We start from the raw sequence: 72,089 nt of genomic DNA, 5'->3' as shown, positions 1-72,089 counted from the left end.
TTGCATTACAAAGCATGAGATTATTGTTTGGACTCCTTGAATAATCAATTCGACATTTCACATTGTCCATTTGTTACAAAGTAAGAAATTTCAAGCCAAGATTTTTTTTTTGCTCTCAAAGTAGAACCTCGATATGAATAATATCGACAAATAAATATTTTTTCCGGTCCCAATATAATAGAGACAATATATTTTTTATCTTGATAAATGAATAATATAGATTAATGAATAAAATATTTAGTCCCAAGGATATTCATTTATCGAGTTTTTACTGTATTTGGTTTGGAAAAAATGAGAGAAAATAAAACAAACTGATATGAGCTAATCGATACAATATATAGTGAACTGGTTTTCAATCATATCAATTCAGGGTGGAACAATTACTCAAAAATTATACTCTCTTGTTTTATTTCCTCTGTTCCTATTGTCATTATAACTTTGTTTATCAGATGTTTCTAATCCAAGATATTCATTCCAACAATTGCAACTAAACAAGATGCTGAACCTAGAGCACAACAGTAAGAACAACATTCAGCAGCCAACAAGCAAGAAGGGAATTAAATGATGCATGTTCCTCTTCTGGAGTATAGCATATAGATTCATCGAAAAGATTGGTCCCAACTAAGCAAATTACCTTGCTATCTCGCCTCTTTAAAAGAGCAGACAGTGGCAGAATCGATTCTTAAAGCATTCAGCCCAGTCAGATTCTTGATCGCCTCTTGTTTGTTTTGCTCTCTTTGTATTGAAAAGTTATAAACATGGGGCGGAGAAGAGGCCAGACACTACCTATTGTGCTATATCCTGCCTTGTAACATTAGACAGAAACCTAATCATCAAAAGTACCCTAAGCTCACCAAGCCATGACGACTAAAGATCAAAACTTTCAGTTCTCTTCCTATAAAATCTCGCCCAAGACACATTATTCCTCTGGTTGACATGGAAGCTGTCCATGGAGTCACCATCACCATTATAACCACGTAACTCAACGCTCCTTCTATTGAGAACATCTACTGACATATATGTAATATTCGATTAAAATTCTCCTTTTTAACTGCTTCGTTTCTACTAGTTTTACCAATGGACAACCGATCTTGCAAATGAGCTCCATATACCAAGCTTCCCACCACCTCCACCTGTAATTTCTTTATATTTTCCACTCCATTCCCATCTTCATTACATTTACTTATCACACAGTACCTTCTCTATTAGAAAGAAACTAATTTATACTAATTATATATACAGTACCTGTGTATGCAGTAACAAAATTATATATAGTGCCTAGTAGCACCTCTAGCAGGAAACGATCTCCCTAATGCATTTTTAGGAGTAAGGTAAGGTCTACATAAATCTAACATCCAACACTAAAGTCTTAAAAGTTCTACCACTAGCCTGTATCAAAACACGTCTTACATGCCTGCATCCACACCAATGTGTTCAATAGGTTTTACATCATTTCACATCCGTAGGCAACACAGGGTGTGAATCAGCTTTGCAAAATTAAGGTACCAAAACAGAGAAATAGAAATATATAAGCAAAATCTCTTTTCTGTTGAACAAAATTATGTCACAACCACAAGATGCACACAAACCATACTAAGCATATCAGCACTCATTACCAGTTTAGAACCTAATGCCTTTAAAATGTGTATATAGTCTTTTACTTTCCATATATGAAATGTGTATACTGTTTAGGACGGCCTTGAACTTAAAGGTAGATAGTTCTATACTTACCATATACGAGATGTACTTACTATTTAGGATACATTTTCGACCAACAACTAGAAATAATAATCTCTGACACTATAATCAAAGAAACAAAATAAACATCTGAACAATTATGATCAGGATAAAAAAAAAGCAGACAAGTAGTGGCTTCGTATTTCTAATATTTAGTGAAGCAGTCTATTGATAAAATTAGTTCATATGATTTAAATTAGTTCTCTCAGATTAATTAGCTTATATGAATAAAGATTCACCTACTGGCTAACGGCTATGAGATAGAAAATAACCCTAAGGGGCAAGATATACAGATAATTTGTCTTTAGGGTTTTTCTGGTTTCGTCGCAACGCGACCACACCTGTTCTAAGGTGTAGAAACTGAATACAGTAAGAACATATCAAGTTTTATTTTTCTTGATCTTCTTCTATATTTGATAAATATGTATCACTAATATCCTGGATTTAGATTGTCTATGTGACTACGCATTATGTTGTCTATGCAACTATGCATGACAAAATGACAATAGCCTCCAACTTGAAAAGTTTACTGCAGGACATCAGTCGGTTACCCATAGCCTAATGAATAGTACTATGTCTTATATCATAGGGCAAGGCGCCATCCAAATTTGAACTATTACACTATAGAGAAATTTCTTAATCAACAACATAATGCAAAAGGGAACTTCAAAGATAAGAAAAGAAACATAAGTTTTATGATAACATTTAAAATGAGATAAATTCAAAGTAATAGTGCCCAAATGAACTAAATGATACACTACAATATTATTAGGAAAAACAAGTACACCAATATACAAATGAATTCCATAATAATTTATTTTTCAATTCTAGTTGAGGAGAGAGAACAATGTACCCCTTGAGGTGCAATTAGAAATCATATATAGTTTTCGTCGGCAAAGAGGCGTCTTAAGAGCTACATCAACTTCCCAAGGAGATTCCTACTTGCCAGACTATGTAGTCACTTTTGCTTTCTCATCATTGTGCAATAAGCAGCATGGCCTCAAGATCATTTAATCCAACCTCTGCTAGTCCATAACAATCTAAAACCCTCATATCAAAAGTATCTATATTCTCGTCCCATTTCTTCATCCTCACTATCCGATAAATAATCGTCATCCTCTTCTTCACTATCATCATCAAAATCAAACCTTTCATCCTCTTCCTCTTCGACACTCACCTCATTAAACTTACTCCTCACTCCAACAAGCTCATCCAACACACTATCCAACCCCCTCTCCCCACCAAACTCTCCATCACCACTCCCCTCACCCTCACTCCTCCTCCGCGGCACCAAATCCTCATCACTCACCTCCCCATTCTGCACACCAATCCACGAAACCCACAAATCCGCCACACTCCCCAACGCCCTATCCACATCCCCAACAACCACCGTCCCCAAATTCCCCTCCCTCGCCTTCCTCAACATTTCCCTAAAATCCGAATCATCCGATACCAACACAATCCAATCCACCCCTCTACTCATCGAATGCATCATTTGTCTCTTAACCGCCCAATCCGCCGCTTGTGGCTTATCCTCCACAGTCTTAACATAAACCCCAGCTCTCCTCAACTCCCCCGCCAATCCATACCCACTTTTCGGCGTAATCAACTCCTTAGCAGCCTCATTATACTTAACATTCCCACTTATATACCTCTCCTTAAACTTCTGCCTCTTCTTCCCCTTCAATCCCCTCATTCTATTCAACTTTTTCTCGCGTTCTCGCTCGTGTAAACTCCTAAAATGCTTCTTCAAATCCAAATTAGTCCTACATTTCCTCCCACAAACCCCACAAACATAAACTTCACTAGGCCTAATCACACCCCTTTTCTCCAAAACATCTCTCTTCTTTCTCTCTCTTCTCTCATCAACAACCCACCTAGGCAAATGATCAAAAGCATGCCTATTAGCATAAGCCGAAAAATCAACCACCTCACCAAACCTTAAAGCAAGGTTCTTTAGACTAATTGCAGCATTATAAGGGGGCCCACGTGGGGGTTTATTGTCTAGGTCCCACAAGATGACAACTTTTTGAGGTTTTGCTGTGTAAACGCCGTCTTTTGTACGGACCATGTCGATTTGAGCGGCGGAGGCGGAGTGAGTTGAGGTGATTGAGAGACATTTGAATAAAGGGGGTTTAAAATTGAGGCGAGGAGAGAGAAAGATGGGGGTGATTTGGGGTTTGTAGAGAGAGAAAGTGTGGGAGGTGAAGAGAGAGAGCATTTATACTTACATGGATAGATAGATAGATACAGCGATGGGATGAAGATGATGGTGGTTTAAAATATCAATAGTTTAAGAATAGGGGTAAATAGCTATTTCATCATTGTACTTATGAATAACTTTTAAGTAATCTATCGAGTGAAAAAAGTTTCTAAACGAGGCACTGACTTATTATAAACTTTCAAATAAGTCCACTGACTTATTATAAATTTTCAAATAAGTCATTCTCCATTACTTAAGTTAAATTTTTCTATGTTAGCCAAGTTAAATTTTTTAAGGAAATTCTGGAAAAAGAATAAAAGATTATGAAATTAAATTCGAAAATTCGGAAAAAATAAAAAATAAACTGAAAAAATATATTAAAATACAGTAAAAATCCAAAAACTTTGATAATAACGACTTCTTTATTAATTCTCTGCTAAAATACAGAAGATGAGGCGGAATCTCGCTCGTTAATGGCCTGGACATCGGACACCAACTTGTGGAATATGGTAATTAGTTTCTCGAGAGCTTCATTAGTGCTCTGCTAAAACTGTTCGAGAGATTGTTTGCATGTCTCCATCGGATCATCACCGCTCTGATATCACTGATAAGGTGGTTTTAACGAATGTTTCAATAGCCAAAGATATTAGAAGAAGTACAGAAAGAAGACAGAGAGAGTAGTTGAGGCAATTTTTCGATGTTCAATTCCAAAAATAAACATGACATTTTTAAAGGGATAAAAGTGAAAATTATTCATCTGATGTTCAATTCGAAAAATAAACATGACATTTTTAAAGGGAGAAAACTGGAAATTACTCCTAAGAGTATCCCCAAACAATTACATTATTTTGTTGTAACTTTTATACTAATATAGGGTAAAAACTATACTATTTTCAAATTTAACTCCAACCCATTAATACTAAATTTTACACTATTTTTATACTATCTATATTATTTTATTATTGAAGTACAAAAGTAAATTTAAAAGTAATAAGTGGTTGGATACAAATTGAACAAATTTATTTTTTAGTAAATGAGTACAAGGCAACATGAGAATATACAAAAACTCCAAAATTGTGTGACATCAAATTTGGTGTAATTTTTGATGTGACACAAAAATGATGTAATTTTTAGAGTTGGGTTGGAGATAAGATTTACACAAAAATGGTGTAAAAGTACATTTTTAGAATGAAGTTAGAGATAGTCTAATAAAAGTACTATTTCTCACATTAAACAAAAATCTTATGTATATCTGGGCAAATAAATTATTGTAAATATAAACAATAAAATTTAAATGAAGAAAGATTCTATTTCAAATTTAAAATTTTATATCATCCAAACGTCAAACCTTTCGAGACCTACCCAAATCTAACTTAAATATTTGTTTACGAAACCAATCTAAGATAACTTTTATTCGGTTAACCCTCATACACATTTTTAGTTTTCTCCAAATTCTTAATTAGTTTTCTCTGAATTCCTTAAATTTCACTTTTTCGACAACTTTTAAACATTGATTTCATTTTATACTAGAGAATAATGAAAATATAATGAGGAATGACCGGGAAAAATAATGAAAATAGAATGACGTTCTCATGTAATAGTTGTTTTTCTACTCTGGCATGAGGTCTTGACTCTTGATCATCTGCTGAATCGGCTTGTCAGATATATTTTTTTTTAAATATAATATTTCGAAAAATGCTCAAAATATAAAAATTAAAAAGATTTATAACACATGAACAAAGGGGTAATTGAACTCAACTTGATTTCCTATGCATGAAAGGAGGTTGTTCGATCTTTATTTTTAAAAAAATTGAGCTAAAATAAGTTACTTAGAAAATAAGGGGCCGAACCTTTTTCCCTCTTCCGATATCAATATGAATATTTGAAACGGTTTTTCTGTGACGTGCACGGCGGTGGTGTACATGAGCACTTCATTTTGGTCGATTATTTTTTTATAATAATGGTAAACCTCCCTATAATTATACAAATTCTACCAATCAAATTAATATAAAATTATAAATTTTTACGTTTAACACATGGCAATGCAACTTATAATAGTGAAAATTAATTTAGCATCCAAAAATTATATTTTAAAACTCCACTGGGCCCATGACATATTCTCGACAGTTAAAAAGCCCAACTCAGAAGCGGACCAATGTTAAACATGCGTCTAGAATACGGATCTGGGCCATATTACTTTTCAAATGCATCCTATTCTTATTACGTTAATGGGCTGAAGATAGAACGATCCAAATATTATCAAAAACATATTTGGTTTTGCGTCAATGGTCGGCCTTGGTTAAAGTTATTAGTTTTAATTAATAGTAAACATTTTTCTACTACGTTTTAATTAATAGTAAACATTTTTCTACTACGTGACGACGAGCTGACAATAAACACGAAAATTTATAAATTTAAATCATTTTGATTGTTTCCCTTCTTTTTAATTATAGTGGACCCCTTAAATACACAAAAATTACAATAATTAAAATGATCACAATTTATAAAATTTTCACGTTTATTTTGTGCATATGATAAAAAAAACCGGTAATATAAATAGCGTACACAATAGGCCATCCAAAGCACAAAGTTTTGATGTGTGTTTTTGTTTCCAAATGAATCAGATTAATTAATACATGACAGTGTTTCATATAATTCCGAATTTTTCGAAAAATTATAATTATTTTTGGTTAATTTATAAAATATATCTTATCGATTCAATATTTGATAATTGATATCATGTTAATCACTACTAATTACATTACAAGTTCGAAAGTCCTTTTAATTAATTCTAGATCGGTAGCTGCACTGTTTCGATTTTTATGGTACCATGCAATTAGGCCAGCCTTGAAAATTTTAAAATAAAATCGGTGGTTTTCTACATAATTCTGACAACAACAATGACGTACTTGTAAATTTCATGATCATTGGTAACTTTATTAGAGCAACATTAGAAGTTTGTAAAACCAAGTATCATTCCGTTGGAGAAATGTCCTCTGCTAGGAGACAAATAAGAGGGACCAAACTCTTTGTTATATAGTTCTGTCTCCTATGTAATTTATAGAGGCCCCTCAACAAGATAATCATGTTTTTTGTGCAAGTGAAGGAATAGAGAATATAAACTTGTACGTAGTAAGTTTTTCTTATCAATTTTTATTACATTAGTTTAATTTGAAAAAAGTTTGATAAGTAATGTGAGGGAGGGTGAGACTCGAGAGCGGGGTAAAACAATCCTAAGACTCCATTTGTTACGGCAGTTTTTTGCTAAAAAACTAATAGAATGATTTTTGATAAATTCGAAAAGTTACTGTGTGGAAAAAAGTTTTTAGTATAAAAACTGTTATTAGTAAAAATATGTCTCCATTCATTTAGAAAAATTGCTTTTAGCTTTTGCAGGAAGTAATTATCTGTTTCCCCTTCAAAACTTCTTAAAAATAATATTTTTATATATTATGTCTCAAAATATACATAAACTAAAATTTTTACCAAACTGTCATCTAATTTCCCTCACAACACTTTTTTCACCGGTACTTTTTCTCGCAGCACAATAGTTTTCAACCGCAGCCCCAAACGGAGCCCGAGTGGGGTGTACTCAATTGGGATTTTGAAGGATTTTTATGGATTTTAGAAATCATGAGGTATTCAATTTGGATTTTAAATAATTATTTAAAATCTGAAAGTATTCAACGAGGATTGAAAAAAGACTTTTAAAATCTGAGTGTATTCAATTTTGAATTTTAAAAAGTCAATCAAAATTTGGAGGTATTCAATTTGGATTTTAAAAAATCCATCAAAATCTGATGGTATTCAAAATTTCATGGATTTTCTTTTATTTTAAAAAGTTGTAGATTTTGATGAATTTGCTAGTACATTTCTAATATCTTGAAATCTCTTCAAAATACATGAGATTTTGATGAATTTCTAAAAAATTCTGCAAAATCTGCAAGACTCTATAAGATTTTGGATCAACTCCATCAAAATCCATGAAGAATTAAAATTAACGAAAATATTTTAAAATCCATGGATTATTAAAAATCCTTTAAAATCTGAAATTAATACACCCCCTTAGATTTTAAAAAGTCTACTGAAATTTGACGGTATTAAATTTGGATTTTTAAAAGTCCATCAAAATTTAATGGTATTCACAAATCCGTGGTTTTTTTTTTATTTGGAAAAGTTGTAGATTTTAATGGATTTGCTAATCTCTTCTATATATAATAGGAGAACAAGGGTATAATTTTATGAGATTAAAAAAACTCATTGAAAAGACTAAATTACCCCTGTTTTTATTATTTATATAAAAAATGTGGTTTGCGGGAATCGAACTCAAGTGATTTCATTCAACTATACAACCTCTTACCAGTACACTATATTGTCACATGTGCTTTTTATCATACACATACTAAGTGTCCTAAATAAATATTTTATTTAACTTTAAAGATGCTTACTTGAATTCCGCAAAAAAAAATAGTTAGTTTAATATTTGTACAGTTAATTTTAAATAATTGAATTCCGGATATAAAATTAGGCATAGTACATAAATGGATTATTATCTTATTTATTAATCATTTTTTAATTTGAAAATATATCTCATATATTTTTAACATATTTTTTATTATAAAAAGTAATTAAAATGTACATATATAATCTTTAAAAAAATATTGAATATAAAATCGCTTATATATAAATAATCAATATTGGTATTACATATTTAAATAAGTTAGAATTATAATGAGTCAATACATTTTAGAACTTGGCTCATTGTTAAAAAATACTCGAAATTTGACTAAATGACCCGACCGAAAAATATTGTCACATTCTACGTTTAGTAAATTTAAATTACAAGCTTGGCGATAATATGTTACCAATAATGTGAATTTTTTTAATATCTTATGTTAATATAAATTAATGTGTTTGAGATCTTTATAGAATCAAGTCAATTGATTATTTATATTAAAATTACTAACTTCACTGGTAACGCATTATTATTTTTGGGATTTGTCTCAATTTTAAAAATATTTGAAATTTGAAATGAGATCTCACTAAATTTGTTAAAACTACGATTATATATTAAATCGATTTATTTTTCATTTTTCACTTTAAAAAAACTAACTTTTTTAAAAGAATTCTTTTAGATCAACAATATTAATTGATCAAGATAATATTGTACAAATATTTTGATTTATTTTTCATTTTTCACATTTAAAAAAACTAACTTTTTAAAAAGAATTCTTTTAGATCAACAATATTCATTGATCAAGATAATATTGTACAAATATTTTGAATTATTTTAATATTTTGAATTATTCAAATAAAAGTTATATATATATTATATTGTAGCATTTGATTCAATGCATTTTATATTATTTAAGGAAAATAACATATATTGTTCAATAATTTGAATGAATTAACCACTTCAACTAATATTTATAAAACTTTATCGAATTGAATTTTTTTAATTTTATAAGAATAATATAAAATGTTATCAAATTATTATATGAAGAAATATTATAGTCTTAATGAAAGAAACTTAAAAACGTTAAATAACGATATATATACAATTTCTCTTTCGAATTCTTGAAAAAAATCATGAATATCAATAATAAGTCTTAAAAATATATAATTCATTTTTATGTTACAACCATAATTGATACCCGGTTGCGTAAAAAATAGATATGGATTGTTTGTCAGTAATAATGTGAATATCATATATAAATTATAGCAATTTATTTCTTACATAATTTTAATTTTTGAATAATTATAAATGCATGTTATTTAAATAATCAATTATCTCACTAGATGTTAATAACGATTATACATGTATATAAATCAGATATTTAGTATATAAATAATTGAAACCATCATAATTTACTAAGAGATGTAACGTACAATAATTTAGATGTTAACACACACATATAACTTAATCTTACTTTGTTAATAGTAGTGTAAATAAAAAACTAACATTTTCCCGTACATACATACGTTGAATTTCAAAAACTAATATTTGTCATTAAAATCAACTTTAATATTAACAATAATGTAAATTTTACATTATTGTATATTATGATTGCAAGTCATTCTGACTTCAGTTATGCATTTTTTATCTTTTTAAATGGAGTAAGTTGATTGTAAGTTAGTAGTTAACTCAGTAATAATATAGAGCAGTACATATAGTTTATTTAAATAAAATTCAAGATTTTGTTCAACTCTGTATTCAACATATATGTTAATTTGTAGCTTTTTTATTTGTAAACATAATAACGGCATTCTACAGATTAAGTTTAATCGTTTCGTTTTAAACGTACACTTACTACCCTATTTATATTCATTCATTAAATATAATTTAACGGGTAAGAAAAATATAATATAATAATAGTTGAGGGAATATTCACTCCTAAAAGTGAGGAACATTCGAATCTCCTAATGTTATAGAGGGGTACATGAAACTTGTTGGAGAGAAATTTTATCTCCATTTATTCAAAATTTGACTCAAGAGCCTATACGTATATTGTGGGAGCTGGTCTACAAACATTATAATTGCATGATACATAAAAAAACTCTAGATTATGATCCGTGTCTCGCACGGGTTATTATGCTACTTCATTTTCAATCTTTTGAAATCTCTTTAAAATACATGAGATTTTGAAGAATTTGTGGAAATTTCACAAAATCAGCAAGACCCTGGCAAAATTTTTTCATCAACTCCGTCAAAATCTATGAACAATTAAAATTAATGAAAATATTCCAAAATCCATATATTATTATTAATCATTTAAAATTTGAAATGAATACACCTCCTAAGTTTCATTCTTAAAATCTAGTAATTATCCGGATATTTTTAAAACAACTCGATCCAATACTTGCTTAAATTCAAATCGGTGCAACTACTATTTTTCTTGGATCACTAGTATAGGGGAAGAATGAAATCATTGAACCTAGTTATCATAATTTTGCAGGCGAAAGATGACCCTTCTAGAGTCACGTCGTTGAGAAGATGGAACTGCAGTCATATATGATTCTGTAGTTGCACACAATCTTTTGCTTTGCTTTGCTTTATTTTTAATTTTATAATTCCATTTCATTATTTTTGAATATACAATAATCAGTAAAACACGACCGTTCTTTAAAAACACATCCTATACCTCAAAAAAATTCAAATATTTTCTCAATTTTTTTATACAAACTTTGAATTTTGCACGTATTTTAATATATATTTTGACCGGGTAATTTAAAAATATTTCTATTTTTTTTAAATTAAAATAGACAACATATATTTTAATTTACAAAAAAATTTTAAAAATTATATTTTAACTACCAGGTCAATAAACATTAAAATGTGTGCAAAAGTAAAAACGTGTTACGGGCGATTTTTACTTCATATGGCACCTATACGCCGAAATGTAATATTTTTTTATTATTAAGACAATTTTCATGAAATAATGACGTCCAACAACTTTTGTAGCTCAAGAGCTCATTTTGTAGTAATTTAATGGAGATGAAACAAGGTTTGATTAGCTGATGACCTAATCTTTGTTAATGCTTAAATAATTTAGATTATGGGGTTCATGTTCGTGTTAATGACTCTAGATAGTTGGTATCTTCACACCATTATTGCAATTATAATATCAACAACGAATTTAATATTTTGTTCAGGAGCATGCCGGGGAATAAAATTTGTACAAATTTTATGTTTATAATCTTATTCTTAAAAGTTTTAATATTTTATAAAACAATAATTTTACCAATGATGTGCAGCGGTGTCAAACGTCTTGGAGTTGCGTATTTACATATCTTAAATTAAACTAGTTATCTTGCCCGCGCTACGCGCGCTTCATATTTCTTCAATTTTGAATTTTTTTTTCTCGAAATTTGTAATTTTTATAACATAAACGGTTATCTTCTAGTTTTATTTAATTTATTTATTACAGTTATTTAGGTTCCGTTTATTTTGAAATATAAAATTGATATTATAGTTTAACCTTAAATCTCAATATTTTATTTTAGTTTTCTTTCTCTCACATTTAACCAATTAAAAGTCTCTTAACTCATATTTTAACATTTCTCTTTTACGTTTTTAGTAGGCAATATTTTAATAATTTTTACAACAAAACTGAGTATATATTTTTTTTAATTAAAATACTTTTTTAAAAAATACAGTAAATATTTTTTTTGTCCGCTAACACAAAAAATTCGTCCATAACTTATATAATTTTCACTATATTATAAAAAGTGCCAAAGTCTTACTTAAAAATATGCTAAAGTCTTAACTTTTAAAGTTGTAAAAATTTACGTATTATATTCAAAAATGATGTAATATATTATAATTATAAAATTAGTAATCACTATTTTTTTTCTCCGCTAACACAACATTCCGTCCACAACTCAATAAACAAATAATTATGTTTTTAAATTTTTTCTAATAATTATGTAAAATTCAAATATTTTCAACATATCTCATTTGATTTATTACGTAATTAAATTAAATTATTTTTAAATTGTTTAGTCATACAATACAAATTTATTTATTGATTCATAAAAAGGATATAGGTCAAAAGTAGTTGAATTTATTACTTCTGTCTAATGTACAAAAGGGGTTGCATACATATATATGACCATCTCGATTCCTGCTCAAATACCCGGGGTAGAAGGTCTATCAATCCACGTACCAAGCTCAATCCTCAGATAATCTACACTACGGTACTAATTCCTCAATCCTCTGTTACTGTTTCTTTAATTTGAAGTTCGGTTGTATGCTTCAATTTCTCCGAATCGGTTGTTATAATAGTTTATCTTACTTATCTGGTCTGATCTGTATGATCATTGAGAATGTAATTCAAGTTGTATTGATCTTAATTGATGCATGTAAAGACTTAATCCGATCGGGTTATGAATAGTAGTATCCGCATAATTTGAGAAGCAGAGCAAATTGATGTTTTATTTTATGAGTAGTAAACATGTAGGTATGTTCTATTTGATATATGCATTCACAATTGTAGTTTTTACTTTTGTTTAAAATCATGGTAAGGAATTTGATATGGGGCACTCTTCCTCAATTGTACATTATATGTTATACTCGGTGCCCAGTTAATCATTTTTTTAGTAGTCTCCGCACAATGTGAGAAGCAGAGAAGATTGATGTTTAATTTTAGCAATAGTAAACATCAAGGTATGTAGAATTCGATATATGAATTCACAATTGTAGTTTTTTATTTTGTTTAAAGTCATGACCAAGTCATTTGATATGCGATACTCTGCTGTAATTGTACAGTACTTGGTGTTATACTCGGTGTAGAATTTCGATAATTTAGTAATGGTGAATACAATGACCTTTAGTAATAGTAAATACTTGTTGTTCTACTCTGTTTTTTCAGTCGTGATACCATAGACAGATTTCCAAAGTTTAGTTTGTTGCAATGGGTATAATGATTTGAATGTGTTCCTCATTCTTGTTACTTAATTGGAAGTTGATTTAGTACAATTTTTCTGGCAAGTAAACATCGGAACAATCTTGCTACTTTTTAGATGTATTAGGAGATGATAGTGTTACAGAGGCTCCGATATACAATCATTGTCATTTCATATGAGCTATATTGCCTCTTTATATTGCAGATATGAGTGGAAATACTGATTTCCGTAGTGCAAACATGCAAACCTTGAAAGATTCAGAGATGGTAAACTAACATTCACTATCAATCCTTGTAATGTACTATAGAATATTCATAATTTTTAACTCTACATATTATGTGTGCTCTTTATCGAACATTACATCAGCTTAAGTACTTTAGCGAGAAAAATCCATCGCTCTTTGTAACTCTTCCACGTGATGACAGAGACCTTCGTGAAATGGTATATTTCACCAATATTATGCTAGTGTGCATTCTACAATCATTTGATCTTATTGCATACCTGAAGAGTTTAATGATATTATATGATTTAAAAGTACTAATGTGAAAACAAATTTGTCAATTTCCAGAAACTACCTGATAACTTTGTCAATAGTCTTCGAGAATCTATTCCTAGTAAAGTAATTCTTGTACTTGCTAATGGACATGAAACCTATGTGAATTTCAAGAAGTCGGAACAGTCTCTCTGTCACATGAAAGAGTTCAACATTGATTGTCGAGGTTTGTTCGGTTCCACTTTGATTTACTCTTATAACGGCAACGGGAAATTCTTTGTAAATTATTTGAAGGATGACCTCTGCGAGGTTATATACTTCAAGAATAGGACAATTCCACGCGGCACTTTCTATGATCAAGGTACTATAAAAAAAACTTCATAAAAATCTTGTTGGACTACTATGATAAAAATAAAGTGTCTTATGAATGATATGTTTTTCAGATGTAATGACTGGTATAGGATGGAAGTTCCTGGTGTTTCTTAACAATCATGCATTTCAAAATGGAGAAATTTTAAGAACACTATTTCCTGTTGGAGTCGGTTATTTTATGTTTCTGATATTTAGGTAAAAAAAAGTAGATTACAGTGTTATCGGCCATATCCACTTGTACAGAGACTATAATACTGTGCACTTTGGTAATTTATTCATTTATTAGTAAAATGTAAAAGCTGGTACTTTATTAATCTTTGATCTTCGATAGCCAATTCCTGCACACTTCTGGAGAGCCTTTGGGAAGCTGCTACCACCTAAAGTCCAGTTGTACATGAGAAATGAAAGTCGATATGAAGGAACGTGTTCTAAAACTGAGAGAAAGATGTATGTCCTTGACGATCTTGTGCGAGAATATGGTTTGAGCGAGACTGACAAAGTTTTGTTTACCTACTTTGGTGAATGAAATTTTTTTGTTATGATATTTGATACATCAAATGTGGAAGTAATGTTGCTTGACCAAGATTCCCAAAGTTCAGGTTATATATACTATACAAAGCATGTAATTAATTTTAAACTTAAAAATTTGTTCTTTTTTGAATTTAATGTTATTTATACTAAAGAGTCAGAGATGGAGATTGCTGATGAACCTGTTCAACTTCCTGTTAACCTGGAAGTTGATGTTCACAACAATGAGAACATGACTTTTACACTTGTCATGACAACATCCAATGTGGACAACACATCTCATGGAGTGGTACGGAAATATTTTATTAAATTTTATAACAAAGTTGCCCTTTTTTTTAATACTTTGACTTGTACTTATTTTTTACATATGTATTGTAGTATATCCCAAGCTACATTTAATCACCAAATGGACAATGGATAGCTGGTGACATGGTAAATTTGAGAACTGCTGCCGGGAGTTGGTATGTCGGTGTCGTCAAATCGGGGAAGATGTTTAGGTTTTCAAGTGGCTGGAATCAGTTTGTTAGAGAAAATGAGATCTCATTACATGAAACAGTTGTATTTCAATTGTTAGAAGAAGAACAGGCTGTAGTTTTTCTGGTGACTTTCCCACACAGGCCTTGAGATGTTTTTCCCATATAAGCAGCTTTAAGACTATGTTTTTTCAGTTCTGTTAATGTCTCAGACTACTGCTTCTCATTCTCATCATATTTTTCTAACATGTTACTTTATTATGGTTGTGTAACTACTTATTTGATTCGGGAAGGTTTTATTGGAATTTAATTACACATATGTGGCAATTAATTTTTATAAGAAGTAATAGGAGATTTTGGACATGACTTTTTTGCTGCTAAATGTGGTGGAAGTTACCTGCACTTACCACATTTTATGGTAACTAACTTGCGGGTACTTAACTGCACATTCTACAACATGGAAACTGCTACATTTTATGTGCTTATATAAGGGTTATTGTACTCACCTCAAACATATAAACAAACACAGAGGAAAAAATAATTATTGGCGGATCAGAAATGGCTTCATCCAGCGCAAAGAGGAAGCGATGGTCAGGGATGCAAAATGTGGCAATGCAAGAGTTGCAGACATTGGCTGTCACTTGCGCAGATTTCAACACTGATTTGGAAGACGCAAATGTTTTCTTCTCAGAGTTGTATGCATCCATGGAAAGTAGGCAATCAGATTTGTTTGCTCGCTCGGTTGGCCTGGAAGAACAGATCAAGTATTGTGTATATGTTTATATATTTTAATGTTTTACCAATGCTTAGTAACTATTTTTATTAATTTTACATCTCTCCTTTACAGCAACATAGAAGATATTTTGCAGAATGGATCAAGAAAAAAGCGTGGAGAATCATCCCAAAGTAATGAAGAAATACCAACATCATATATGAAAAATCAACCAAAATTCCTAAGTGATACGTCTTCATCTCTGCGTGGACATGAGACAACCTTGAAATTGACTGCTGCAGAAATGATGAGTGCCTTTCAAAAGTTTGACGATGGGTGGAAGGAAGATCTTGCTAATTTCAATGCTCAGGCTGATAAGTTGATTGAGTCAATTGGTAGAATTCGCATATTAATGGATGATTATAGTCGCAATATATGATAAAATTCATTTGATTATTAGAAGAATTTTTGTAAATTATTCTGTAATCAGGTTCAGTATAAATTAGTAACAAAGTTGTTATTCTGGAAACAGTGTTTGTAGCATTATTGGATCAAAGTGAACATTGTTGTTATATATAATCAAATGATATCATTGTTGGATTACATATTGTTTCATGGTAACATCATAACTTTATTGGATTTCTACTTAAATCATGACTACATAACAACATAGATGGTTTATAGATTTATAACATGTCATAAGATAACATTAAAATTGGAAGTGACATATAACAGATTGAATAAAACATCCATACAACTCAATATTCAGAAAAGAAATATTGGCTAAATACTTAAGTTTTCAAAACAATCCTCTTTAAATTCATATTAAGCTTTTATAATGCAAAATAGCAAACATTAAAACATTGCAATGCCATATGTAAAACTTCACGCGAATAGCCATTTGTTTAGACCAATCCAGCAAGTATCCTGTAAACACAATAGTGCAAGGAATGTTCATTAGAATTTATACCTCTCAAATTAATGTTAATGACGCATATATACTAATAATTGACATATATGAAAGAGTGTTGATACCTTTGCCTCAATACTTCAATAGCAGGATGATTAATATTGAAATAAATTCGCGAACATGATGAACTTCTTATCTGCAGTGAACCTGTTAGAAGCAATTTAGCGATAATCTTTAGTTGACACCATAAAAAATTATTATATTGTGTAGTAAAGATATGTAGATTAGCCGAAAATGGAACCATTGTGGATTAGTGGCCTCATGGTTGTCAAGATAACAATTGGAGGATACCCAACATATCCCTGAAGTGTATTTGCTACATCAACAGTAAATTCATCCCAAACAAAAATCTTAACAACGTTGCTGAAATGGAAAGAAAGATAATGAGACTATCAGATAAACATTGTTCAACACTGAGCGACACTACATTTATTACTGAAATGATGGTCTTACCTGCCATCAAATAACTCAAATCGAAGAAACTTTTTCTCACCAAATCGTGTATAAACTTGCTTTATTGGATCAATATTCTGAGGCATGCCAACAATATCTACTAAATAGTTACTATTTAGGTTTTTTCAATCATGATTTAAATTAAAAAGAAATATGTGATAATATTCAAAAATACCTATAGCATGTACAGGAAGCACATGTGAAAAAACAATTATCTTATCAGTAGATATAGGCCTCATAAGTCCTGCAGGCTCCATTACTACAAAATTGTGAATAACATATATGTTTCCTTCAAGTATGATATTGCCAACATCATGCCAAATCACACGATTTACAAATGCAAAGATATGACAATCCTGCATAACAAAAGGTCATTGGAAACTCTTCTATACAAACAATAATCATATACTACTACACAAAGCGCAAGACATTACCTTTGAATCAAGCACAATTAGATTAACACCTCGGAATTGTTGAGTGCGAGAAAATGAAGGCCACATCCTAGTAATACGTACACGAACCCTCCAATCAGTCCTAGTGCTATTAACCAATGCAAGGTTGTCTTCCATGGCAGCAATCACAAAAGGTTAACTAATTTTTTTTTTCTTAAAGGGTTATTACTTTATGATATTCATATAACACATGAAAACTATATATATATGAGGATTAGTACGTCAGCCATGGATTTAGGTACATGATTGATGTTAACATAGTTGGCGTGATCTTTAGATAAGAGTTTGTTAGGATTTTACTTCTCCATTACAAATGCAATATTCTGCTAATGATTTTAGTAAGTTAACGTGATACCAACATGACCTTAAATGTAGGTTAAATTATCTTATACAATATTCACATAAATTATTTCATGGGAATTATCATTTTCGTACATAAAAACTCGATTCGTACGTTAATTGTGACGAACTATGGGTATTATTAATTTTAATTGTGATGATATTATGGCGTAAAATATAAATATAAAAGTTCATAACAACTAAATTTTTAAAAAAATAGTACAAATAAGTCATAATGTTTGAAAATGTCATATATTTTTTTTAAGACTGTAGCATGCGATTAAAAAATAATACACTATAATAAATAATAAAGACATTTATTCTTATCTGTAGTTGTGATTTTTAATATTTACCCAACATTTGATAACAATTGTTCGAATTACTTTGTTCGTCAACACTTTTTTGAAATATCTATTTTCTTTATAAGTCTACTATTATTTTTATTCCAACTACAATTACAAACCATATTATTGTAAAAAGATATTTAATAAAGGTCCATAAAATCTTATCAGATATCAAATGTATTTTGAAAACTATTACAAATTTTACATGGAAATATGAGAGAACATGTATAAAAATATGACATACAATCTATTAAAATCAATCGTTATTAGTTTTGTGTATTTTGATGATATATTAGCGTGAATTGCCTAATATAAAACCTCATACAAAACTATTTATAAATTAATTATCTTACATAAATAGTAAAATTTATAATCTAACGAACAACATATTCGGACAAATAAACTATTTGAAACATAGGAAAAATAATTTGTAGTATTATTCTGTTCAAACTTTGGCATAATATTTTACAAATTAATTTTTTTATTTGAAAAAATATAATAAATATTCTTCTGAAATGTAAGTTTGTACATTAATTATTTCATGGGTGTTATAATTTCCCCACACCTAAACTGGATTGTTACATTAATTATGAAAAACTATTTGTTAATTTCTTTTAACAAATTGTACTTACAGTTATTATTTCCTACATAACCAATTTTAAAACCTCAAAAGAATATAATTTGAAATTAATTATCTCGATCCGGTTGGAATAAGTATGACGATATTATCTTGATCAATGGAAACATTTATTCTCATCAAATATGATATTGCAATAGTTTATTTTATATTGAATTCTCTTCCAAATTGTATGAATGTGAAAAAATATTGGAACAACAAATGGAATATCTATTGCAAATTTTTCATGGGAAGATGACTAAACATGGATTCCAAAAAAAGACATAATCTATTAAATACAACGGTTATTAGAAATTTTCTACTGTGATGATATTATAGCGTAAAATACAAAACTAAACGTTCATACAAAAATACTTTGTGATAAATTAGCTGGAATAAGTCTTAATATTTCAAAATCAAATGTTTTTGTATTAAATTTAAGCCTTTACCATAGGGTTATAAAATTAATACAATAAAATCAATAATAAATATATTTATTATATTCTGTAGTTGACATGTTTAATAATTAATAGACATTTTATAACGATTGTTCGAATTACTTTCTTCGTCATAACTTTAGACATAAATATAATAAGTCTATAAGCCTATTATTATTTTAATTCAAGTTACAATTACAAAACATCTTATTACAGTAGCATATATAATACACCTCCAAAGATTTAATAAATATACCAAATACTTTTTTTAAACAATTGAATGCTTATAAATGAAGATATGAGAGAACATGTATAAAAAATATGACACATAATCTATTAAAAAAATTTATTAGTGCTGTGTATTTTAATAATATAAATAGTAATTTTATAATCCGTATTCAGGCATATTCAGACAAATAAACTTCTTCAAAATTATTCAAAAATATTTTATAGTAAAATTATGTTAAAACTGCGGCATAATGTTTTCTAACTTAAATTTTAATATTGGAAAAATAAAATAACTTAACATTCTTCTCGATTGTAAGTTTGTAAAATTAATTTTTTTTTTTCAAATACGTAATTTGAATGCATACTTAAAATATGTAATATTACTTAATATTTATAATTATGTACCTAACATGTAAATTTTATTACATCTTTTCCATTAAATAAGAAGTTATTGTAATTACACATAGAGAACCGTGTTGATTGACTTTTGTTCACTGGATCAAAATAAACCCTGCATGCAAAAGACCATTCTCATCAATACTAACACCGAACAAAACTCCAAACTCGGCACAAACAATCGTCAGGGGACTTTTGATTTTCATCATTCTACTCAAGTCATGGAGGTATGTATACTCTGTCATTCAATTAGTAATCTGATGAATGTAGATAAATCTACGTTTTATTAATTGAATTTGATTTGATCAATCTTGCTCATCTTTGTTTACATATAAGTATTCTGAATAGTCTACATTCATGGTGCTATGAAATTAGTTATTGACATTAAATAGATTTGTCATTGTAATCTGATGAAAAGATTATGTATTGATTCATATTGGGTATTTTTGTATACAATATTGCCATATTATATATTGACTTATATGTTGCAAAATCATTGTAAATTGTTTAAGTATGTGGTTTATACAATGAAACTGTTCTTAGTCGAAGTGTATGTTGTGATCTTGGGATAGTTGGTTATGTGTTGGGAAAGTCAGTAGCATATTACACATATGTATATTGATTTCTAATCTATTATGTTGCAATGAAAAAGTATTGCCATCTGTATATTGACTTACATGGTGCAAAAAAACCTTGTAAATGTTTTAAGTACCTGGTTGATAGTCACAATACGTTTTGTCTGGAAGGGATTGTTGTGATTTTTGTCTAAAACTATTATGTCCCGGGACAGTCATTAACAATGTTGAGTCTGGTTTTTTGATTTCTAACCGTATCCCCCATGACTGCCTCGACTTAGCCATTCATTGAACTGATTTTTGTTGAACTCAACATGTTTTACTAATTAGAATATTATAATATTTTTGTAGTTGATAATAATAACTATTTTTATTATTCAAACGCAGCATACTACCTCTGACCCTGTGAAGATTCCATCATTCATAGTTCCGTTTGATCCAACTATGCTTGAATTGGTAAATAACTTTATATTTTGTGTGAATATGTGATCGTGCTTGTTAATTGAATTATTAAAAGGCTCTTTATTTACGGTTGCAGAAATTACCAGCCACTATTGTTAATCAATATGGTGGCAAACTTGTTGTTACTGGACACATAATGCTACCAAATGGCGAGAAGCTAGATTTCACTTATGATAATAAGAGTGGCAACCTAATTGTACTTGGGGAACTCATCCAAGTTTACCCAAAAGGAAGTGCTTGTAAGCTTCTTCTATGTTTTGAATCTTCAGGAAATTACCGGGGTCACATATTTGATAAGACTGGGTGTGAGATAAACTATGTCAAGCCTGAAGATCCAAATTTCTATGCGGCAAAGAGAGGTAATACTGTCGTATGCTCTTCAATATTTGGTTACACATTGGAAAGCCGATCTTAAGTCATTATCATTATTATACTGTTTAATACACATGATCAGCCAATGTTGCTGGAGCTGGAGTTAAAATTCTAGTTAAAGCTACTGAGAAAACAATCTATGATGGCATAGTTGTAAGTTATTTTCTCATTAGCTTGTAATATGTTATGCAAATGTGCTTTTTTTTACAAAATATAAAAACATAAGATTAATTTGATCTAACTCCTATTGCAGGATATTCCATATCCTTTTGTGTCACAATATGGCAAGCATATCCCAGAAGTTGTTCTCTACTGTTTCCCTTTGGATACAATGTTTACAGGTTATTTTTCCGATTATGAGAAGCGGTTCTTTGGTCTCTATAAAATTCCACCAAAACTTAGCCTCAATATGGGAGATTTTATAGTGTTCACAAACTGGGAAGCTGGTCGGTTTGATGCTTTCATTTTTGACAAAGATGGAGTGCAGAAGTTGTTTGAAGATTAGACCCTAGAGGCTGGTGAAAACTCTACTAATAACAAAATTGTAATACAATATGGTCATATTAATTGACAATAATTGCTTACCTTACATAACTTCTTTTTTACTTGATTAAAACATGATTGTTTGATTACATTCTTTCACACACATCTAAATCTTGAAATGATCTTTCTCTTGATGCAGAGAATGACCAAGAAACACTTCAGGGATAATTCAATGGAGAGGAATTGGTCTGAATACATCTCATTATTATGCTTGCATTTAATGAGCATTTATAATGTTTGTAACTTATACTCTCGATTTCAAGACATGTAATGTTCATACTTTAGCCAATTTTTGTGGCATGGATTTAATTCGTAGACGCAATGCGTACATAATGGGATTTGTATGACTGGCTATTACTGAATTTAAATATTATGTGATAACTATTGGGTACACACGCCATTGGGCATATAGACTGATTTCTTCCATACTTCAATTAAGGTACTTACCTAATCATAACATAAATTCATGGCATAAAAATACACCATTTTGTATATTTTAAATTTGTTCAGTTACACTTGATTTGTTAGACATTAATATGGGTTTGGTATCAGTACATCATTAGCTACAAATCAGGGATACTTTTAGTCAATGAAGTTTTCCAACTATTCACGTCAAATAACTTTAAGGTTATTTTAATATGGCATAATCCCAAGTTCTCCACAAAAAGGGCAAATTATGTAGTCTGATCAATATTTTAATTGTGGAAGTGACATCACAAAATCTATACTTATATAATTGCTGTATTTATCATATTCTTATTATTTATAACAAAAGATTGTGTCATACAATCTATCTTGGAATATATACCACAATAATGTCATTTACATGTTCAAAACATATATATTACAGATCATTGTCATGTAACTTTAAACAAAAGGACAGAACAACAATAGAGCATTCATTATCAAGGCTAGAAATAACATAAGTTCAACTACCAAAGGTTTTAATTTTGTACTAAAATTAAATAAAAGTGCAACAGATCAATCACAAACATCACCCAGCAAAATCTTGAACAAAAGTAGTTGCACTTTGCAATGACCAGAACTTGAATTCCAGATATGTGACATGGTTAAGCGTGCATGATAGAAATCACCTTCTTCACTGTACTTTTCCTTAACAGTCAACTCAGAAAGTGAATACCTAAGCTCTTCACCAAAAGGATTCCCTTCAATCCTGTTGATCGGGTCTTTATTTATAGCATTTGGACAAAATTTAGAAACAAGAAGTAGATTATCTACGTCTGATATGTTATAGTATATATCTTCAAGCAAATGAACAATGTCTAATAATTTCGATCTAAGATCAAGGATTGCAAGAATATGAGACATTTCTTCAACAACCCGATCTCTTTCATATGGTCTGTAAACTGCTCTAAAAAACACATAACTAAAATAAGATGGGAAATGATTAATGGAGAGAAAAGAGAGAGTTTGAAGATTATGATCCACATTGTTGCGCATGAAAAGCATTCGAACCGAGTTATAAAACATAGCTTGCTCAACTTCCAGAGAAATGGCAAAAAGAATGAAACCATGGAATTGGTCACGCCGAACTTCTAGATAATGATTATGGTACTGGTATAGAGCATCCCAGTTGAGCTTCTGCAACATCTCCTTAATTTGTATTCAGCTAGATTTGGTATAGTAGGCCATCAGAAACTTTCCGAACATCTGAAAGCTATCAAGATCGTGTATTAAGAAGCCAAACAATATAGACATAATGTCAGTATTGACGGTGAAAATGTTAAAGTTTGGCATGATGAACTGAAGAGAGTATTTTGTGCAATGAAGAAAAATAGAATTTTAACTGATTGTGATAAGGTCTATAAATAAGAAAATGTTCTACAACTATTATATATGTAATTGATAGCACACTTGGAGCTGAGCAAGTTTGTGAGAAAATAAGATGCTTTCTGTATTCCAAATACTAGAGTTAACTGAATTGAATGTGAATAAAACCTTTTCATTTCCTACTCTACTTTGTAATTGTTTAAAAGTATGTAAATTTAGAAAAACGTAAAGTAACAATGGGGGTTTCTTGGATTATTGGAAATGAATACTACATCATTATGACTTGTTGTAATCAAAATAATTTTCATTATATATTTGCCTTGTGAAAATCAACATAATCATGACTCGAATTGATAAACGTGTAAGTAAGAAAGATACAACTTTATAGATATGGGTCAAATTTAGTGATGGACAATGCATGTAACATCAAATCATTATCTTTTACAAAAAACATTTTTCACAATTAAGATAAATATTTGCATTCATATATATAACCAAACTGTACAAATTTGTTACATATTCACATATACATACTTAACAGGAACAATCACAAACTATTGAACATGCTTAGAAATTCACAACCTGTCCATCTTGAACAGGTTCAGGGTCATTAATCTCAACATCCTGAAATTGTGCTCGTGGAGGGCCAAGACCTAAATCCATATTAAGAAATTCTTGAATGTTGTCAACAGGCCGGTCCAATGTCTGCAAATCGTGCAGATTTTGTCTACCAATTGATGCCAGACGTCTTGCAACAGAGTTCCTCTGCGGATGTACCAAATTAATTTCATAACGAATGTTATGATCATTAAGACGTGAAAGGATACATCTGAATGTACTCCTAGTATGTGGTGTTATTCCATCCTCTCTATAATACTTGCATTCACGGTAAGCCTGGATATTATCAGTCTCAATGATAACACGTTCGTACTGGTCTTGAAATGCTCTACGCATTCCTATCAAAACAGCCCATAAGGCACTATTAAGATTATTAAGCCCAGAATGGTGCCATATGTTAATCGAATAAGAAGACCATTTGAATCTCTCACAACAACGCCAATGCCATTTCTATTCTGACCTTCAGGAGCATTCTGAATAAACTCACTGTGAACATTTATCTTCATCCAACCTTGAGCAGGGAATTGCCATACACGTTCAACATGTTCCATGATTTACGTATTTCTTTGGGTTCAATCAAAGGTTGACAGACAACTAATCTCAAATATAATGACATACTTCTATAAATACAAAATACAATGGAAAGATGTGACTATTGGGGAATGGCTACCAATTTGTGACTTGAAAAAAACTAACTTAAAACAGTTATACTTATACTATATTACTTAATAGAATCAGTTATAACTAAAAACTGCTTACTAAACTTTGGTGTCCCCATAAGAATTGTATTAAATATCAATAACGCAATTTGACAATAGTACGAAATAAACGACAAAAACAACCAATACACATTCTTCATTGATTCAAATAGGAAAAGCAAACTTTCAACATCAGCAAACCAAGTTTACAGTTCAATATGATAAGGAAATTTAATAATTAAAAACTGAGGAAATTGGATTGCAAACACAAATGCTGCATCCATGCCAAATAAAAGATGAACAACTTGAAAATGATGATTATTTAAAACGAAATTCAGAAATGCTAAACACCAATCCAATCCATCTTTCGTACATAACATCGAGCAAAATAATTGAGTGCTTAACTGCTGTATTACTTCTCCTGCAAATTTTAACAAATTAAAAATTCTTAGAATATGACCAAATCAACAGAAAAAATTAATTAATAGAATATAGATAATTAATATGATGATAATTAATGAACGGAATGTAAGTGATTAAATGCAAAAAAACAAAATACAATGCATAAATGTATCTTACCTTTTTAATTTTTTTGGTAACTGATTTTGCAGAGCCCGGAGTATGATCAATGGCATCAAGATCGACGGACTAACACAAAAACAATTACGATTTGTAAAGATTTGTTGGAAGACTAAAAGTTATAAAATTATAATGATTCAAGTATTATAACATATAAAAACCAAAATTACATTAACGGAAAAGTTGATGGAGGAAGATTCTAATATATGTGCAAATTCAGATGACTTGGACTCTGCGTAGTCGTGTCAAATATGTCATTTGCATCAAATATGGTACTATCCTCAGTTACATTTGCTTTGTTCAATTGAATAATGACAGTGACTTCCTTTCCAACCAAATCTTTAAGTACCTGATGAAGGACTTCTTCAGGAGCCTGATATAATGTAATAATTGTTAAACACTTTAATTAACATTTTAGAACATTTCATTGGATCTGCTTCGTTGTAATGAATTTATACCTTCTCAAAATCATTATACGTTTTTGCTGCACTTGTGCCAACAATCCTTCTAGCAGCTCGGTCCATGAGCATAATATTACATGAAAATGTATCATCTTCGGCAAGGACCATGATACGAAACCTGAATTTATAAGGAATTTTGTGATAACTATTGAAAGTTGACTTTAATATAGACTAAAACTTAATAAATTTTTAATATAACTCTAATTTGATATACCTTTTAGGGGCAACCGGAATTATGCGAGTAAAATTATTACATCGAAATCTCCTGTCAAGCCGCTCAACCTCTTGTTGACATTTGTTACAACTGTAAAACCAGCATGCTACATCCTCATCCACCTTAACAACTGAGAACGTGGTGTATATCCTCTTCTGTTTGAAGTGAAAAAGATTCAGATTTAAAAATAAATCATATTCAATATGGTTGTGTCGTGCAAATTTTGTAAAGGTTATAAAACCTTCAAGTCATCATATGTCAGATTTTCATTGAGATCCTTTAATGTCATTCATTCCATAAAGGGTTGAACAAATTCAGATTTTGCCGCCTTAAGATATTTTTCTCTCTTTGACAAATATCCCTCCTCCTTCAACCTACAAAGGTAAACATTGATGTTTATTAACTCAGCCTCATATCAATTGTTATTAAACATGCAAATGTGCTGTAATTATGTAATTAATATATTTTTTAATCGTACTACCTCATCCTCATATCAGTCACGGATTCATCATCTAGGTCGAGGTACAATTTTGAAGATGGCAAAGTACCAATCTGCACAGTATCTAAATCAAAACAATATAGTTCAGTAATTTATTGTATAATGTCAAGGTCATTTATACTAAGTAGTTAAAGAGAACTTACTCATGAAAGTTGTAACTTTTGTGCTCGTTATTATTGCAATTACTGGAGACTGGAATCCCTTAGTATAAATGTTATTGGCAAACACAGCAAGATCTCCCCAAACACTTACTTTATGCTGATTACTATATTGAAAAAATAACATATATTTCAGGATATACAACTTCCACATTAGAGACGAACTGAGAAAATAATTATAATTATAGTATAAATATTAATACATTCGACAAACCTGGAATCACAAATCCTGAATTTGACAACGTCTCGCATGCCAAATTTTGTGTCAAGTTTCGTTAGAGGTTCAAAATCTTCAATAACTCCAATTACATCTAAATTAAACATAGCAATATATTTGATTTGGTCAAAGATAAAATGCAGTGAAATATTAAGGAACACATTTAAAAGAACTAATAATCTAAACCAAAAGAGTATTATATTAAGGTCACCTATAGCAAATTCAGGCTGTTGTTGTGGCTGATATTTGCTGGCCTCAGCAAAAAGATCACCTAAATCCAGAAATTCGAATTTGTAGGCAGGAATCATGCCATCGTCTTCAGCAGCAGTGACCGTAGTATATTGTGAAAATCTGATGTAGATATCAGTTTGTACAGGCTTCAGATTGCCGACAGCAGCTTTCACAGAAAATTGGTCAAAAACATAAACGCCTCCTTCAATCACAGGAGTGTTGAATCCATTCCAAATATTGGGATAAGAAAATGCATGGACGTGATTATTCTAAAACAAAAGAGGATGTTACATTTGGTATACAAAAGAATGTAGGATTTTATGTAATACCATTAAAAAAATTTACAACATAAGACTTACATCATCATCAAGCAGAATGACATTATATCCTTTTACTGATCCATTCTCAGAGCTAACGCTGGTCCACATCCTAATTACTCTAGCCTTAATCTTCCAATTGGTAGTCGATTGATCAATGTCCTCAATAAGATTGAATACTGCAGACTCCATTGAAGCTTTTGTTCAAGTCAATTAAACAAAGTGTCAAGCATTAACAATTGAGGAATTAAAAACTTCAAAATATTAACAAAAAATGACAGCATGCACGATGAAGAAATAATGATAACATATTAGATCAGTTCGTACCAATCAATGATGTTTTTAGAGAGAACAAATAGAGAGGAAACCTAAAGTTTTATTTTTAGTGTCAAAGTATGTTTGATGTTTATCTCAAGGCATTAAAATAAAATGCATTTGCAAATGATATATGCAACTTGATAGGTTATAATACTCTATTTTATCTCAATGATATATTCAAACTGGTAAATTGATGCTAATTGATACTCTATTTTAACTGTATGATAAAGACTGCCAACAATATGGTCTTGATTGATTCTCTAATTATTCATCAATTATCTTATTCAATCTGGTAAGTTGATTATAATTGATATTTTTTTTAAAATATGTAAGATGAAGACCGACAACAATATAATCCTCAATGATTAGGTCATTAATCATCAATTATCTTCCTATCTATTCAATATAATTTTTGAATATATAAGTACAATTTAGATGTAACAGAATATTATATTTTAAATTTTGAGTTAATTAATTAATTAAGGTTAATCAATTAAATTAATCCAATCATCACAATCAAAGTCTTATTGATCCCTTTTTTTTTATTAGCTTGTATATTTTTTTTCATTACTCTGTCTGTTTCTCTAATTCATTTAAAAATATGCATAAGATATGAAAATGGTATGAATATTTATAACAGAATCTGTTTGATTTTTTCGAAATGGAATTATATATAACATCTTTTTTCAAAACTTTAGAATATACATATTAAATTAATGTATTTATTTAAACTGTCGAGTTGAGATAATGTGATCAAAATTGTTCGAACATTTAATAAAGACAAATACTGGCATAATTATGATTTACAGAGAAATTAAAAAATAATCCATAGCGTGGTAAATAAATTTAATCAAAACAAATACGACAATGCGGTTGAATCAAGAAGTTTAATAGAAATGCAGGAAAAAAAATTGTCTTCAAGTTTCCGTTGACGGGAATGGTTCTGCAGCGTCATATTTGGATTTGTCAAATGTCCATCAACCTATATTGCAAAGTATGTAAAACTTATAAGCGTTTATATGAAAAAAATGATGTAAAATTCAAAAATATATAATTTATATTTCGTTACCTCTGCCTCAAATATAAGACATCAGGATAATCAAGATTGACAAAAACCTTTGTTGACGGAATATTGCTGATCTGCGCTCTTCCTGTTTTCAAGAGCGAAAAATATTTATTATTTAAGAGCTAGAACGAATTGTATAACCTATGATAACGCTTACAATTTTAAAGGTTTTTAATATAAAAAATAAGACATTAACCTCGATACATAAAGACTCTAACAGATGCCAGAATCACAATTTAGGGTTCAATTTCGGTAACTTGGTACAATGATTCAAAATTTGTTGGCAAAGAACCGCTAAAACACACTTGGATGGACCTCATAACACGAATATAATAAAACGTCAAACACTTATGGATGTTCAATAGTGTTAATACGTAAAATAAGAAAACTGGAGGATGGCATAGTATTTTTATATTTGTCAAAAAATTTATTGAAGAGTCTTACACGCCATCTGAAATTCTGAAGCGTAACACTTCCTTTTCACAGCTGTAACAAACAACATGATATAATGTTAGCAATTTAGTAAACGCAACAGAGCATACAAAAATATTTATTTCAATATAAAGTTATAATGTAACATACACGACAAATTGGTAATATCTGAGAGTGTAGCAGGCTGATTTATGCACCTAGCAATTAGAGTGTTATTCTCTTCAACTGTAATCCCCGAAATAGGTGAAATTTGTACACTGACAAGCGTGCTATTTGATCCACCAAGAGGTCTCAAACCCACACTTCTGCTCATACGTTTCAAATCTACAACAAAAAAAACAGAACAAATAGTCATACAAACATTCCCACTTCTGAACTTTACATTGGTAAAACAAACACAAATACCTGTGAAGGAAGTCCGGGTGGTTCTATTAGACAAAACATCAGCAACAAAATTAGATGGATTGTGTGGACTGGAATCTCGCAATACATTTGTATTACTATTGAATAATGTCTGTAAAGGAGACCTAAATCCAACTACAAAATGCATATGAATCATGAGTTCCCAACATTCACTAATGTAACAGATAATAAACAATAATAATGGAAAACATACCAGATGATAATGCAGAACCTGTTGATTGTGTATTCGAGACTGTAACATTGGGACTCTGATTTTCTTTTTCAACACATACGTTTCTACGCTTCACAACTAATTCAATGAGACGAATATAAGAACATGAATTAGAACACAATCTACATACAAAATGTAAGAGGAAGAATGATATTCACCATTCGACTCATAAACAGAAAAACTTGGGGTTGCCTGCAACAGAGAAGATTGATTTGAGCCCTGATCTGTTGAATCTTGGCTACGAATCAAACGTTTCAACCCTACGGACAAAAACATAAAATCATTCAAAATCATATAACACTTAACGTGATTGATAGTTAACAGTTATTCATGATGAAATCAAACCTAAAAGTGATGTCCTTGCAGATCATGAGCCTTCCAGGGAGCGTGAATCCATGTTTGACAGGAGATCGGCGGAGCTAAATCATCATCGTCTCTTATCTGCACAAATCAAAAAAAGATGAGTAAACGATAATGAATTGAAGGCGCGGATGAGTATTATAGAATCAAAAAGATACATAAGAATTCGAATTTTGAAATTTGATTGTGAGGGATGATAAAGTAGATTGATTTCACGTGTAAACAAATTCAAAAAAATTCAAACGTACCATTCAGTTGCTACAATCAGGGAGTGGGTTAGGTGCATTTAGGTTAGTTTCTAAAATGGGTTATAATTCATTTAAATCTTAAAAGATCCATGGATATGTGTATAATATAATGTTTTATGTGTAAAAAAATTAAATGGGTCATGGATAGTGGGTCATGGATAAATTCATGGGTAAATTCTAAATGGGCATTAGTAGCCTTTAAGATAATATAGATAAAATGACCATTTTTCATGTGAAAATTACAGAAATAACTAATCTGTACCTTTACAATTATTTATAACTATAATATGATTAAATTAACTGATATTTAAAAAATTACCGAAAAATTGGTCAAAATAGTTAACGAATTCGATAAATCACTAACAAATGACATCAAAGTTAATATATATTTATCATATATATAATTTATACTTATTTAAATTTAGAATAAAATTATATTTTATATATAATAGTTTATTTACCATACCAATTAATAAATAGAGTTACTCGAATTTGAAAAATCAGATTAATAATATTAAAAAAATAATCGAAAATTAATCGATAAAATCATGATCACCCCTGCTTACATGGCAAAATGACATGGCTAATGGCAAAAATCATGTCTTCAAAAGTCAGACACTAAATTCTACTTTTTTTCTTACTTTCAGTTTTATATCTCATTGTCTCCTCCAATTTCTCCAGAAGTTGAAAATCAGAGATTGCTTTTCTTTTTCTTTTACTTTTAAATAGCAGCTAACATATTCTTTTTGGTGTATTTGAGATATAGATACAAGAAGAGCATATGAGAATTTAACTTTATGAATCTTTAAAACAAAAAATTTGTCCCATTGATACAATTTGAATGACATGCATTTAATTTAGATTCTTTAAAAAAGATAATTGAGATATTCAATTTAAATTTAGAATTCAAATTTTAAAAAATCTAGAAAAATCTAGATGTATTCAAATATTTCAAAATTTACAGATATTGAATATGCACTATAAATAATATTTTAAAATATAGTGATATTTAAAAACTAGTTGACTTTAAAAAAAATTGGAAATTTGTTAAGTTTGGAGAATTTTAATTTTTTGAGATCTCACCTAAATTTTATTGGAGCATAGAATATTAAATCACCTACATTTACCATAATTTAGAAATTAATAATAATAATTAAAATCTGAATAGAATACACCAAGTAAAAAAGTTGATTAGTTCTTTTGAAATATTCATTGCCACACTTTTTAAAAATATCGTTTTATTCTTTTAATCTTAGGTGCAAGATAGAACAATTAACTAAAAAAATAATCCAAAAATTATACTCGCTTCGATCTGGTCAACCTGACCAAATTTTGACTAAAATTCACCTTATCATATAATAGAAAAAAAAATATATTATTATAAAGCATTTAGATTATTTTAAAAAATAATTTCCAAAATTTAAAATAATTAATCAATAATTTTAATATTAAATAAAAAATAAAATATTTATAAAAAATAACAGCATCCCTACACTAATATCAAGTCATGTACACCTCAAAATATTTGGCTTATCTAGAAGAACCTCCCGACAACAACATTAACTCCCTTCTCTTTCCTCTCACTTTTAAATCTACTTATTTTATAAATCCCCACTCCGCGTTTCTTTAATCTAAATTAATCTTACTACATAACACATCGCACCATTTTATTTTATTTAATTTTTTACACATTTCTATTTCATAAATAATTTCTTCACATCTTCTCCAGCCTATCTTGAACTTGTCATAGTCCACGCTCATCTGCCTTCTCTTCTTCATTAACAGCCACCCTCCTTTCTCCTCTTAGTTCTTGAATTTTCATTTTTTTGGTTGACACAAATATTGATAAGTGTAACAGCCCGACTTTCCGGACTATTAAGAGATGATCAGATGGATACACGTAGTGTTGATGGTGGCTGTTGTCACATTCTTGATGCTTTTGTTGATCATGTTGTTACAAAAATGCTGTCATGTTAAAAAACAACATATTGCAACAAATATAGAGAATGGAATTGTTAGGCTTCATCAACTTCATCAAGAAACTTGTACTAAAAGGCCTAATTACTATGTTTTTCGACGTGGGGTTTCATCGAAACCTTTGTTTAGCTGGTCTGATAATCCTGCACTTGTTACTGATGCAGTTGAGAATGGATGGTCAAGATTTGCTTTTACTAACTATGCTTGTTATACAGCTTCTCCGTCTGTACGATCAGCTCGGACTTTGTTAGGTGTGTGTGCAGCTGGTGATCAGGTTAATGAGATGGGAGTGGAGATTAGTTGGGAAGTTTGTCAGGGATCAGCTGATTTTATGCAGAAAGTTAGACTTAATTCTGGTTTGGAGAAGTCGAATTCGAGTGTTTCTGCTAATTCTGTGATCAAGACTGGTTTGCCTTTTCCAGGGCCTTCTTTAGGGAATTCAGCTTTTCCAAGAGAGGCTTATTTTGAGATCACAATCTTGGCTTGTGGTGAAAATGATGATCACGGGGTAGGAGGCGTTGGCAGTACAGAAGGCGCGAAATCTGAAGGGGAGAAGGCTAAGCTGATCCAAGATGAATCAGAATCTATTATTCATGTTGCAAGTATTGACAATGGCTATGGGAACAGTAAATTGGATGAATCGGTAACTGGTTTTAAAGAAGACGGAAAGAATGGTGTGGTTGCATTGTCGTTGGGCTTAAGTGGAGGAGGCTTTCTTCCGTTAAAGCTTCCTGGAAGTTATTCAGGATCCATTGGTTTCAATTCTAACGGCTCCGTTTACCTTGATGGTAATTTTTTCTCCTTTCGCTTTTCTCATATATTAGTACTTTTCTGTTTCAAATAGATTTTTAAGTACATTGTGAGCGCGAGGGAGGAGAGGAGAATGACTCTAGTCAGTTTGCTACCGATGAAACCTTAATTCTGAGACTTACGATAACATCTAAGTGTTAAATATATGATCATGTTGAGTAACCAGCTCATCTAAAAACTTAAGGGGTTAGAGGAGGCATGTAAAGGCCTCAGTTTGATAAATTCAAGATTCGGGGAAATATTAGAATTATTTGCTTGCACTAATAAGCCTTTTACTTTTAGTACAGCTTCAAATTTGTTAAAATTGATTATGATATAAATTTGTGTCTTGTGTATGTGGTTTCAGGCACTAGACTTGTTTCTGAATTAGAAAAGGAAGAATGGGGAAGAGTTGATAAAGTGATTGGCTGCGGATACAATCCGAGCCAGAAGAAGGTGTTCTTGACTGTAGATTCTGAACTTGTACATGAAATTCATTGCAAGACAGAAGAATTTGGAACTCCATTGTACCCTACAATGGCAGCTAATATTGACATGACGGTTCTAGTTAATCTTGGACAAAGTGTGTTCAAATATGCACCAGCAAATCTGCAAAGAACTCCAAATCCTTGCTTCATTGGCCCTATTACAAAATCTCCTGCACTGGGCTACGAAGACAGCAAGGAGCTTTTCTCAATGGGGAGAATTGATTCCCAGTGGCTTAACCGATCAGCAACGAGAGGTCAGTACATATATGGCAATAGTACTAACAGAGGCCCTGAATTTGATGAGGTCTCTGAAGGTGATTTGTTTGAAATCGTCTTGGAAAGTTCTGGAAGATCTCCACATACACCGTTATATAATTTGTAAAACACAAAGCTTTTCGTGCCAAAGTTCACATTTCATGTTCAGACAATAGGGGCTTGAACCAGCAGTAGCAGCCTCAAGGGTGTTTTGTTGGAGGCCTTTACAACTTGAGCTAATTCGTAACTCAAACGAATATTAATTACATGAGAGGAACATGTGGAATGATGATAATCATCAGAACTTGAACTTTGTAATCTAGAGGTAGAATATTTGGTGTTTACTTCTTTTATCAGAGCTGCTATTGGGCAAATTTATATTTTTTGTAGATAACATTTACAATAGGACTTGTCCATTGCGGCATCTTTACAAGTTTCAGTATCACAATCCTTAAAATTTGCATCATTTTATCACACCATCTGCAATTTGATGACACTCACAGCATGTATAAATCATATATGGTTAGAAGAAGGCTGTCTTAAGGAAACTCAGCCCTTATGTTTAGACACGTTTGCTGTCAAAGACATCGCTGGAACACAGTTATGTACAATGTGAAGTCAACCGAGGAAGCTTTCTCCCATCGACTCTGATTGACTGCACTCTGATCTTTCTTGTGTTGCTGATGCAGTGATGTTATTATAAATTGGCAGATTAATCGAATAATACAAACAGGTTGTGTGGATCGCCCCTACATTTCTATACGTAGTGATCACTGAAGGCATGTTCCCGCTTGTACTGCAGATTAGAATTCAGAAGTACTCTTGCAGCTGCAATTCAGGTTTGCAGCTCATTGGCATCAGAAAGAACAGGATACTAAACAGTAAACAGACGGTTTGTCGCTTGTCAGCCAATTCCTTGGCTTATTACTGAAATGATCAAAAGTATGTGTTCCAAAAGAAATATTGAACTATTAAAAGTTAATCACATTTTCCCCAGACATTTAAATTTTAAACACTCGCGTAAAACACTGGTACCTGGTGACAGTGACTGTGTCATTTGTCCTGGAGGCCGAGGCACTACTAAGAGACAGATCATTGTAGAAATGAAGAAACTGAATGCAATCCACAGTTGAGTCTACCTTCTTCAATTCTGATGCTCCAATCATGAACATTTTCAAATTTCAACCATATGCTTTAAGAGAGGGCCATGGAACATGTCATTTTCTATCTACCTAATTAGATTCAGCAAATCCTATATTCATAATACATATAATGATCAATCATAAATAACCTTGACATTAAGGTCCTGCTAGACCTAATGCTCAAGTTGTATACTAGCTGTGCACTAACAGATCTAGCCATCAATTTGCTTGCGGTTACGATCAGTACGTACTTAGGAGCATTAATCCCTTCTTTTTCCTGTATGTGACCGTATTACAAAGAAATGTCAATATCTGAAAGAGGGATTTTCCAATTTTTAATTATTTTTTTTGGGATAGTGCACTCAGGTCAAGTGTTGATTGAAATTGGAGACCACAAAGATGTCAGTGGAAAAAGAACCATAATTTAAGGTATCTAGTGGGCACAAAGAGGCTAAAAGCCTTCATGGCATTGGCTAGCTTAGAAATGTGAAACTACTATTAGTGGAACACAAAAAAGCTTGGATGAAGTAGACTCCATTATCATGACATGCTTTGTCCCCATTGACAATATAAAACTTCTAAATACAGTGACAGTGAAGAGTGACAAAACTGCCTGATATCTACTATGGCATATCTTGAACAATAATTTTATGTTAAATAAAGATTCATTTGCTGCTGGACAGCAGATGATCCCAACAATGGACATGAAGTAGGTCAGTCATTGACCTAAATGTTCATCCCAGATTCTTGATGGACTATAAGACACCACCATGAAATCTCTGGTCAAATTATGAAAATGTAGGCAGATCTCTGTCCTGAGATTCAAGATGTAATCATAAATGATATGCAAGTTTACAGGAAGCTTTATAATTTTCAAAAAAAAAATTATTATGATGAAGATATATGCTTTTTTTAAGTGGAAAAACACAATGATCCTGCATACAGGATTAAGCAAACATTTCGAATACTAATTTGGAGAAGGAGCTAGAAGAGTAGCTAATGGAGGAGAACTGAAGTTGGACAACCAGCAAGGAATGTAGAAGTAGGATGCATAATATGGACAATGTCTAGGTCGCGAAAAGAATGCTGCACATTCCAGAATTGATCTTTGAAATGGAAGTCCAGGAATGCAGTTTTTCCGAACATCAAGCACCCCTTTCCTGATCAAGCTCCGACAAATTGGTCCTACTTGTATGAAATAATTATCAGATAGAGATAAATTTGCCAAGTTTCCGAGTGCACATACAACCTCAGGCACCATACCAGAAAACATGTTACCAGCAAAATTTAGAACTTCAACGCTTTCCAAGCATCCTAGGGAGTATGGTATTGGACCAGTTAACTGATTATTGCCTGCATCAAACACTACAGCTTCTTTCAAGAATCCGAGTTCATAAGGTAAGCAACCACTTAACTTGTTGTTTAAGAACAAGACTTCTGTAAGGCTAGACAAGGCCTTGGCAATGTCACGTGGGATTGGACCGAAAAACTTGTTGTTGGCTAATGTAAGCAAAATAATGTGAGAGCTGCCAAGATTATCAGGCAACCTTTGCATGAAATTATTGTTGTTAATGAAGAGTGCATCAAGATCTTTCATGAACAATTGAGGAGGAACTGATCCGGTAAACATATTGAACCGGATATCCAAGAAAGATAGGCTATCCATACCTAAAATTGCTGTGGGAAATGATCCAGAAAACAAATTGTTGCTTATGTCTAGCTCATAAAGATAAGGCAGATTAGCAATGTTTGATGATATCGTGCCAGTAAAGAAATTTGAATTGGCATGGAAAAGTGCGATATCAGGGAGCTGATCAAGGAAGCCGTTGAGTGAAGGAGCCCTCAGCTGGAAGCCGTTAAAATCAATTGATGCTAGAACTAAGGCACTTGTGTTGTATGGAGGGTTGTCACAAAAAAACCCCTTGTACTTGCATACATCTGAGCCTACCCATGATTTCGTGATGCCTAAAGGATCCGACGTGATCAAGTTCTTGAAAGTTTGAATAATTGGGTACACTAACGATAGCTTCAAGTCCTGGAAAACCAGCTGTTCTGCTGCTGGAGCCAGTGCTGATACCACTGGTGCTACAAGCTCTGGTATGCTGCCTGAAACTCGCGGCAAAGATGCTCCAGCAGCATTGCCACATGCAGATATGAGAATGCCAAGCATGATGGTTAAGGTTAAGTGAACCAGTCTAGCTGAAATCTTGCTCATTTTAAGATATGCTAACAGCAAAGATAGCAAGGGAAGAGGAAGATATAAAAGAGAGTTGAGGACAAAGTTAAAAGAAAAACAACACTTCATATAGCATTCACTGAACTGGTTTAATCATTATGATCGATAATTTTACGAAGCCGAGGTATTCACGAAAACGACATCTCTACTTTTTACTAGGAATAATGTCTATGGACATGTAACCTTCCTCCCCACATTATTTCCGAGTTGGATATACTCACGTTTTGTTATGTTAATAAATAATTTATTGAGATATTGTTTATATATTTGGGGGCTGACAAATAATGATTGTAATCATCCGTCAACGTAAATTTTCTATGAATAGGTACAAATAGGGTTATCAAACGGTATATCCGTATCCGCAATCGTCGGATTCGAATATAGATAATATCTGTTTTATTTCGGATACGGATATTATCCGTTTTTTCTCGGATACGAATGCGGATATTTCGGACGAATATCGGATTTTTTGAATATTTTTGATGACCCTACCGTATTGACGATAATTTTAGAAGATTTTTTTACGATTAAACTCAAATGATATCTTTATATATGTATAAAGTATGTGTTTTAATTTTAATATTCTTTTTATTCGTGATTTCATAAACAGGTGTTTTGTCTTTGTCAACTATGGATGGACGTGAAACAACGCCCGATAAAATATAAGATTGCCAAAGAAGTGTGAACCCACTCAAGAATGTTGATCATATAATTGGGTGGACATTGGACACGGAACGGAGGCTATTAGATGTAATGCCTACTCTATTGAAGGATGAGACCATCATATTTCTTTTTGACCTTCCATGGCCGATTTAATTTTAGTGCTTCTATTGGCTTCCCATTTGTTCTTGCCTCTATCATTTGCTTCTCTCTTTTAAATAACTTTATGAATAATTTGATGGTCGAGTCTGTTTAATACATATTTTTTGCTAATTAATTACACACGCACACGTCAGCAGTCGAACACCTGATCCCCGCAAGGGAATATAAGAGTTCAACCACTATATTAACGCTTTGTCGGCGAGTCTGTTTAATATTGAGAAAGGTTGGCTCCATATAATAATATCGAATCGGATACAAAAATATTAAAAATACCAACTTTTCGTCTCTCTTGTAGTAAAATTCGTGAATTATATTTACAAAAAATTGTATCCGGTCTTGAAATAAAAATATTATAATTTAGCTTTGAATTTGAAAATATAATAATTTCGTAGAAGAATCGATCAACGCAACAAACAAAAAGAGAAATGGAGGGTGATTTAAGCTGAAACATTAGTTCAATAATCCAATTGATTATTATTTATTAGTACGAGTAGTTGTTAAAGTGCTTAATCCACTATTTGCAACAAGTTGAGCAGCAAAATTATGTTATTTATCTTCCTCTTGTACCTCGTATCATCTTTCCATTTAGATAAGAATCAAACTAATATAATGGAATTCATATTTATGCACGAGAAATCGAGAATAATCAATAATACGATGATAACTCGGGATTAAGGAACTGTTATGAGAACTCTAGCATTTCTCAAGTAAAAGTAAAAAGAACTGTTCCGTCAACTTCAGTATTTCTCAGATGAAGGTAAAAAGATGAGTTTGCATATTCAAAATATTCCTGGCAAATTGTAAGGGCTAGTTGGCATTTAAAGTTTGATTAGTGTTAAAGATTTCGGAAATCAGATGAGGTACCGATTTGTGATTTATCGGGCGATCTTAAAAAAGTCGGATAATTTATCGGCGATTTATTGAAAATAGTACAACTATTTTTGACCGATTTTTAGCAATTTCTCGGCGATTTTTGAAAAATCGGCCGATTTCTACAACATAGTGCCAGATCAGTAATATGAAAGTTTTCTTATGCTAGATTGCCGGTAGATTAATTGCAAGAAATCGAATCTTATAATTTCCAAAATGAAAATAATCCAAAGGAACAACTCAGGGCTTAAATTAAATGGCATTCTGCAAGTTTAGAACTACATACAATACCAAATAAAGCAGTTGCATAATCATTAATTAACACACAACTGAAACCCAAGCATCCAACACTCTGAAATATGATCAGGCTATATATAGAGTCTCTTGTTATGATTGTTTGAGGCCATCAGATTCAAGGATATGAGAAGTGTTTGTGTTTTCATTCGGAGACTGGGAATGGTTATGCTCCCCTTCGTAAGTTACTATCAGCATTGTCGGATCATCCACCGCCCTCTCTACATGCTTTCTTGCCGGACACCCTCTTACACTACTGCACTTGTAATACCCTCTGCAATTTTCGATTTTCATGCAATAATTAGTTGAAAAATCACCACCAATTCCTTGTTTAAACATTTAACTTTTGCCCCGTGAAAGAGCCTAGCTAATCCACATACAACCGAAAAAACAAAGTTCATGTCCGAGATCAGCCAAGCTCCCTGAACTAAACTGCTCAAGCTCGGTTATCATCAAATAGAGTATACACGATTGTATTATGTCCCTTTACAATAAAAGTGTCTTGAGATTTAAAATTTTAACTCGGTACTGGCACCCGGAAAAGAACTCAAAATTCGAACTCTATTAATCTCATTATTTGGAAGAAAAATCATGACCTGGACTCTCAAGGTTAAACATCATCTTGGTTGGGGATTAAAATAAGAAGGCAGGTCTACGACAAACGTATGCTACAGCATGCCGCAATCATTTTCTCAGTCATGTAAACTAGGATTATTGATGTAAATGCACAACGGCCTTTATTCTCACGTTTCTGATATGGTATGTTACAAAAACCGTTCGAGCCTGACAATTTAACTTAAATCTACTAAATTTTGACTTTTGAAAGATGAGATGATTTAACTTAGCTTCAAAGTGTTATATTCAACTACACCTTAACATGTCCACCAATAGTTTTGCATGCCACACCAACAAGCATGTATTACACATGAATATTGGACTAAATACAATGTTTACATGTGCACAATATTGATAGAGAGGAGGATAAACAAACCTGGGGTGTGGAGAGCCTTTGATGGGCTTTTGACCATATTTTCTCCAAGAAAAATCATCTGGTGGTATATCAGATGTCTTCATACTTATAGCTGGCATTCTCACCACTTTCTTCACTCTCAACTTCCTAATATACAACATATCATCATTAATTAAAAAAATAATCATAATATATAAATTTACGGTTTTTCTGATAAGCGCGAAAACTTATAATTTAAGATCAATTTGATCGGTGAAATTGGTGTAAATGATGGGGTAAAAAGAAATCAGTAAAGATACCCTAAATTTTCAGGCCGAATATGTTTCCATCCAGGAAGCATGAGTGCGGGTGCGGGTGCGGGATACGGGAATACGGGAATTCGGCAAATCTAAAAATATGGGGATTCGGGTGCAGGGGATTCGCCAAACATTATTACATTAAAAAACATATTTTTATATATTTTTAAGGAGTTACAGTCAAATTAAACTAAATAATGAACTACATGAGTGCATTACGAGTACATTATCGTTAAAAATATATATTATTATTACTTGATAACCCAACCAATGCATTTTAGAATAATTAATTGATTAAATGTTCAAAGTATCTATTTTATCTTCTCTCACTCCCGTGGATCAGAGAAGAATCCCCGAAAATTCCCGTGCACCCAAGAATCCAGTGCGCGGTGTGGCAAGTGAGTGAAAAATCCCTGTTTTTGTTTTTCAGGTTTCCATTAACATATAATAGAAATTTCGATAAACTTAAGCCGCATCAGAAAATTTTATTCATTTATCGAAATTACGGTAAACAGAATAATTGCTTACTTTTTCTTGGGACAATGGCATCGACCACCAGAAGAGCCGGAACACTTAGCTGAAACATCATTCATCGAGCTACACTTCCTCTTTAACGAAGAAACCGGTCGGCTCCCCGACGAAAAACCGGACATATTCGTAATCTGAAAACCCGACCCATCAGTATCTCCGGTCAACGACGACATAAACGAAGTCGCCGGTGCAGCCACAGCTACAGCTGGAGCAGCAAAACTTATTGTAGTACTAACATTCTCTTTCTTGGGAACCGGAGGTAAACGCTGAACCGGCTGAACCACCTGGACCGGTTGAACCGTCTGAACCGGATGAACAGCAGTAGGCCTATAAACTTGAAACCCATCAGACCCATGATTCTGAACCGGGTTAACCGAAGTTTCAATCCCGGCTTTTTCAACAACCGGCCCTCTCCTGAACCGGGCATGACCGGTTCGGTTCCGGTCCAGCAAAGAAATAAACGTCTTGAACTTTTTGACAGCAACATCTGTAACAGCTCTATAGTCTGCATCACCGGTTTCAGATGAAGATGAAGAAGATAGATATGGGTTTTGATGATTAGCCTGAGAAATAGCTTTGATCAAATTCTCGACGCTTTGTAAACCGGCGGCGGCCGCTTCTTGGACCGTTTTTTCTTCCATTTTGGACCGGAATTTGTAGCTATTGTTGTTCATCAAATCAAGGGCCATTTTAGACCCAGAAATGCTTACAATCTTGTAAGTATATGGGGGGAGAGAAAGTGGAAGATTTTAGAAGTCAAATGGTTGATCTTTTGCTTTGGTTTTGTTTCCTTTTTTTAAGTGTTGGTTTGAGATGAATGAACTGGCTTTTTTGACTTTTTCTGTTTAAAATTGTGGTCAAACTTGGTTTTTACACGTGGAAAGATTTTGAGAATATCTTTGGTTTTTGTGTTTTTATCGAGAACGAGAATGTGAAAATTAGAATAATTGAGAGTGGTTTTATAAAGATAATAATTCAAATATTATATATGAGGATCGGTCTCAGGTCATCTTCAACCGTGATTAAAAATTCAAATTTGAAATAAATTATATCAAATTCTCCTATAAAAATAATTACAATGGTGGGTATCAAGGTGTGCCAATACCATATGGCACGACGTTATTTGATACCCTTGTTAGTACTCCATTGAAGTTGTTATTGGGATGACATAGAATGACAAGTGAGGTGGCATTGGGTGCCAAATTGGGGTACCAAAAGTTGTCATCTTATAAGGTAGGGTGTCAATTTCATTTGTGATCCCAATGATAAATAAATTATTATGATAATTTCATTTGCATTCCCAAATTTATTATATTTCTAATTTATTTATATTACACATATTTTTTAGTAATTTTAATGAATTTCACATCTATGGATGTCAACCATCCGAGTTGGGGTGTTTTGTGAAAAAAGAGTGCCAAAATTTGTTGTGGAAGAAAGGCAATTAAAAATAATATTTTTTACTATGTGACAAAGTTAGCATCCCTTCCAGAATGCAAACCATTGGAGATGTTGTAACACTGTACTCCCGATATTTTTTGGGAGAGAAGAGATGGGAGGAAAAGAGAAAAGAAGAGGAATAATAGAAAAAAATAAATCAGTCGTGTATTCCTGAGTTGCTCTAACGCTTCCCGAGATTTTTTGGGAGAGAAGAGATGAGAGGAGAAGAGAAAAGAAGAGGAATAATAGAAAAAATAAATCAGTCGTGTGTTCCCGAGTTTGTGTAAAAAATGAGAGAATGTGACAAAAAAAGAAGGTAATGTGAGAGAAATTTTCCAAATCTTCCCATTTTTGGATCAAAAATGATTCAAATTTGGAGCAATTTTAAATTTAATAAACTAAAATATAATATTAAGAAAATTATTATTTTATATTTATTGAAATTTGAATCAGTGAATAATAGTGATTCAAGATTAATGAATTTAATAATGTTGTATATGTTAATTAATGAAATATTGTATTTTCCGTTACTCAACCATATAATTTTTAATCATTTTTACCTATATTAAAAATATTGTCTTTGATTAATTAATCTATCAAATATAATATAAATAGTCGATGATGGTCAAACATTAAATATAAAAATAAATAATTTAATATAATATATGTGTATTATAATATGTAACATGTAATTTGGATCGAAATTTGAATCATATTGTTAGAGTTCAGGGTTCGGATTAGTTATAATCTGGAATTTTAATTCAAAATTGTTGGAGATAGTAATAAAAATGTACCATTAACACCTGAAATTTGGTTATATTTGATCTCTTTTCTTATTATGATCGTATATTTTTATTTTATGTTTTATTTTCAAGTTTTTAATTACTTTTTTTGCTAGTTAACACTCGTAAACCGTGTTATCTTTGATAATATTTGAACTTTTGGAATCTCTTAAAAGTTGAGGTAGATACTGTTGTATCAAGAGGTCTCGGTTATCTTATTATCAATTATAAGTCACGGTATAAAAAAAGATGTTTTTTTATAACGTACTCATACGCACAAAATATGAAGTTAACTTTTGATTATTACATTTTCAATTATTATGAATATCTCTCAATTCATAAAAAATATTTGAATGAACACACACTAGACAAAGAGAAGAGAAAAATATGTTTCTGTTATGGATAAAAAACCAAGGTTATTACTTGCTGTATTTAATACTAAGATTCGGGAGCTCAAGGCCTTTAATGGCTGCTCTCGTGTTTCGTGACTCGATCTGCCTTTACGAGATGCCTACGTATCTCTGTGAATTAGAGAATCAAGCCAAAAAACGTAATTCTGATTTGTGGGGTGAGGCCCCTTATATAGATGTTGGGAGTCCTTGAATTGGACTTGGTATAGGAGACTTGGTGAGCAAGTCTCATAGTTAGAATGGACTTTGGAGTCCTAGATAGTAGGAAACTGATTCCTTATCCTTTTAGGTCCCCTTGAGGCTAATCTCCAAGGATTTATATCCTTATCGGGACTCTTTTCAACATCTGTTTTGTCCCTTATTAATTAATTACGAAATTAATTAATAATCAGGGCTTTTGGGCCTTTTTTATTCCATCAGGCCTGATCTGGTCCATCAGGCTTAACATTTCTGGTCTGAGTATCATATATCTTTTTATTGGGCCTAGCAGCCCACAGCTTGTACAATTAATGCAGTATTTAATAATACAATCATAATTTATTTATCCCTATTATTTGCCCCCCAACTTTTGGGAAACATCGATTAGGTTTCGCAGAAGTTAAGTCTATTCGTTCCCTTACAGGGTTTCATTTTTCCGTAAAGTGTGGAGCGACCTACACATTTACAATGAATTTTCCCTTTTATTCAGGAATTATCTTAATTTCCAGGAATTTTTCCCTTATTTCCGGGATTCTTCCCTTATTTTCTGGATTTTTCCCTAATTTTCTGGGATTTTCCCTAATTTCTGGGATTTTCCCTAATTTTCTGGGATTTTCCCTAATTTTCTGGGATTTTTCCCTATTTTCTGAAAATATTTAAGGAATTTCTGGATTTTTTTCCCTAATTTCTGGGATTTATCCTTTAATTTTTCTGGATTTATTCCTAATTTCTGGGATTTATCCTTTAATTTTCTGGATTTATTCCTTATCTCTGAAAATATTAACATTTTTCAGAAAATATTTAAGGAATTTTCTTATTTTTCTAATTAAATGATCAGAAAAACAGAATTTTTGTTGCTCAATACATCCTAGGCGTTGTTGATCCACGCCTAGGAGACAGTTTCCTAACAACGTCTAGGAAAACTTGCGTCCTGGGCGTTGTTGATCCACGCCTAGGAGACGGTTTCCTAACAACGTCTAGGAAAACTTGCGTCCTGGGCGTTGTTGGAGGCTGATGCTTCCTGGGCGTTGTTGATCCACGCCTAGGAGACGGTTTCCTAACAACGTCTAGGAAAACTTGCGTCCTGGGCGTTGTTGGAGGCTGATGCTTCCTGGGCGTTGTTGATCCACGCCTAGGAGACGGTTTCCTAACAACGTCTAGGAAAACTTGCGTCCTGGGCGTTGTTGAAGACAGATGCTTTCATAGATCCTAGACGTTGTGCACCCACGCCTAGGAGACAGTTTTCTAACAACGTCTAGGAAACTTGCGTCCTGGGCGTTGTTGAAGACAGATGCTTTCATAGATCCTAGACGTTGTGCACCCACGCCTAGGAGCCAGTTTTCTAACAACGTCTAGGAAACTTGCGTCCTGGGCGTTGTTGAATACAGATGCTTCCTGGGCGTTGTTGTACCACGCCTAGGAGCCAGTTTTCTAACAACGTCTAGGAAACTTGCGTCCTGGGCGTTGTTGAATACAGATGCTTCCTGGGCGTTGTTGTACCACGCCTAGGAGCCACACTTCTAACAACGGCTAGGGACGATGTATCCTGAGCGTTGTTGGGGACAAATGCTTCATGGGCGTTGTTGTACCACGCCTAGGAGCCACACTTCTAACAACGGCTAGGGACGATGCATCCTGAGCATTGTTGAGGTTGTTCGAGCCTTGATTCATTCATTGAACTTTGATTTTAAATCTTTTCAAAATTCAAATCTTATGGGCTTCCCGCCTTTTTCTTAGGCCCAAGCCCGTTTGTGCATTTTTGAGCTCCTCTATATAAGAGGTGGAGTGTGAGTTCATTTCTCACACTTCACTTTCACAAAAATTTCTAAATTTCAACTCTGCAATTAGTCTCTCAAGAATCGCCACCTCCAAGCGATTTTCGGCTTTCTACTCCGCCGCTTTCTGGGCTTATTTTGAAGATTCCGTTTGAATCTTCATCTTCTTTACTTACTTTCAAGAGCTTCCTGGGTTTTTGTCTTCATCCATGGCGGATTCCGATTCATCTCACTCCCATGTCCCCCAAGCTGTTGCCCGTCCCTCTAGGGCCAGCCGAGGTAAAAAATCTCTTGTACATTCCTCAGTTATTTCTCTTAGGGATCTTTTAACCGAATTTGGGCAAGCCTTTCCTAACATGTTACACTTAGATGCATATAATTATCCTTCTAGATTTGGTCTAGATCAAGTAGGTACCATAGCCCGCCTTTTTGGCATTTCTCACCCTTATAGGGCCGAGGCTCCAGGCCCAAATGATAGGGCCTGCTACCCAAAACCTGGGGCCATTCGGGTCTATAAGGAAACCTTCTATGCTGGTTTTCGCCTACCTCCTCATCCTTTTGTTTTTCGCCTTTTGGCTGAGGCCCGAGTCTGTCCGACCCAACTCACACCCAACTCTTGGCGTTTTATTCACTGTTATATGGCCCAATCTCGTAAACACGGTTTTGAGCCAAATGTTTGTGTCTTTCGTTATTTATTTAAATTTGTAAATGCTTCTGAGGACCAAGGATGGGTCAAAATAGTTCATAGATCCTTGGCTCGTTCCTGCTTTATTTCTGGCACCAATCCCGACTCGTATCCAACATGGAAGAGTGAGTGGTTTTATATATTTCTGGATTCCGAGGAGGGTTGGGACCATTTTTTCAGGCCCAACTTCTCAAAAAGTATAGACGGGTCTTTAAGAGACCTAAAATTGGGGATAGATGAGGATGCGGCCATCAAGGCCATTACTGCTGATAACTTGCACCATTGCGCTCTCATCCTTTCAGAGGGTAATTTGCAAGGTTTAGGTCTAAGTGACCTTGGCCCCGAGGGTATTTCTTTCCCCTTTTTGTTCCATTTCCTCCATTCTCTATTTGTCCTTTTTCTTACGTGCTCGTATTTGCCTGCAGCTAGGGCCGCTTTGGACACGATCTTCAAGAAGCGGGAGGCCCGTGCCGCCAAGGGCTCTGCTGTAGAGAGCCACCGCGACAAGCGGGTTAGGATTGGTGACGGCCCTTCAGTCACGGTTCAGGAGGCCGTCCCTACTTTTTTATCCCAGAGGCCTCCTAGCCTTGATGAAGATAACTCTCCCTTCACCGTCACTTGGGGCCTTCAGAGGAGGGAGTTCCGAGGCTGCCGCCGTTTGGTCTCAGAGTGTGATCACGCCTCGTGACAGGGCTGAGATCGTCGAGTCTTCTGATGACCTACAGATTGAACGTCTGGGTGCTCAGGCCGTGGCTTCTGTAAGCCTCTTCCTTTTTTAACTGTTTTTTTTTGTTTATTATTACTTACTGTACTTTGATATGTTCGTGCAGATGAATACCTATCTCCAGGCTGCCCTTCACAATTTGAAGGATGTGAGGACCAGCCTAACTATTGCTGAGAGGGACAGGGATAGGTACCTCAAGGCTTCCGAGGCCAACTTCACTCGTTTTCGTGAGGTAGAGAAGGAGCTGGCGGACGAGAAGGAGAAAGTTTGTAAGCTGGAGCTGGATGCTCAAAGGGCCCGAGCTGAGGTGATAGCTGAGTATAAGGCATCTCAGGACTTTCAGGATGTCCTAAATGCTGAGTACGATGCTAACTTCCCGGAGACCTTTTCTAGCTGTTGGGAGCAGATAGTAGAGGAGATTGGGAAGAAGATTCCGGAGGTGACTCTGTAAGTCATATGTCATAGACCTATTTGTATATTCGAGGATTCAACTCAACTCAAATAAGAATGTAATAAGTAAATAGTGGATCGACCGTCAAAGAGATCTCGCAAAGTAATATCTGTCAAAGGATTCAGAAACAAGGTTCATCTACAGACTTGAGGAGGTAATTCACTGGAAGAAGTTCAAGAAGTTGATCATGCCTCAGTGATATAAATCAAGATCGTGGATTTAATCAAGTGACAGAGATCTCGTCAGAGTATCATTAATTACAAGGATTTAATCTGAAGAAAATCAAAGCGTCAAAGTCAAGACATGAAGAAACGTCACGGAAGTTAGTCACTCATGAACCAGACAGTACATCGAGTGTCAACGTTGAAGTGGTGGAATTGATTCATAATTTTCAGTGATTTTCAGAAGATTTGCAGAAGAATGGTTGCTGCTCAAGACTAGAATTAATTCTCTATTAATTAATTAAGTCATCTAGTTTAATTAAGAAAATAAATTATATCTGCGAAGAATAATTTATTTATTAATTGAATTAATTGATTAATTAATTCTGAATTAATTTTAGGAATTTTCAGAATTTAAATTGGATTAAAATCTGCATTAAATCAGCAAGACAATTGAAAATGAACTAGCATGACAATCAGGATTGTCATACCGATTGTCATGCTAGGCCATTTTCAATAGTCTCACCGAAAGTTACACTAGGAGGAGGATTGTCTTGCTAGTTCATTCTGATTGTCATGCTAGTTCATTCTGATTGTCATGCTAGTTCATTCAGATTGTCTTGCTAGTTCAATCCATTGTCCTACCGATTGTCTTGTTGAGCTCAGGATTGTCTTGCCAGTTCAATTCTATTCTGTTGATTAAAAAGAAGCAGACAAGCAGCAGATCTTTTAATCCATCCAATACACAAGTCAAAAACAAGAACACAGAAAGAAAAAGCAGCCGCCTCTGAAACATTCCATTTTTCATCTGCTTAATTCAAGATCACATTTCTAGATTGTAAAGTTAAATCCAATCAACTAGAAATCTTTATCTTGTTCTTGTGTAACAATCTAGCGGATCAAAATCCCTAGAACTTAATCTCAAATCGCGTTTAGCATTTGATTCTAATTATTGCAAAAATAGAAAAAGTTCATGTCGAATTTATTCTAGATTTGTGATAATTGATTTGAGATTAATACCTTGTAATCGATACAGTTGTTGTAACACCTTTCAAGTTTAATAATATTTTTATTTAACTTGAATTTTGTTTCACATTTTTTTTATTCCGTATTTAATTCGATTATTCGGTACTGTTTGTATTCAACCCCCCTTCTACAAACACATTGGGACCTAACAATTGGTATCAGAGCCTTCTGATTAACGAACAAATCAAGATCCTAGACTTTTGTGATTTTTCAACTCCTTGAATTTTTATTTATTCAAAAATTCATAATGACTTCACATAAAGTTGGAACCGTTAAAATTCCACAATTTGATAAAGAGAATTATATCATGTGGAAGAAGAAGATGCTATTATTCTTACAAGTTGCAAATCCCAAATATTCAAACTTGTTAAAGAAGGGTATAAAAACTCCGATGGTTACTGAACCGGAGGTAATAATAGATGGTGTGGTGACTACTGAAGCTAGAACCTATCCAAAAGAGCCTGAAGATTTTACTCATGCTGAGAAGGAAGAAGCCTCCTTGGATGCCAGCCTTCAATTAATATTAATTGATTCCCTTGATCCCTTGATGAACAGACATGTGATGAACTGTAAAAATTCCAAACACATGTGGGAAACTATTGAGGTGATTAATGAAGGCACAGAGGAAGTTAGGGAGAACAAGTTGGAAATCCTAACCTCTGAATATGAACATTTCAAATCAAATCCAGGAGACGGAATTACTGAAGTGTTTGAGAGGTACAATGCGTTGATCAACAACCTGAACATCAATGGAAAGTATTATTCAATCAGGGAGGTCAACAAAAAGTTCTTTTTAACACTGCGAGCTCATCTTGAACATAGAATCACTGCCATTAGAGAAGCTAGAGATCTGAGTGAGATTTCTTTGGACAGGCTCTATGGAGTGTTAAAAACCTATGAGTTGGAGCAGATTCAACAGAAGGAAGTCTACGGGAAGGATAGAATGGTCAGCACATCTACTGCACTTGTAGCTGAAGGTCAACAACAACAACAATCTCAACAGTTAGAAAGAATGGTACAGTTTTCCAAGGGTGAGGAAAATGAGTTAGTAGCAGAATATGATCCTCCTACTACAAATCAATCAAGTGATGATTTTTATTCCTTGGAAGAGCTGGAGCAATTGGAAGATGAATCAATGGCCCAAATTGTCAAGAGATTCTCCCATGTCAGATTCAGGAGGAATCCCAAGCTTAAGTACAAGTCCAACTACAACAAATTCCAGAAAGGTGGATCTTCATCCTCTAACACCAGCAGTGGTGGGTACAAAACAGGGATGGTTGATCGAAGCACCATTAGATGTTATAACTGCAATGAGTTGGGACACTTTGCCACAGAATGTAGGAAGCCAAAGCAAGTAAGAAAGAACTCTGAAAGGGCTTATCTGGCAAAGGGAAGAAGCTGGGATGATACTGACAGTGAAGATGAAGATGAAGGAAATCTTGCTCTTATGGCTATTGATGGAAAAGCTTCATCGTCAAGAATAGAGGTAAAACTTTCTGATGCTGAAATGGTTTATCATCTAAGAGGTAACTTAGATTGTGCACGTCGTGATAATGAACTGTTAAGTTTAAAGATCACAGACCTTGAGAAAGAGGTCAATGAATTAAGACTTGTGCATATTAATCAAGACAAATTAAAAGAACATGTATCTTTTCTAGAGAATAGAGTTGACTGTTATAGAAAACTCGAAACTATTCTCAAAGACAAGATCACCGGTCTTGAGACTAAGGTTAGAGCCTACTTCAATTCTTGTTCGAAGGCTAAAGAGTTCTACAGTAAGCAAGCTGTTAATCAAACATCTGGAATAGGATATGATTACAATGCTGCTATTGGAGAATTAGGCATAAACTCCCCTCCTCATGTCTGTGCTAAAGGGAGGGAAGTACCACATGTGCTTAAGGGTGTTGATGAACCCCTCTATAAAGCATCAATTGCTGAACCATTTGATGCGACCTCTTCTATTATTCAAGAGGAAATACGTGCTGAGGATCATGCTAATGAGAAGATTGTTTCCAAGTCAAGTGAGTCGAAAGTTCCAGTCAAAGTTGTGAAAGCAACTGAGACTAACTCAGACACACATGAGTTGGATAACAATAATGCCATGTCTACCATGCATAAATTGCCTGCTGTTAATCACTCTCATAAAGCATGTGGTGTTGCTAATTGTATGTCTTGTGCTTTTAATATGATGTATGCTTATTTTAATGGTAAGCATGTGTCTAATGATAAGACTACTCCTCGTCAGCATGTGAATAACAAGAAGCATGATAGGTCTAAGACTACTAGTCCTTCTAAGGCTAGAGAGGAGACATTTATGCCTAAGCTTAAACAGAAATTTGTTAACACTGTTTACAAGGTCAAATGTTCAGTCATTGAGAAAGTTGAGGCAATTAAAATTAAAAATGTTGTTTTGCCAGACAAAGGACAGTTCTACAAGTATGCCGGGCCCAACCAAGTTTGGGTTCCGAAGAAGGTCTAATCCATTTGTAGTGCAGGGCATTAAACAAGTATAACCGGTAGTGTGGATTCTTGACAGTGGATCATCAAGACATATGACCGGAGATAGAGCCCTACTATCAAATGTGGTTGAGAAAGCTGGTCCCCTGATTACCTTTGGAGATAACAACAAAGGTGTATCCGAGGGATATGGTTGTTTGCAAGCTGGGAATGTTATCATTGTAATTTTGTATATTGTGCTAGGTTATTATCAGGAAGCAGTATATAACATATCGCACCAGTGACGAGACTTGAGAATATTACGACATATCAGGCACCTGCTGCACATTACACTTGGAATTGTACTCTAGTAAGATGTGTACAAGTGTACTCCTGATTGGTGAGTTAAAAGAAGAAGTCAGTGCACCACAGTTCATGGACTTTGCAGCTGCAGATCTATTGGACTATGCAATCTCTTCTTCACAATCTCATTTCAGGTTGGTATGAACTAGTATACTGCTCAAGCAATCGTCAAGGCCATGGTATGGCACTCTAACTGCAGTTACAGTTTTATATGAATAAGTAGAGTCGTCATATTTATAACTATCTTATCACTAGGCACAATCATATTGTTTTATATGTGCAGTGATATATTGATTATGCAACATAACAATTAGTATCTAAAGTACTTGACAAGTATCGGTCAATGATATGTTGTTAACATTATGTTGCAGATATTTGTAAGCTTTTGACATGAATGAGAATTACTTAGACTTTACCCTAAGTGATCAATATTTTATCAAAAACTCATTCATAGTGAAAAATAAAAATTAAACTTCTTTCTACATTAGTGATTTCTTATTTCATGTAAAATCTTTTGAAATCACTATTGTAAATCATTTTCTCTCTATTACCATATGTTCTATGATACAGGTTCAGTCTCCAATGACTTTCTTTCATTGACAGTCATGAGGTTGAAAATCCACAACGTCTATCCCAGACTGTAAAGACAAACACAAAAACAGAACCAACCAACACTCTTTTACCACTAAAAGTAGTATGAATGAGCGTGAGGGAGATAGTGCCTAGTGCACCACATAAGGAAGGTTCTGTAGTCAACCCAGTAGCTCTGTCTCCTACATTATGAGTAGTATTTAAACCGAGACAACTGCTAGCCCCCATACATCTTCTCAAAAAGATGTAATGGCTGAAAAGGCACAAAAACAGTTACTAGATTCATTCTCTCAACAGGGTGAGTCTATTGAATTTTGCCTGTCGGCCAAGGTATCCGATGTAGTGTCACCACTTCAAACATAATCAATTCTTGATGCACAAGGAGAGGTTACACACACAAAGGATGAGTTGACGGAAACAAGAGTTTCGACCATTTTAAGGTCAGATTCGATTGTTCAAGGTTCGTTAGTGGACCAATTGCCTTTACAGGTGTTAGGAGAGGATACTGATCCAAAAGCCATATGTCAGTGGTCAGTGTCTACCTCCCCAGGCTTAAATCCCCTGGATGCATCTGCGGATAGTGGATCTGACATAGGTGCAGATCGGCAACTTGTTGACAATGATTCAGATATTACCTGATGAGTCACAAGGAAATGTCTTCACAGACATTTGAAGGGAACCTTGATCTTTATGCTAAATTCTTTGGATCATTGTTTACCTTCCCAGAATTCAAATCTGGAACCCTAAAAGGGAAACTAGCAACTTGTAGATTATGACTCAGATTCATCTGACGAGTTTAACAAGGATGGGGATTTGTGAACTCCCATTGCACCACCTGTGACCTCCTTAAGGATGGCTAAGGTGATTTTCCTTGCAGGTACAGCTGGAATATGGAGCTATGAGAGGAGTGATACACTTGTGAAAAAGAGTGTAAACACGAGTGGAGAGAAGAGTGAAACACATGTGAGGTACACTAAACAGAATCACACACTCACAGTGAGGAAGAAAGAGAAACTACTTGTTATTTCTTTTCCAACCAAGTGAAATATGAGAACTCCTTCAGACGACGACATACATTCCTTCTTTAAGGGGGAGATAAAAGCTTAAGAAATAGTTTGGAGGATTCCTCAACTAAGGGGGAGAAATAGCAGGGAGGAAGAAAAAGATCCTAAAAATGTACACTACTCCACACCATTGTTGTTTGTAACTACGGATCCTATTGAACGGGAGAGGTGGTAAACACAAGGTGACTTTCTGATAAGGGAAGAAGCTGTTAAGGGAGTACCATTGGTTTTTATCTGCGGATCCTATTGTACGGGAGAGGTGGTAAAACGAAGGTGATCTTATTTAATCAGTTGATTCTCATAGGGGGAGAAGCAAGAGATATGGGCTTCTCAACAGGAAATGTGGTTGTACAAATGAAGATGGAACTACTTGAAGATATGTTCAGTCTAGAGGAACATCTACTTGGAATCTGGAAAATGTTAAATCTCATCCAGAACTTTTCTGCTATTTACTTTGCATGTATGTTTATATCTTTTTCTTATTTGTTAGTTGAGTTATCCTCTAGGTATTTGTGTGTTATTGTCTAACAAACAAATAGGGGGAGATTGTAAGTCATATGTCATAGACCTATTTGTATATTCGAGGATTCAACTCAACTCAAATAAGAATGTAATAAGTAAATAGTGGATCGACCGTCAAAGAGATCTCGTAAAGTAATATCTGTCAAAGGATTCAGAAACAAGGTTCATCTACAGACTTGAGGAGGTAATTCACTGGAAGAAGTTCAAGAAGTTGATCATGCCTCAGTGATATAAATCAAGATCGTGGATTTAATCAAGTGACAGAGATCTCGTCAGAGTATCATTAATTACAAGGATTTAATCTGAAGAAAATCAAAGCGTCAAAGTCAAGACATGAAGAAACGTCACGGAAGTTAGTCACTCATGAACCAGACAGTACATCAAGTGTCAACGTTGAAGTGGTGGAATTGATTCATAATTTTCAGTGATTTTCAGAAGATTTGCAGAAGAATGGTTGCTGCTCAAGACTAGAATTAATTCTCTATTAATTAATTAAGTCATCTAGTTTAATTAAGAAAATAAATTATATCTGCGAAAAATAATTTATTTATTAATTGAATTAATTGATTAATTAATTTTGAATTAATTTTAGGAATTTTCAGAATTTAAATTGGATTAAAATATGCATTAAATCAGCAAGACAATTGAAAATGAACTAGCATGACAATCAGGATTGTCATACCGATTGTCATGCTAGGCCATTTTCAATAGTCTCACCGAAAGTTACACTAGGAGGAGGATTGTCTTGCTAGTTCATTCTGATTGCCATGCTAGTTCATTCTGATTGTCATGCTAGTTCATTCAGATTGTCTTGCTAGTTCATTCAGATTGTCTTGCTAGTTCAATCCATTGTCCTACCGATTGTCTTGCTGAGCTCAGAATTGTCTTGCCAGTTCAATTCTATTCTGTTGATTAAAAAGAAGCAGACAAGCAGCAGATCTTTTAATCCATCCAATACACAAGTCAAAAACAAGAACACAGAAAGAAAAAGCAGCCGCCTCTGAAACATTCCATTTTTCATCTGCTTAATTCAAGATCACATTTCTAGATTGTAAAGTTAAATCCAATCAACTAGAAATCTTTATCTTGTTCTTGTGTAACAATCTAGCGGATCAAAATCCCTAGAACTTAATCTCAAATCGCGTTTAGTATTTGATTCTAATTATTGCAAAAATAGAAAAAGTTCATGTCGAATTTATTCTAGATTTGTGATAATTGATTTGAGATTAATACCTTGTAATCGATACAGTTGTTGTAACACCTTTCAAGTTTAATAATATTTTTATTTAACTTGAATTTTGTTTCACATTTTTTTTATTCCGTATTTAATTCGATTATTCGGTACTGTTTGTATTCAACCCCCCTTCTACAAACACATTGGGACCTAACAGACTCTTACTGCCTATCCAGTCCCTGATATTCCTGGGAAAGAGCCTCTTCTTGATGATATCCCTCTTTCTCCTATTCTTGCTTCTTCTGCTGAGGCCGAAGCTGTTTCTCCTCGAGGTGCTGATCATGTTCCAGTTCCTTCTTCTGCTGCCAATGAAGGAAACATCGATGATGACTTCTTCAAGGATCTTTGAGTATTTTGTTTTTCTTGTTTGGCCCATTGTGGCTTTCTATGTATTGACTTAATCGCATTCAGAACTTATTACCCTTCGGGGCTTGTATTCTATATGTTGCTTTTCTTGCCTTTTTCTGTTTTATCTTTACAATCTTAATATGCATTTGAACCTTAAATATCCTTAGATAGAAATAATTTCAAACTCTTTAATATGAAGTCTGGTTTTCCAAAACCTTACATAGCATGGGTTCGACCCTAATCAACAATAACTAGACAATGTAAATTCTACTGGAATATAAAATCCTATGCAAGCAAAGCTTCAAGGTGCTTTTAAACCTACTTGTCAATGACAAGTGAGAATCGTACTTCTCCTATCTTACACATAGTAAACCTTCAGGTTTTGTGCGTGCCAGGTCCTCGGGACTTCAAAACCTTCCATAGTTTCCAGCTTGTAGGTTCCTCTACCCTGAACGCTCTTGACTTTGTACGGCCCTTCCCAATTCGGGGCAAGCTTTCCTTTCTGTCCAACACCAGAAGCCTCTATTTTTCTCAAGACTAGATCTCCTTGTTTAAAAAATCTCTCTTTAACCCTTAGGTTGTAATAGAATGAAGCCTTTTTCTGATATCCTACTATCTTTGCATGTGCCTCATCTCGCACTTCATCAATTAGATCCAGGGCTAACCTCTGCCCTTCCTCATTTTCTACAGCATTGAAAGTCTGAATCCTTGGAGAGGAATGCGATATCTCCACGGGAACTACTGCTTCTGCCCCATACGCCAACATGAAGGGAGTTGCTCCTGTCGTAACTCTACAGGTAGTCCTATAGGCCCATAATATGGGAAGTATCTCATCCACCCAATTATTTCTTGACTTCTCGATCCTTTTCTTTAATCCATCCAGGATTATTCGATTTGCTACTTCTGCTTGCCCATTAGCTTGTGGGTGAGCCACAGAGGTGAACCGTAACTCAATTTCATTTTCTTCACAATACTTCTTGAATTCCTCGTTGTTGAATTGTGTTCCATTGTCAGTGACGAGGATACGGGGAATTCCATATCGGCACATAATGTTTTCCCACAGGAATTGTGCAACCTGTTTAGTTGTGATTTTGGCCAAGGGCTTGGCTTCAATCCACTTAGTGAAATAATCAATGGCTACCATCAGAAACTTCCTTTGTGCTGTGGCCATAGGGAAAGGCCCTAGAATATCCATCCCCCACATAGCAAAGGGGATTGGGGAGTTGATAGAGGTCAGCATCTCGGGGGTAGTCTAACAACTGGTGCGTGCTTCTGACAGCGATCACACTTCTTCACATATTCTTTGGCATCAGCCATCATTTCTGGCCAATAGAAGCCTAAACGAGTTATCTTATGAGCCAAGGCCCTGCCCCCCAAGTGTTGTCCACAAATACCTTCATGCACTTCTTCAAGAGCCAAGCGTGCCTCATCGGGCCTGAGACACCTCAAGTAGGGAACCACGAAAGATCTTTTGTAAAGAATCCCATCTATCAAAGAGTACCTTAGTGCCCGAACAGTTAACTTCCGTGCTTCAGTTGCATCACTTGGCAACCAACCGGTCTGAATGTGAGCCTTGATGGGATCAATCCATGACGTCCCCAAGCCTATGGGAGCCACCAGCTTAACATCTATGCTTCGTGTCTTCAAAACACGGAAGTACACACTTCCTGAACTTTCTTCAATCTCAGACGAAGCGAACTTTGATAGTGCATCTGCCTTAACATTTTCTTCCCTTGGAATGTGTTCAACATGGCACTCATTAAATTGGGTCATCACAGCCCTTACTAGGCGGACATACTTAGCCATCGTATCATCCCTTGCCTCGAATTCTCCCTTTACCTGGGATATGATCAGCTTCGAGTCTCCACGGACCTTTAAGTTTTTGACTCTAAGTGTCCCAGCTAGACCAAGGCCAGCTATTAGGGCTTCATACTCTGCCTCATTGTTTGTGGTTGGAAAATTTAGCTTCATAGCATACTCAATTAAGAACCCATCAGGGCTTTGCAAAACCAACCCTGCTCCACTGAAATTTGTTTTTTATGCTCCATCAAAATAGAGAACCCAATATTCTTTCTCCTTATCATTCTTCTCCCTGTCCCCATTGTCGACTCCCTTGTCTTGAGGTATGGTATCTTCCTGCCCCCCGACTTCTTGGTTGGGTATGGTACATTCCACCACGAAGTCAGCTAGTGCCTGGGCTTTTATGGCCATACGTGGCTTATACTTGAGATCGAACTCTCCCAACTCTATTGCCCACTTAATCAGTCTCCCACTTGCCTTGGGACTGTGAATGATATTTCTCAGTGGCTGATTTGTTAGCACTTCAATTTGGTGAGCTTGAAAATAAGGACGCAGCTTTCTTGAAGCCATTACCAAGGCTAAGGCGAATTTCTCAATGGCTGAATAATTCAACTCAGCACCATGCAAAATTTTGCTGACATAGTATACGGGTTTCTGGACTTTCAGTTCCTCCTTAACCAACACCGCGCTCAAGGCGCTCTCTGAAACAACCAAGTACAAGAATAAAACTTCATTCAGAACTGGCTTGGCCAACAACGGGGCCTGGCCCATATACTTCTTTAATTCTTCAAATGCCTTCTGATTTTCCTCACTCCATACAAAGTCTTTGATGTTCTTTAGTGACTTGAAAAATGACAAGCACTTGTCTCCTGACTTGGAGATGAATCGTCCTAACGCAGCAACCCTTCCTGTGAGCTTCTGAACATCCTTGACAGTTTTGGGGGGTTCCATGTCCAGGATTGCCTTTATTTTATCGGGGTTTGCCTCAATTCCCCTCTTCGAAACCATCAATCCCAAGAATTTTCCAGATCCTACTCCGAAAGCACACTTCGTCGGATTCAACATCATCTTGTGGTACCTCAGGACCTCAAAAGCTTCCCTTAAATGGGCTATATGATCAATCTTTACTAGACTCTTGACTAACATATCATCAACATAGACTTCCATAGTCTTACCAATAAGATCCTTAAAAATTCTATTCACCAACCTTTGATAGGTGGCTCCTGCATTCTTGAGACCAAACGCCATAACAAGATAACAATAAACACCAAAGTCAGTGATAAATGATACCTTTGGAATGTCATCCTTATGCATTTTGATATGGTTGTATCCGCTAAACCCATCCATGAAACTCAGCATCTCATGTCCAGCGGTGGCATCAATCAAAGTATCAATTCTAGGCAGCGGAAAACAGTCTTTGGGGCATGCATCATTCAGATCGGTGAAGTCTATACACATCCTCCACTTTCCATTAGCCTTCTTCACCATTACAGGGTTTGCTAACCACTCCGGAAATTGAATCTCCTCAATGAATCCAGCCTCTAAGAGCTTTTCCACTTCCTGCTTTATAGCCTCTTGTCTTTCCGGGGCAAAATTTCTTTTCTTTTGTTTCACTGTCTTCCGGCTTGGATCTACGTTTAGCTTGTGAGTAATTAACTCCGGGTCTATGCCTGGCATATCAGCTGCTGACCATGCAAACACATCACTATTTTCTTGCAAAAATTTCACTAACTTCCCTTTAAGGGGCTCCTCTAATGTGGCTCCAATGAAAGTCGTCCTCTCAGGATTCTCGGGGTATAAAGGAACCGAGACCAATTCTTCTGCTGGCCTTCCTCTATTCTCATCATTTTCTCGAACATCCATATCTTCAATAGGAAGAACCTACCCCCCGACTCCATCTGCCCTCAAAGAGGCCACATAACAGCTTCTAGCCATTTTTTGATCTCTTCTCTCTTCTCCAATCCCGTTTCGGGTGGGAAACTTCATGACTGAATGGTAGGAAGAGGGGACTGCCTTGAAGGCATGTATCCATGTTCTCCCCATGATAGCATTATAAGTTGAACTAGCCTTTACCACCACGAAATCCAGCATATGCGTTGCTTGCCTTGGCTCCGTACCTATGGTGGTTGGCAATTTGATTATCCCTTCCACAGGACATTCTACTCCAGCAAATCCATATATCGGCATGTCGGTTGGTGTCAACTGGGAGTCGTTATATCCCATCCTTAGAAAGGTGTCGTGGAGCAAGATATCCACAGAAGCACCATTATCCACAAGGACCCTCTTAACCGGGTTATTTCCTATTATTGGTGTTATGACCAGCGGGTCGTCATGGGGAAACTTCACACCCTCTAGGTCGGAATCATCAAAAGCCAATGTTACTTCTGTCCTGGCCCTCTTCGGGGCTTCTCCAACAATATGCATAACTTCTCTAGTATATGCCTTTCTGGAATTTTTTGACAATCCAGCAGCAGTTGGACCTCCAAAGATCGTGTTTATCACAGGCCCTCGAGGTCTCGGCCCTCCATAAATGGTGTTTATAACTGGTCCTCTAGGCTGGGGGTTTCGCCCCTGATCGTCTTGGTCCCTCCTACGATCTTCAAAGTTCTTCCTTCCATTATTATTTCTGTCCCCTCCATCTCCAGTATACTTGTTTAATCTTCCTTTTCGAATCAAAAACTCAATTTCATCTTTCAATTGCCTACACTCATCGGTGTCATGGCCAACATCTTTGTGAAACCTGCAATACTTGCCCTTATCTAGCTTGGCGGGATCAGCCTTCAAGGGCTTAGGCCAGCGAATATCTCTGTCTTTCTCAATCTCCATCAAAATCTGACTTCTGGGAGCATTCAGCTTAGCGTATTTAGTGAACTTTTGCCCAGGTCCTCCCTTTTTGGGGGTTGAATCAGGGTTTTGTTCGGTTCTAGGATATTTGTCCTTAGCGATATACTCCAAATCAGTTTTTCGTTTCTTGCCTCCAGTGGGCTCATTACTTACTACGGTCTTCCTCATACTTTCTTCAACCTTGATATACTTCTCAGCCCTCTCTTGGAGCTGCAACATGCTCTCAGGGGGTCGTTTGGCCAAAGACATCTTGAAAAACTCATCCCTAGTTCCTTGTTGCAGTGCTATCATGGCTACCTTATCATCAAGGTCTGGGACTTTTAAAGCCTCCTTTGTAAAACGATTCAGGTAATCTCTTAAGGATTCCTTAGCTCCCTGCACAAGACTCATAAGAGATGCTGAACTTTTCTCATGGACTCTTCCACTGATGAATTGCTTAATAAAAGCCTGACTTAATTCTCTGAATGATCCAATAGAATTTGGGGGTAGGCGACTGTACCATCTTTGAGCCATACCCGACAGGGTTTGAGGGAAGGCCCGACATTTTATAGCATCATTCACGGGTTGCAGCAGCAGTGCATTAGAGAATGTCCTAACATGATTAGCGGGGTCTCCCGTGCCATCATAGGCTTTGATTGTGGGCATCTTGAATTTCCTTGAGATATGGGCATTCATTATCTCTTCTGTGAAGGGTGGAGTTGGATCATCAGGATCTCCAAGGGGAAGGAGATTGCTTGGATCAGTTCTTGGGACAGCAACCCTTCTTCTTACCGGACCATCCAGGTCTATGATAGGAGGAGGATTTCTCCCCCTAGGAGGTATGTGGGGTCTGGTGGCTTGGTGAGCCTCCAAATCACGCCTCAGCCTTTGGATTTCAGCCTCATGAGCCCTGATCTTTTCCTGCACTTCTTGGGGATTCGCCCCTGGGGTGCTTTGGGGGCGTTGCCTTCCATCGGCCATTGGCTCTTTTCCAGGACGCCTCCTTCTCGGGGCCACTTCATCATCCGAAGATTCGGAGTCTCTCTCAGTGTATGGACCAGAAAATTCCCGATCCTCAGGGATAGGATCCAAACCTCGTATATAGGGGGGCGACCGACCTCGTGCTTCGCTTCGCCCAGCATATCCGCTTCCTCCAACCTCAGGGTGAAGGGGTATCCCATAAGGGGGGTTAGTAGTAACAATAGTTGAATATTCATACCCGACGGGTCGAGAATTCACAGGTATATGTATTTGTTGAACTTGAGGATTCGTACCTTGAATAGTCGGGGGAGTTGTCCCTTGTGGCTGAGGATGAGTTGCCCCTGTCTGGGCTTCCCCCTGAGTAGATGCATAAGTTGAATGGGGGGGAACCTCCACGGTTGATGAAATCACCTGGGTTGCCTCTAATGGTGTTCCTTCCTCTAGAGCTCCAATTGTTCTCCGTGTTCTCGCCATGGTTGTTGTTGTGTTTCCCACAGACGGCGCCAAATGTTATGGATAAAAAACCAAGGTTATTACTTGCTGTATTTAATACTAAGATTCGGGAGCTCAAGGCCTTTAATGGCTGCTCTCGTGTTTCGTGACTCGATCTGCCTTTACGAGATGCCTACGTATCTCTGTGAATTAGAGAATCAAGCCAAAAAACGTAGTTCTGATTTGTGGGGTGAGGCCCCTTATATAGATGTTGGGAGTCCTTGAATTGGACTTGGTATAGGAGACTTGGTGGGCAAGTCTCATAGTTAGAATGGACTTTGGAGTCCTAGATAGTAGGAAACTGATTCCTTATCCTTTTAGGTCCCCTTGAGACTAATCTCCAAGGATTTATATCCTTATCGGGACTCTTTTCAACATCTGTTTTGTCCCTTATTAATTAATTACGAAATTAATTAATAATCAGGGCTTTTGGGCCTTTTTTATTCCATCAGGCCTGATCTGGTCCATCAGGTTTAACCTTTCTGGTCTGAGTATCATATATCTTTTTATTGGGCCTAGCAGCCCACAGCTTGTACAATTAATGCAGTATTTAATAATACAATCATAATTTATTTATCCCTATTAGTTTCTAACTTTATTTTCATATTAATTTTTATAAACACACACTAGACAAAGAGAAGAGAGAAATATGTTTCTAACTTTATTTTCATATTAATTTTTATTAATGAAATTTATATTTTTCCCCGGAAAAGAAACACTAACTATATAAATTGTATTTAAAATACGGTCTTTCTAATGTGTACCCAACGATACATAATAAGCACTAAATTTTATGAGTTTGGTGCATTGTTATTGGTGGAGTTGTTGTAAATGCAGGGGTCCATCAATATTTATGATTAGAGGACAAATCAAAATACACCAAACTCCGTTAGTGCTTATTGTGTGCCCGAAAACCCGTTTAAAATAAGTCACTATGTATAATTATTAAAGGGTGGAAAAGTAAAAATCAAGGACATTGACTAGGTAAAGTGGTGAACGGTATAGAGATCAAGTGACCGGATAAGCCGGTAAAGGAAAGAGATAGGGCTTAGAAAGTCAAAAGATAATAGGGAGCGGCACGACTATCAAGAAATGAGCTGTAATTTACTCTATAAACATGATAGTTGACTTTAAAATAATAATTTTAAAGTATAATAATCGATTTTTAATTCTATATCCTTTGTAGGAACAAATAAATTTATGTGAAAATCCTGACAAAAAAATAATTAAATAAATTTACGTGAAAATGAAATCGAACTGTAAATAAAAACTTTTCATTTTTTTAAACTTATTTATAACAAGTTTAAGCTCGTTTAGAGAATTTTAAATGCACTTTAAATCCTCTTATTTTATTTGAAAAATAAATGGATATCAAGAGTCTTGGGGACTAAGTTTAAGCCCCTCTACTTTTGGACCATTAAAATTAAATCGGTTAGGGGTGAAATAAGAATTTCAGTAAAAAATTAACTAATCTATTTTTTTATATTTTTCAGATTATGTTAAAAACTGAATTTTAGGATTATAGCTAAAAGAAAATAACTTTAAAATTTGCAAATAATATTATTTAGTTGAGTTTCAAAATTTAGTTCATAATATTAAAGCCAAAATTATATATTTATACTAAAATAAAATTTTAGATAACTTTTTATGTTTTTTAATTATATAATTAATTTAAATATAATTGTTACATTTTTAATTTTTTGGCATTGTAATTATTTTAATGTGCATTTAATGAAAATGTTTTAGTTAATGTAATATTTAAAGTGAATGAATTTATTTATTTCTATAATTTTTTAACTTATGATTGGAGTTGTAACTAAAATTTATTTACATTTTAGAATGAAATTCATATTTTAGTCCTTAGTATTTTAATTATAATCGTCAAAAGTGGTGAATAGTGACTTAATAAGTTGAACTTGAGAGGTGGAAGTTGTATTTGAGAAAGTTACGATACAAACTTTTTTTTACAACGTTATTTGAGGGCATAAAGGGTATTTAACTCAAAATTATATTAAAACCACATTTTTATTTCTTTTAACAGGACTAAAATCTAATTATTTACATTTAAAAATACTACTACATATTTCATTTCATTTACTTTTATCTCTTACATTCATGTCCTTTCTTTACTTGTGTCGACGAATTTTCATTACATTCTTTTCAATCAAACACTTCAACCAAACAATCTCATTTTATTAATTATTTTCATATTTAACAAGCAAAATTATTGTTCACTGCTCTCATGTTTATCAATTTAGTTCAGGCCGCGTTGTCAAATTTTTTAAATCTCAGCTAAATAAAATGTTTGAAATCGCCAATCACCTCTATATCACTTCTTTTATTTATAGGAGGCTTAAAATATGTTCAAAAAATCTGAAATCCGATCGGGGAAAAACTCGTAAAGTTTGATTCGGAAAAAAGTCCGGCCCGCGGGACATAAATGGGCATCTTTTTTTCCCGGAAATTCGGCCTGGCCAGAAACCCGAAAAACCCAGATAAAAGTCCGGATCTAAAAAAGTCCGGATAAAAGCATAGTTCGACCCGGATAAAAATTCGGGTTTTTTGAAAAGCCCGATTAAAAACCAAATTTTTTATATAAAATTTTAAACATAAAATTATTTTTATGATTTTTAAAATATTATATTATAATATTAGAAGCAATTAAGGTATATGTGATAATTTATATATTATACTAAAAAATAATTATTTATTTCAGTGTATAAACTACTCTATCTAATATATCAAGATATTATGATTATGCCTCCTGAGTCAGAGTCTCTCGCTTAAATGCGGTTTACCATTGTTCACGTGGTTTGCGGACTATTGCGTTAGCCCATAGGGTTTACCCAGTGCGCACCCAAAAGGTAGCGGCTGCGAGTTACATACGATAAAAAAATAAAATTTTAATATATAAATAAAAAGCCCGGATAAAGTCCGGTTCGGCCCGGTCCGCTGACCTAAAACGGGTCTTATATTTCTTAGAAAGCCCGATACGTTTTCAAAAAAAACGGGTTTTTTAAAATTCTGATAAAACCCGGTCCGGCGAGTTTTTTGTGCATCTTTTATGTTTGAAACTCGTCTAGGATGGCGTATGAGATTCTAGGCCTAGATTAAAAATTATATTCAATTATTATTATTTTAAGTTACGTGTAATTAGTATAGTAGCTTAAAATCCGTGCGATGCACGGGTTCCCTTAATATTTAGATTTTTTATTTTATTTTATATTATTTTATTGAAATTCTAATATAAATAATTAAATACGTAAATTAATAACAATATAATTATAATTTGATTGTGTATAACTTTAAGTTAAATCAAATAGTATATTATAAAATAGTATATGGTTGTTGAGATTTGAACCATTAACCTTATTTATAAATAATAATTAAATGTTTGATGTTGGCGGGGTTCGAACCTGTGAACTTGGTTAGCGTGTTTTTTTTATAAATATTAATATAAATATTTATTATTGGCGGGATTCGAACCTAGAAATTTATTTGTAATTTTATAAATAATAATATAAATGTTTGTTGTTAGCGGGATTCAAACCTGTAAACTCGGTTAATGTATTTTTTTTAGTATTCGGATCTAACGATTATATGATCATTTGGTTAGAGATCTGATGGTCGTGATCGAAAGGGATAACAAAAAATAGGGTTAACCAAACTACAAATTATACCCGGTTCGGTTATTATAGTTTAGTATAGATTACCCGTGCGATACACGATTATTTTTATCTATATAATTTGTAAATTATAATCTTAATATGTTTATCAGATTCGAACCTTAGATCCCTTATATAATAACTTGTAGAATTATATCTAACAATTCTTTTCAATTTAATACAAAATATTTAACGATTATGGATTTAATGTTCACAGGAACTATAACCAGATTTTTAATATTTTATCTTTAATATAGTAGTATGGATATAAACCTTATAAAACATATCTTTCATGATCATTTTGTTAATAATTATACATATTTGATTGTTTAAAATTTAAATATATTACTCCCTCCGTCCCTAAATACATGTCCATTTTGACTTTTGACTAGTTAATTTAACCAAATTTTGACTGAAATTTACACCTACTATATAATTGACAAAAATAATAAAAATTATATCACTAGAAAACACATCTCTTCTATATATAATAGCACAACAAGGGGATAATATTTTGAGAATAAAAAGTCTAATTGAAAAGACTAAACTACCCCCTCTTTTTAATATTTATATAAAAAGTTGTGTTTTGTGGGAATCGAATTTGAGTTGCTTCATTCTTCTACACAACCTCGTACCACTACACCATATTGTCACATGTGCTTTTTATCATACACATAATATGTAAGTTTGCTAAATGAATATTTTATTTAACTTTAAAGATAACTACTTGAATTCCGCAAAAAATGATAGTTACTTTAATATTTGTACAATTAATTTTAAAGAACTAAATTCCAGATATAAAGTTAGGCATAGTACATAAATGGATTATTATCTTATTTATTATTATTTTTTAGTTTGAAAAATATGTCTCATATATTTTTAACATATTTTTTATTATAAAAAGTAATTAAAATCTACATATATAATTTTTAAAGAAAAAATATTGAAAATAGAATCGCCTATATATAAATAATCTAGATTGGTATTAAATATTTTGATAAGTTCGAATTATAATGAGTCAATGAATTTTAGTTTATTTTGAATTTGAAATCAGAATTTGGCCCATTGTTCAAAAAATACTCGAAATTTGACTACATGACTAGCCGAAAAACATTGTCACATTATACGTTTAGTAAATTTAAATTACAAGTTCGACGAGAATATCTTATATATAATGTGAAATTTTTTGATATCTTATATTAATATAAATTAATGTGTTTGAGTTATTTATAGTATCAAGTCAATTGATTATTTATATTAAAATTACTAACTTCACTGGTAGCGCAATAGTGTTTGGGGACTTGTCCCGATTTTAAAAATATTTTAAAATAATTTTTTAAAACTACGATGATTTATTAAATTGATTTATTTTTTATTTTTCACTTTAAAAAAAACTAGCATTTTAAAAAGAATTCTTTTAGATAAACAATATTTATTGATCAAGATAATATTTTACAAATATTTTGAATTATTTTAATATTTTAAATTATTCAAATAAAAGTTATATTTATACTATATTGTAGTATTGATTCAATACATTTTATACTATTTAAAATATATATATATATATATATATATATATATATATTCTTCAATAATTTGAAGGAATTAACGAGTTCAACTAATATTTATAAAACTTTATCAAATTGAAAAATATTTAATTTTAGGAGAATAGTATACAATATTAAGAAATTATTATATGAAGAAATAATAGAGTTCTAATGAAAGAAACTTAAAAATAGTTTAAATAACAATATAACTACAATTTTTCCTTCAAATTCTTGAAAAAAAATCATAAACATCAATAATAAGTCTTACAATATATAATTTATTTTTATGTTACATGATTGATACTCGGCCGCGTAAAAAACAGATATGAATTGTTTGTCAGTGATAATGTGAATACCATATATAAATTATTGTAATTTATTTATTATATAATTTTAATTTTTGAATAATTATAAATACATGTTATTTAAGTAATCAATTGCCTCACTATATATTAATAATGATTATACATGTACATAAATCAGATATTTAGCATATAAATAATTGAAACCATCGTAATTTCCTAAGAAATGTAAAATACGATAATTCACATGCTAACATTGACACATATAACTTAATCTTATTTTGTTAAGAGTAGTGTAAAAAAACTAACATTTTTCCACACATACATACGTTAAATTTCAAAAACTACCATTTTTCATTAAAATCAACTTTTATATTAACAGTAGTGTAAATTTTATATTATTTTATATTATGATTGCAAATAATTCTGAATTCAGTTATTCATTTTTTATCTTTTTAAATTGAGTAAGTTAATTGTAAGTTAGTAAAGAATTCATTAATAATATAGACCAGTTATATAGTTTATTTAAATAAAATTCAAAAATTTTGGTCAACTCTATATTCAACATATATGTTAATTTTTAACTTTTTCTTTGTAAACATACCAAAGACATTCTACATATTAAGTTTATTTGTTTCATTTTAAACGTACACCGACTAACCTATTTATATGCATTCATTAAATAAAATTATACAACACAAACAAGAATATATACATTTTTCTTTCTGAGTTATATTCGAAACGTTGTGTAATTTAGTAATGTCTTGTATGAAAATAATAAACAGGTAAATACGTTATACATTATACAACATTTACAAATGAGAATATAACTAAAAACATTATAATTATATGCATAAAAAACTCTAGAAAATAACCCGTGCCTCGCACGAACTAATATGCTAGTTTAGTTTATTTTAAAACGGAACTTTCATATTTGAAAAATAATTAATCAATAATTTTTAATGATAAGCCAAAAATTTATCAATCTCTTCTAAATATATTAGGAGAACAAGAGGATAAATTCACGAGATTAGAAAGTCTCATTGAAATGACTAATTTACCCCTGTATTTTAAATTTATATAAAATAGGTGGTTGGAGTAATTGAATTCAAGTCTTCACATTTACAAGCACATCGCCTTATCACTACACCGCACTATTACTTAAGTTTTTTATCATGTACATAATATGTGAGTGTCGTAAATAACGACAATTTATTTAACTTTAAACATGATTACTAATATATTTGCCGAGTTAGTTTTGAAAAATTGAATTTGAGATATAAAGTTAAGTACAGTATATAAAAGGATCATTACCTTATTTATTAAATAATTTAGTTTGAAAAGTATGTCTCATATATTTTTAATATATATTTTTAATAAAAAAATAAATTGTACATATAATTAAATTTTTTTATATGTTAAAAAGAGATACACTTATGTAAATAATAAATATATGTAGTACATATTTAGATAAGTTATAATTAGCGTATTTCGATTTATTTTGAATTCAAATTAAAATTTGTCCCATTTTTCAAAAAATACTCGAAATCTGACTAAATGACCTGTCCGTAAATACCAAGTCACTACATATGTTTAATTTGAATTACGAGTTTGACGAGAAAATCTTACCAATAAAATTAATATCTTTGAGATCTTTATAGAATCAAGTAAAATGATTTATGTATCAAAATTACTAGCTTCAAAATCAGAATTTTACCCATTTTGAAAAATACTCGCAATTTGAATACATGACCCGGCCGAAAATACATCATCACTGTCTAGATTTAATACATTTAAATTACGAACTCGACGAGAATATCTTACCAATAAGGATATATTTTACAATATCTTAAATTAATAAAAATTAATATTTTTGAGCTCTTTTTACGATCAAGTCAATTGATATTATATATCAAAATTACTATTTTATATACTATTTTATTTGCAGAACATATATGGACTCCCGTACTGAACTAAAAACAAGGACTCTCATATATATATATATAATATAAGTAACTTGTAAAATTATATAATTCAATATTTTGAAAAATAAAAATTAAATTAGCAATAATAAATTTACAAAAAAAAAATATTTAGTGTTGAAAAATATTGTACAGCTATTTTAAATTATTTGAAAAATGTTAAAATTATAATGTATTGTACTATTTGATTTAATCCATGTTATGCTATCTAAATAAAATAATTAATATTAGTCGATATTTTGAAATGATTAACAAGTTCAACTAATATTTAAAAAAAATATCAAATTGAAAATATTTAATTTTAGAAAAATAGTATACAATGTTATAAAGTTACCATAAAAAGAAATATTAGTATCATAAATGAAAGAAACTTTAAAATGATTTGAATGATGATATTAGTACAAATTTATCTTCAGATTCTTGAAAAAAACTTCTAAATATCAATAGTTAGTCTTGACGATATATGAATAATTTTTACGTCAAATCCGTGACTAATGCTCTGTTGAGTAAAAATAGATATTGTTTGATTTTCAGTGCTACCACGACTACAATATATAAATAATTGTAATTTATTTATTAGATAATTATAATTTTTGAATAATCATAAATACATGTTATTTGAGTAATTTACTAAATAACAATTAGATATATACATGACCAAGATATATAGAATATAAATAAACAAGACCAACATAATTTACTCAAAGATATAATAAATAATAATTTACATACATAAACACACATGTGGACTTTATCTTAACCAATATTAAAAGATTCAATTTTGATGTTGTATTTCAGAATTATTGATATATGTACTATAAAAAAATAACAAAAGTCTTTTATGTTTTGAAAATAAGAATGATCAATTAAATTTAAGTTGTTTTTTTCAATGTGTTAAAAACTAAATAGATTATGTCAATTTTAATTTATGAATTGACAATAATCTGACATCTTATAAAATTAACTTTGTATAATGGAAATTATTAAAGCTAAATACATGGTCGAGATCAATTTTAGTTAATGAATTAAGACATTAACAATTAGCAATGATATTAAATTAACATAAACGTTGAATTAAAGAAATAATATTTTTCTTAAAAAATAAACTTATATTAATTTAACTGTAAATTCTACTTTGTTAAATATTACGATTGCAGCTCTTGACCACTTTAATTATGCATTACTGATTCTTTTAAATTAAGCAAGATAATTGTAAATTAGTAATGACTTTAATAATAAAATACCTCATTACTCCGGGTTTATTTGACCAAAACTCAAAAAAATTTATCGACTCTGTAAAATACATATATGTTAAATTTTAGTTTCTTTTTATATACATATTGACAATATTTGATTGATTAACTATAATTTTTTTTCTTTTACACGTACAGTACAGTGACTACCCTGTTTGTATTTATTTAATAAATACAAATTACACGACACAAATAAGAAAATATGTATCATAGTTAATGAAATATATTTAAAAACGTTATGAACGTTATTAATGTTTTAAATGAAATCATACACATTGATAGATATACTCAACTTGTATTTGATATTTTTAGACGTTATACAATATTTATCAATAAGAAAATGATTAAATTTTTTACTAATATAATTTGATGATGTATAAAAAAATTTAGAAAACGGTCCGTGTCTCGCACGGGTTATTATGCTATTTAACTCATAAAAGAACAAAATGGACATGTAAATAGGGACGGCGAGGGTATCGTGAAACGAGTTTTGGTGAGAATCCAAAGCCTGCATGGGATTCTTTTCTTTGATTCGTGTTGTGATGAAAACCATTTTTAGACTTTAAAAAAAGGGAATGAATGGAGGGAAAAGACTTTTGCGATTGTGGGGACGTGCTTGCCTGCTACCATTAATTTCGTCGTCGTTCTCAAAAAAATTATTGACATTCTATAGTATCCTGTAGATTTTGTTCTGTAGATGCTTTGAAATTTTATATATTTAATTTACGTATCCCTTTCTCGTGAGTATTAAAATATTAGCTCCAACCGTATTCAACATAGTATTCAATATATATGTTTAAAGTAGAATTGAAACAGTTATAAGCAAACAAAAAATTGTGCAAAACAAATGTAACCGATAGATAAAAATGTAAAAGCTGTAAAAAAACATTAATACAACATACAATTATATAAATTAAGAGTATTTCCGATGAGTTCTTAAGTGGAAAAATAAAAAGCATTAATAAAATTGGAATCACGAGAGACTTTTATTTCATCTCCAACAGTTTCTGACGAACTCCAATAATATGATCCAAATTATATTATAATACATAAATATTATATTAAACTCTTATTTTTAAATTTAATGTATTACCATTATCAACTATTTATATTATATTTGATAGATTTTTTAAATCAAAGATAAAAAATTTTAATACACCTAAAAAAAATTAAAAATTACACGCGTAATTAATAAGAAACACATTCATTTCATTAATTAGGATATAAAGCATTATGAACATTCATTAATTATTCACAAATTAATTTTAAATCAAATAAACTCAATTATATTAATAAGAAAATTATTATTTTATATTAAACTAAATTTGGATGAGTGAACAATGACGATCCAAATTTGAATCAGTACTATTCAACGATCCAAATTTGAATCATCATTTGGATAACGGTTGG

The 72,089-nt window shown here is 32.8% G+C and overlaps 5 protein-coding genes across 5 annotated transcripts; 1 reads left to right on the top strand and 4 right to left on the bottom strand.

The window, feature by feature from the left end:
* Window positions 1-2,410: 2,410 nt before the first annotated feature.
* Window positions 2,411-4,021, bottom strand: LOC141711424 (uncharacterized). Its single transcript, XM_074513858.1, has one exon. It carries the CDS (start codon window positions 3,956-3,958, stop codon window positions 2,792-2,794), a length of 1,167 nt encoding a protein of 388 aa, XP_074369959.1. The 5' UTR covers window positions 3,959-4,021; the 3' UTR covers window positions 2,411-2,791.
* Window positions 4,022-25,995: 21,974 nt separating this feature from the next.
* LOC141711262 (replication protein A 70 kDa DNA-binding subunit C-like) lies at window positions 25,996-28,085 on the bottom strand. Its single transcript, XM_074513664.1, has 9 exons — window positions 27,936-28,085; window positions 27,557-27,845; window positions 27,343-27,439; window positions 27,157-27,235; window positions 26,953-27,023; window positions 26,782-26,845; window positions 26,472-26,626; window positions 26,255-26,375; window positions 25,996-26,169 (listed from the first exon to the last, which is right to left on the bottom strand). Exons 1-9 carry the CDS (start codon window positions 28,083-28,085, stop codon window positions 25,996-25,998), a joined length of 1,200 nt encoding a protein of 399 aa, XP_074369765.1.
* Window positions 28,086-32,603: 4,518 nt separating this feature from the next.
* LOC141711423 (uncharacterized) lies at window positions 32,604-34,884 on the top strand. Its single transcript, XM_074513857.1, has 2 exons — window positions 32,604-33,716; window positions 34,085-34,884. The coding sequence occupies exons 1-2, from the start codon at window positions 32,834-32,836 to the stop codon at window positions 34,585-34,587; spliced, it is 1,386 nt and encodes a 461-aa protein (XP_074369958.1). The 5' UTR covers window positions 32,604-32,833; the 3' UTR covers window positions 34,588-34,884.
* Window positions 34,885-36,432: 1,548 nt separating this feature from the next.
* On the bottom strand, window positions 36,433-37,906 carry LOC141711422 (uncharacterized protein At4g06744-like). The gene has a single exon (XM_074513856.1). The coding sequence runs from the start codon at window positions 37,815-37,817 to the stop codon at window positions 36,570-36,572; it is 1,248 nt and encodes a 415-aa protein (XP_074369957.1). The 5' UTR covers window positions 37,818-37,906; the 3' UTR covers window positions 36,433-36,569.
* A 1,847-nt stretch (window positions 37,907-39,753) lies between these two features.
* LOC141711421 (putative WRKY transcription factor 15) lies at window positions 39,754-42,407 on the bottom strand. The gene is made up of 3 exons (XM_074513855.1): window positions 41,619-42,407; window positions 40,816-40,941; window positions 39,754-40,098 (listed from the first exon to the last, which is right to left on the bottom strand). The coding sequence occupies exons 1-3, from the start codon at window positions 42,308-42,310 to the stop codon at window positions 39,918-39,920; spliced, it is 999 nt and encodes a 332-aa protein (XP_074369956.1). The 5' UTR covers window positions 42,311-42,407; the 3' UTR covers window positions 39,754-39,917.
* Window positions 42,408-72,089: the final 29,682 nt, after the last annotated feature.

The sequence above is a fragment of the Apium graveolens genome, chromosome 3 (assembly GCF_009905375.1).
Source record: "Apium graveolens cultivar Ventura chromosome 3, ASM990537v1, whole genome shotgun sequence".
Classification (NCBI taxonomy): domain Eukaryota; kingdom Viridiplantae; phylum Streptophyta; class Magnoliopsida; order Apiales; family Apiaceae; genus Apium; species Apium graveolens.
This window is presented reverse-complemented; position numbering and strand designations above follow the sequence as displayed.

Coding starts and splice junctions, on each gene's coding strand:
- LOC141711422 (XM_074513856.1), bottom strand. CDS start 37,817: ATGAGCAAGATTTCAGCTAGACTGGTTCACTTAACCTTAACCATCATG.
- LOC141711423 (XM_074513857.1), top strand. CDS start 32,834: ATGATCAGATGGATACACGTAGTGTTGATGGTGGCTGTTGTCACATTC. Junction 33,717..34,084: donor CGGCTCCGTTTACCTTGATG/GTAATTTTTTCT, acceptor ATGTGGTTTCAG/GCACTAGACTTGTTTCTGAA.
- LOC141711421 (XM_074513855.1), bottom strand. CDS start 42,310: ATGGCCCTTGATTTGATGAACAACAATAGCTACAAATTCCGGTCCAAA. Junction 40,942..41,618: donor TGCCATTGTCCCAAGAAAAA/GTAAGCAATTAT, acceptor GTTGTATATTAG/GAAGTTGAGAGTGAAGAAAG. Junction 40,099..40,815: donor AAAGGCTCTCCACACCCCAG/GTTTGTTTATCC, acceptor CGAAAATTGCAG/AGGGTATTACAAGTGCAGTA.
- LOC141711262 (XM_074513664.1), bottom strand. CDS start 28,085: ATGGAGTCTGCAGTATTCAATCTTATTGAGGACATTGATCAATCGACT. Junction 27,846..27,935: donor TCATTCTGCTTGATGATGAT/GTAAGTCTTATG, acceptor CTTTTGTTTTAG/AATAATCACGTCCATGCATT. Junction 26,376..26,471: donor ATTCCGGTTGCCCCTAAAAG/GTATATCAAATT, acceptor TTATAAATTCAG/GTTTCGTATCATGGTCCTTG.
- LOC141711424 (XM_074513858.1), bottom strand. CDS start 3,958: ATGCTCTCTCTCTTCACCTCCCACACTTTCTCTCTCTACAAACCCCAA.